The sequence below is a fragment of the Zingiber officinale genome, chromosome 4B, assembly GCF_018446385.1.
Source record: "Zingiber officinale cultivar Zhangliang chromosome 4B, Zo_v1.1, whole genome shotgun sequence".
Classification (NCBI taxonomy): Eukaryota; Viridiplantae; Streptophyta; class Magnoliopsida; order Zingiberales; family Zingiberaceae; genus Zingiber; species Zingiber officinale.
The window spans coordinates 105,723,224-105,794,870 of NC_055993.1; the positions used below are offsets into that span (position 1 = coordinate 105,723,224).

Genomic DNA, 71,647 nt, shown 5'->3' on the forward strand with positions numbered 1-71,647 from the left:
ATGGAGTTTGGTTTAACTTGGGTTAGATTCAGATTTAGTTTTGGTCTCTACAAATAGGCATTCTTCGGATAAACTTCTAAGCTTGGTGAGTCACATGGACGTCATTAGAAGTAACCAACCTTTCGAGGTTTTCCGAATAGTCGTCCTATCCATGGAGCTTAGTACTAAATCTTGGTCTAACTAGTTAGGATCCATTTAAGGGTAGCTTCAGTCAATTCCACTTGGCCAAATGCACCAGATCGAAATCATATCTTTCTAGACATGCGATGCCCAAGCTTCCCTAACGTACTATCATCCAAAAATTTCACCAGTACCATGATTCAAGTTAAACTTGATCTCTTTTTAACTAATCCTAATTACCCTGCCCGGTTAGTTTGTTTAGGTTACCCTGTCGGGTAAGTTAGTTTTGGAGGTGTCAGCTACTCTGGAGCCTCCCCCTGAATTATTGGCCTTTAATTTAAATTAGGTTTGTGTCGATTCCTTTTATAGTTATAATTAACTTGGTGATAATTTATATTTTGTTGAGTTTTAATATTTTTAAATTTTGATTTCTTTGATTTGTGTTTTGGTTTTTGATTTAGTTTATTCGAGTTTATATAATGAATTTTTTCTTTAGGTATGTAATATTGATTAATTTCTACTTGCGTGGTTAAACACGCTTTCGGAACCCAAGCTTGATTGGTTGATTTGTATTGGGTTATTAATGATTTAAAGGTTTTATTTGAGTTCGACTTGTATCCAAGTCCGATTTTATTATAACAAGCTTTTTGATTGTTCAGGATTAAGTCTAGATTTTTTTGATCTTGTAGTGAATTTTTCTAGTATTTCTTTTAAGTTATTAATTTCTGATTTTAGTGATGAATTCTCTTCAAGTATTAGATCTTGAGTTGGATTTAAATTTTTTATTTGTTCCTTGAGGTCTTGATTTTCCTCGAGTGATTTGTTTTCATTTTCTATTTTAATTAACTTACTATTTAAGCAGGAAATAATTTTAAAAAACTTTTTGTTTAAATTAAAATGTACCTCATCCGGGCCTTCGGAAACGAGTATGGAGTCGTGGCTTGATTCGGGTTCAGACCCGTCTTCATCTTCCGACTCGTCTTCCGTTTCAGCTTCGCGGGCCATCAGCGCGAGGTGGCTCTGGTGTTTCTGCTCTTCTGCCTCCGATTCGTCCGAGGAGTCGTCCCACGTTGCTTTGAGGGCCTTCTTTTTGGTTGGCTTCGGTTTGTCGAACTTCAGTCTTGGGCATTCGTTCTTGTAGTGCCCCTTTTTGTTGCATCCGAAGCACGTCACGTTCTTTTGTTCCGCGGGAGAACTGATCTTTTGAAGGTCCTTCTTGCTGAAGCTTCTTTTTCTCCTGGTGAACATTTTTCTTACAAGGTTCACCAGGTGTTCTTCGTCTTCGGTATCTTGATCAGAATCTTCTTCAGATTCAGGCTTGTTCTTCTTTTCTTTGGATGAACCTGCAAATAAAGCAATACCTTTCTCGGCTCAAGCATTAGTTTGTTCATGTAATTCTAACTCACAAAAAAGCTCGTCTAATTTTAACTTAGATAAATTTTTCAAAATTTTGTAGGCATCTATGATTGATGCCCACAAGCTATTACGAGGAAAAGCATTTAGTGCGTACCTTATTAAATCTCTGTTTTCCATCTGGTGGCCTATCGCGTGGAGTCCGTTGAGGACGTCCTTGATTCTTGCATGCAGTTGACTTGCCGTTTCCCCTTCCTGCATTTTTATATTAAATATTTTATTTAAAAGTAGGTCTCTTTTTGTTACCTTCGCGTCTCTTGTTCCTTCGTGCAACTCAATCAGTTTGTCCCACAATTCTTTAGCATTCTGATTTGGTCCGACGCGATTCAGCTCTTCTCGTGTTAGTCCGCAATGCAGCGTGTTGATTGCCTTGTTTTCTGTTGATGCCTTTTTCCTCATGTCCGGAGTCCACTGTTTCGTGTCTAGTGGTTTTCCGGAGTTGTCGGTTGGAGCTTGGTAGGCCTTTATAACGCTGGACCATTGATCGTAATCCGTTTTTAGGTACACCTCCATTCTTTTCTTCCAGTACGAGAAGTCATCCCCGTTAAATAGGGGAGGACATACTGTGCTGAAGCCTTCTAGTTGAGACATTCTGCACACAAGTAAATAACGAAAAAATATTCCAAGACTTGGTCTTGGATTAGTAGTGCGGAAAAAAATAATAGCTGTATCTAAATTGGTGTTGCACCAATTTAGATTTAATTGCAATAAGAAGAAAGAAAAAAAAATTCCTAAATTAATAGTAATATCAATTTAGAATTTAAGCGAAGAGAAAAAAAATATTTTCACCCCCTGTCTGATTGGTGGTTGTACCAAATCAGAGCGGTACCTGCTCTGATACCACTTGTTGGATCGTGAAACGTCGATAGAGGGGGGTGAATATCGATTCGAAAAACAACGTTGAAAAGAGTTAAGCGCAGCGGAATTTAAAAGAACAGACACAGTAATTTTTACTTCGTTCGGAGCCTGTGACGACTCCTACTCGAAGGCCCGTACTCCGTGAGTACTTTCGTTGGGCAATCACTATCAATTCGAATGATAATTATAAAATAATTAAGTACAAGAATTGACAGAATTAAAATACCGACAAGAGAAGAAGAATTAGACTTAAGAAAGCGCTTTGTCGGAATAGCCTCGCGGCGTCGCAGGAGCGTAGAGCAGCAGAGCAAGCAGTAGATTCTCAGTTGATAGTTGTGTCTTCAGCTCTGCCTCCGCCCCATCTTTTATATGAAGCTCGGGGCGCCCTGGATCCCTTCCGGGCGCCCTGGTGAGACGTGGCAGGTCCAACCAGCGAGCTCCAAGTGGCGACGCGCGATTAGGATAATTTTTGCCTCCAGGGCGCCCGGGTGCCTCCAGGGCGCCCGGGTGCCTCCCGGGCGCCCGGACCACCTTTTTCCAACGAACAGCTTTCCTGCAAAACAAGGTTAGTCCGAGACAAATAGATCCTGCAAAATAAAGTGTTAGCACAGTTATGACTTCAGTATAAGAAGTATGACTTAGATTCCGTCTTTCCGAGACCGGAATCTAGTCACGATCTCGACTTAGATATCCGAAATGGATCTAAGCCGGATCGACGCCTAATGTTCCCTTCCCGGGAACGCGTCCTCACAGTCACTCCCTTCCAGTAACTTACCTCACTTACCTGCCAGACGTCCGGTCAGCCCGTCGACCCGTCTGGACTTCTCGCCAGCTATTCGGTTAGCCCGTCGACCTAGCTGGACTTCTCGCCAAGCGTTCGGTCAGCCCGTCGACCCGTTTGGACTTCTCGCCAGCTATCCGGTCAGCCCGTCGACCTAGCTGGACTTCTCCTGCACACTCGATCAGAGTGTTTAGACAACAACAGACTAACTTAACCTGATTTGTCATTCATCAAAACCTGGGTTAAATCGTTAGTGCTAACCGCACCAACACTTTCTCCTTTGCCAAGATCCCACTTGGACTTTCCAACTGCCTAGCTCCTCACCAGGACTTTCCCATTGCTTGACTTCTCACCAGGACTTTCTCCTGCCTAGCTCCTCACTAGGGTTTTCCAAATGCCTAACATCCAATTAGGACTTTCCTAGTCAAGTCTCCTGTCAACCTTGACTTACTTGACTTGTATTCTCATCAACCTGGTCAACCCTTTGACCATCTCCATAACCGGACGATTGCTCCAGCAATCTCCTTATATTGTCAAACATCAAAACTCAAATCCCGACTCAAGCTTGACTCAATTCAAGCTTAGTCAAACTGGTTAAACTTGACCTTGGGAAATTGCCCCAACATGCCATATTAGGGAAGTTCAATTCCCAAGCTGGCTAGCCAATGTCGTGTTAATCTCCAAGCCATACAATAAATAGCAGGTCTGCATTGACTTCCATGATTTGAACAAGGCGTGCCTAAAAGACTTTTATCCATTACCCAGGATAGACCAGATGGTAGTCTTAACGGTGGGTTGCAAGCTGATCTGCATGCTCGACGCATACCAAGGGGTATCACCAAGTGTCGCTCGCTCGAGAAGACCAGGAGAAGGTCAGTTTCATTACGACCGACAGAACGAACTGCTAGAACGTCATGTCATTCGGACTCAAGAATGTCGGAGCCACTTACTAGAGGCTGATGAACAAGGTGTTCCTGTAAAATACGGCAACAAAATAATAATTAAAAATAGGGTTATTTAAACTCATAATGATTTAATAATAAGGTTATTTGAGGAAATAATTTTATTGAAATTATTAAGATTTTTTGAAAATTTTCCTGGATTTAATCAGAGCCTATATGACGAGTTTAAGAGGGGCGGATCAGATTAGTTAGATAAAGCCTGTTCGAGATACTCGGATGTAGGAGTTGATTGAGGAACTTATCTAGGGTTTAATTAAAATTTCCCTAAGTTATAAAACCTTAATCCCGTGCCCTCCCACACCGCCGAACCTCTTCTGTGTCGAACCCCTCTCCCACTCGCGATCCACCGCACCCCAGCCGGATTTCCTTCCCCCTCTCGAGTTTCCGGACGCCGCCGATCTCGCTCTCTCACGCGAGCACTGAAGCACCGTCGCCTTTGTGCCCTAGCGCCGACCGACCCTTCTTCTTCTCCCGAGCCATAGCCGAGCCTTCTTCCCTCTTTTCCTCGCACGCGAGCACCATAGTCGCCGGTCTCTTTCCCTAACATGAGCACCATCGGATCATCGCGAGCACTGCGATGTTGCTCCCTCATCTTTGGCCTGCTGTCGTCGTCCCTCCTCTGTCCCTGATCAGCACCATGGTTTCCATCACCGAGCCCCAATTCTTCCTCCTTCCATCACCCGACGCCAAGATATTTCCTAGCTTCTTGCTGTTTGAGCAGTGGTTTGGAACAGTGATTGCCTTCGATCACCGATCGTTAGTGTGCTTTGCTGCCCTACTGCCACCATAGAGGTAAGCAATTAAACTTTATAGAGATTTTTGGACATTGTTAACCGAAGTAGGCAGTGATGATTTAGTTAGTTTCATGTTCTTGTTGTGGGGGTTAGATAAGGCTACCGTGCTATTACTGCCATTCTCATATTTTCCTTTGACTTAGTTTGGGATAGATTTAATAGAAAACTAAACTTGTGTATGCTGTAATCCCTAGTTCTATTAACAGTATTAGAATTTCACTATGGTTCATTGTGGTTTGCATGAATTTATTCTCTTATCCAATAGGAGATAGTTTGATTTAGTTTTAGTGGAAGTGGTTTATGGATATAATTAGTTGTGTAACAATTAGTCCTAGGTATTAAATGTTTAAGTTTTGGAAATCTGTTTTCCTTGTCCTGCAGTAATGCTAGGTTGTTTAAGCACAGAATAAGGAGCTTAAGAAATAATGGAGAACAGTTTGTGTATTTAAACCTCCAGGTTTGGGATGATGGTGTTGTAATCATACCAAGACTATTTAAGTTGTGCATAGATTTATTTTCTTTAAATCGTATCAGATAATTTTGCTTAGGTTTTTGTTCAATCTGGATCACACTCTAAATTAATTAGTTGGATGAATTAAGTAGGTTAGAATTATGTTGAATTGACCTATTAGTAAATGGAGTGCTAAATGAATCAATTTAAGAATTGATAATGTTGGATTAAGTCTAAGTTAATCAATGGATTTGAGTGAATCGAGATTCATAGTTCGATTAGGGTTTTTTCTCCTAATTAAGTTAGGTTCGAATTTAGTTTATTGTTGCTTATGAGATTAGGTTAATTGTACAGTATATAATTTACAGGACGTTGATTCGAGATGGGCGTCTCGACGTGAGATTGGTTTATCATGATCTATGTTTAGAGACGGGTACTTCTTGCTTTGTTTTCTTTTAGTACTTTGACCTTAGTGCATGAATTATTTTGGATAAGGACTGTTTACCTTGACTCCACTTTTATTTTCCTGTGCTTGATACTTCCACGCAATCTTTGAGAAATTCGTTCCATATCTATATAGTCTCTTGTTGTTGTCCATGATCAGTAGCAGATACTAGATACTATGTCTGTATGCTTTGACTGTTATTTATTTATATATTATGTTGAGCATGCTGGCTTCATGTAGCATACCTGTTTCTGCTTATATATAAATGATGACTATTGCATTGTTTGCATCATGTCATTGCATGCATGCCGCATCCTCGGCCACTCGAGAGAGTGGTAGCTGGAGTTGATGCCGCTTGTCCTGTCGTGTCGCACTCGGCCACTTGTGTGAGTGGTAGCTGGAGTACGAGCAGCAGGGACCCCATCGCAGATGTAGCTAGTTAGCTACTATGCAACTGTCCCCTCGGCCACTCATGTGAGTGGTAGCTGGAGTGGTGTACAGTCTGTCACTGACCCGGCCTCTCGACCATACAGGGGTCATGGTGCGGAGAGATGGGCGGAAGTGACCATCCGTGCATACGTTGTTATTATATTTGTTTTGGCTGCTGCTGTCTATATATGCTGTTATTGCTTACTTACTGTTGTTGCTCACTTATGCTGCTATGCTTGCTTGTGATGAGATATACCCTCGTTGTAGGGGTTTAGTCCTTGGTTTACTTATATGGAAGTTTGTATATGCCTTACCTACTACCTTGTAGTTAGTAGCAGTACAGTAGCAGATCTGCACTACTTTGACCTTCTATTGTTAGCCTAGGATATGGCTTCAGGTATAATCATTTATGTTAACATCATGGTGGTATCTGCTATTTCCTTTTATGAGACTGTATACTCTTGGCTCACTTTCTAGTTATATGTTATGTTCATGCACTATCTCTTTCCTTACCCGCTGAGTTCTAATACTCACCACCTCGCAAATTGGTTTTCTTTCGCCAGGTAACAGGTAGATGAGTCATGGATGCTTGGAGAGATGTCGGCTGCCAGTCCTGGGTCCTACGTCACACTCGAGGATAGTTTTCGTTTTGGTTTTGTTATCGTTTAGGATGGTATATTGATTTTGTGTATTTTGTTTTTCAATAAGTCGATGTGAATTTTGGGTCAAGTCTGTGATGACAGGTATTTTTGTTAGTGTCGTTGTTAGTTTTACGTTCGTATCGCTTTATGTCTTCCGCTACTGTGTGTTTACGTTCAACCGTGTAGGCTTATTAAACTGCGTGGTTGTATTTCATTTTTGTCCAGCCGGGTAGGCTGAGTATATTAAATTGCGTGTCATGTTGTTTACATTTTGTATATATATTCCAACCGAGTGTGGCTGAGGTATATTTTGTATGTAGTAATGCTTCAGATTGTCACCCGTACAGGGGAGATGCTGCCAAAATTTCTTCGGACAGGGACTCCTCTGGGGCGTGACAGTTCCGATGGCAGATTGACCGTAATATGGAGATATACGTCAACGACATATTAACAAAATCCCTTCGAGCTACTGACCTATGCGTAGATATCGAGGAGACCTGCCGAACGTTGAGGGCTTATACAATAAAGTTGAACCCGAGCAAGTGTCTGTTCGGCGTGAAGAGTGACTATTTTCTAGGTTACATCGTCACCGAGCGGGGCATTGAAGTCAATCCAAGTAAAGTCAAAGCGTTACAAGACATGCCGCCGCCTCGAAACTTGAAGGAAGCTCAACGGCTGACCGGTCGGATCACGGCACTATCCAGATTCATATCCAAGTCATCTGACCGGAGTTTGACATTCTTCAAAGTGCTTCCCCGAGCTACAAAATTCCAGTGGGACGCCGAATGCGATCGGGCATTGGAAGAGCTTAAGGAATATCTTAACCCCTTGCCTGTATTCGCCAAGCCAATTATTGGTGAGCTACTCTGGATCTATTTATCATCTAACGAGTATGTGGTTGGGTCAGCTCTAGTTAGATAGAACGACCAAGAGCAACAGCATATATACTTTTTAAGTCATATATTGAAGGATGCAGAGTCTCGCTACACCGGTCTGAAAAAAATTAGCTTATGCTTTGATTCTCGCCGCTCGGAAGCTTCGTCCATATTTCTTCACACACTCAATCATCGTGCTGACTAACAGATCCTTGGGGCGGGTCCTTCTCAACCCCGAGGCATCAGGAAGACTAATCAAATGGACGATCGACCTGAGTGAATTTGACATACAATATCAACCCCAAGCGGCAATCAAGACTCAGGACTTGGCGAATTTCATCATAGAGGTCTAGAATGTCGAGACGAAAGTAACATGGAAGATATATGTTGACAGCTCATCCACTCGGCAAGGTAGCGGAATCGGCATATTACTCATCTCACCACGGGAAGACCGGATTTAGCTTTCCATTCGGCTTGACTACCGCGCCACCAATAATGAAGCAGAGTATGAGGCATTGATAGCCGGCCTACAGGCAACCAGGCATGTGAGAGCCGTTAAAGTCCTCATCCACTCAGACTCTCAGTTAGTCACTCAACATCTATCCGGGACGTTCGAGATAAGCAATGCCCGACTCAGGCTCTATGCGGAGGCCTTCGAGAAGCTGAAGACCAACTTTCAGAAGGTCATTATACAAAAGATTCCCTGATCGGAGAACCAGGCGGTAGATGAGTTGGCAAAATTAGTCAGTTTGTTATCACCAATCATCATAGGGCAGTCGATCGAACATGTCTCACTCATGGCACATATTGACTGAATGGAAGGAATGACCTTCCTGAACGATTGGAGGACGACTCTGATAGAGTTTCTGCGGTCCGGAGTTATCCCTGCCGATCAGGAAGAAGCTCGCTTGCTGAAGAAGAGGGTCGGACGGTTCACTTTGGTCGGGGACCAACTTTATAAGAGAGCCTTCTCCAGGTCCCTACTTAAATGCGTCGGATCGGAAGATGCCGAATACATTCTGCGGGAGGTGCACAAAGGTTCCTACGGAGGTCATCCGAGCGGTCGTGCGTTAGCTCGAAAGATACTCCTAGCCGGATATTTTTGGCCGACCCTCTAAGAAGATGTCACTCGAACGATGGGCACCTGCTTTTCTTGCCAAAAGTATCACAACCTTTCGCACCGACCGACTGAGAAAATGAAGGCATCCACAGTATCTTGCCCGTTCGACCAATGAGGCATGGATATCGTTGGACCATTCCCCATGGTGATAGGTCAGCGGAGATTTCTGCTCGTCGCGGTGGACTACTTCTCGAAGTGGGTGGAAGCAAAGCCGCTTGCAAGAATAACCGAGCATATGATCATTAAGTTCATTTGGCAGAACATCATATGCCGGTTCGGCATCCCATGCTGACTCATATCAGACAATGGGAGACAATTCGCCAATCAGGGGCTCAGAGAATGGTACGAGGGTTATGACATCCAACAGGCCTTCACCTCTGTCACCTACCCCCAGCGCAACGGATAAGCCAAAGTCGACAATCGAGAAATCCTTAGAGTTCTACGCACTCGGCTCGACCACGTCGGAGGTAGCTGGGTCGATGAGCTCCCCAGTGTGTTGTGGGCCCTTCGTACAACCCCGATGGAGGGGACCGGCGTAACCCCCTTCCACTTGGTATACGACAGCAAAGCAGTCGTCGCCGTAGAGGTTGGGGTACAATCTGATCGAGTGCAGTACTACAATGAAGGAAACGTTGAACGGAGGATCATGGAGCTTGACTTGGTGGACAAAACGTGAGCTAAAGCAGCTGTTCGGCTAACGACGTACCGACAACGAATAAAGCAGAACTACAATCAAAGGGTGATCCCGAGGTCCTTCCAGGTCAGTGATCTCGTTTGAAATAAGGTGAAGTCGGTCGGCGACATCACCAAGATTGAAGCCCCATGGACGGGACCTTTCAAGTTCATGCAAAAGCGTCGGTCAAGCACCTACTACTTGGAGGATGAGGGGGGAAGATAGCTCGAGAGGCTGTGGAGGATGAGAGGTGTGTGAGCGAATACATGTATTTTTGTATATTTCCTGAACACAGAGAAAATATGAATAAAAGTGAAGAATGCCACTCTTGAGATGCACTTCCTCAACGGTCGAGCGACGACCTTAAACCCTGGTCTACATCAATGGTCGAGCGGCGACCTTAAACCTTGATCTACATCAACGGTCGAGCGACGACCTTAAACCCTCATCTTCACCAACGATCAAGCGACAACCTTAAACCCTGGTCTACATCAACGGTCGAGCTGCGACCTTAAACCCTCGTCTTCCCCAACGGTCGAGTGGCGACCTTAAACCCTGGTCTACATCAATGGTCGAGCGACGACCTTAAACCCCCATCTTCCCCAACGGTCGAGCGACGACCTTAAACCCTGGTCTACATCAATGGTCAAGTAGCAACCTTAAACCCTCGTCTCCCCAACGGTCAAGCGACGACCTTAAACCCTAGTCTTCATCAACAGTCTAACGGCGACCTTAAACCCTCATCTTCCCCAATGGTCGAGCGGCGACCTTAAACCCTTATCTTCAACAACGGTCAAGCGGCGACCTTAAACCCTAGTATTCATCAATGGTCGAGCGGCGACCTTAAACCCTAGTCTTCGCCCAATCTTCATCAACGGTCGAGCGGCAACCTTAAACCCTATCTTCACCAATCGTCGAGCGGTGACTTTAAACCCTCGTCTCGATAAGTGGTCAAGCGACGATCTTATAACTCAAAAATGATGAACGACTGACCACGAAATATAGTGACCGTTCGGGACTATTCTTCAAAATACTTCCGTCACCAATCAAAAGGTTGTAGAATCATAATGAGCAACTCTAAAAACAAAATGGATTGATCGGCTGGATAGACTAGTCATTGCTGATCGGAGGAGTCATGAGGCCACGAGTTTATGCAATGTTCAAAAGACGAGTTGAAAAAATAAATACTAGAAGAAGATAAAGCTTAGCCAAACGGACAATCATTCATTGAAACTTCAGAATTTTACAAAGGCGGAACTCTCAACCTCACTCAAGGTAATCTAAGGCATCATCGGGTAGCGATTCAGTCAGCTTGTCCTGAATGATGACCTTACTCGATAAAGCAGCAAAGATGGAGCCGCCTGCCTGAAGTTGGCCGAACGTCCCTTCGATTGCCAGGTCGAACAGGCGAAGTGCTTGGTCGGCGACCTTGTCATTGAAAGCATCCGAGCGGATGTAGTTCCTCTTCATAGCCTCAAACCGGCTAGACTTAGCATCTTGATAAGTTTTCAAGGTCGCACAAGAGGCCTCCAGCTCATCCTTCGTGGTGGCCAGCTCATCATTTTTTTGCGGAGAGTTGGCCTCGAAGGGAAGTTTCTTCGGCCGACCGGATTTTCCATTCGGTAAGCAGAAAATCTTCGGTTTCTTTGAATTTCTTAGCGAGGGTCCGAACCTCTTTATTCTTCAGGTCCAGGTCTTCGATGACCCAGAGTTTTCTCGCATTAGCCGATTTGATCTTGGCATCAAAAGTGGTAACTTGCTTGTTAAGTCGAGCCAGCAGAGAGGCCTGCTCTGCGCTCTTTCCCTGCTCGGTGTCGAGCAGCTAGGTGCTCTTCGCCAGATCAACCCTTAGTTTAGCCACCTCAGCATTCGTCTGCTCCTAAGAGGTGGAGGATTGGCCGCTCGACGCCTTCAACTTCTTAACTTCCTCCTCCAGAAAGGCAAGCCTCTGGCACATAGATAGACTCTCTACCCAATACTGCGAATAACCAGGAATGTATAAGCGTCGGCTGGGGATAAATTGAGAAAATACAATAAAACACAACACTTACCCCAGTGGACATCTGGGTGTGGCTATCCGCAAGCGCCACCGGAGGCATCATCACTACACGAACTCGGGCGTTAGCCTATATCTGTGCGAGCGGCCCCTGGATAATTATTTGATGCTCGGAGACTTGGGATTCAATACTAACCAACTCGTGTCATTCCTCAGTCGACAGATGAAGAACCGTCGTTATATGGCGCTGGCCGCTCGGGGCTGATTGGGCAGAGGTCGCTCGGCCGGACGGCCAGGATGAGGACGCCGGACGGATGCCAGATTTTTTGACCTCCGATGGTGGTGGCATGAAGGCCATTGGAGGCACGCAGAGAGTCCCTTGCGGCTGACCGGATAACGAGGGTATCCGATCAGACGACATGAGGGTCGTAGTTTCTTGAACTGGAGCGGGGGTCGAAGCTTCAACCCGTTCGGCGGACCGCACCATCGAGGATGCGGAGCGTGATGAAGGTTCCACCTGGTGCCTCTTACGCCTGATCAGCGGCTCTCCTGAGGAGGCCGAGCCCGACGCCCCCTCAACTTGAACGACCAGAAGTCGTTCAGAGGGAGATTGTAATCCACTAGTCGCTCCACCACTAGGCATCCAACTGGCCGCCCCTCCGCTCACTAGGGTTGTAAATGAATTAAACATTCGTGAACAAGTTTGGTGTTCGCCTTGGTAAGAGCTTGTTTCTGTTCATTCAATATACACAAGATTAATTAAATAAATAAGCTTGAACAGCTCGTTAAACTAATCAAACAAGCTTGAACACATATGTGTTCAGCTCATTAACGTTCGTGGACAATGTTCGTGAATAATGTTCGTGAACAATGTTCACGAACCATATTCATTAATAAAACTCTTTTTTAATATGCTAAATAAATAATAAAATATAATAAAATAAATAAGTTTAAATTATCAAGCTCAATAACCAATCAAATAACTAAAGTTTTCAAAAAATCAAACAAACTTGAATTGAGAGCACAATAATATCTAAACAAACCAAGCTTGAACCAAGCTCAAGCCAAGCTCAAACCAAGCTTGAATTGAGAGCTCGATAACATCTAAACAAGCCAATCTCAAGTCAAGCTTCAAACAAGCTCAAGCTCATAAAAAATAAACTAAGTCAATCTTGAACAATCATTTCAAAAGCTTGGTTCATTTTAAGCTTAGCTCGGCTTGGCTCGGTTACCTTATCAAACAAGCTTGAACACCCCAAAGCTCGGCTCAACTTAACTCGGCTCGTTTATAGCCCTACCGCTCACCAAGACTGGAGCCACTTCCCTCTCGTCTTATGGATATTCTTGAGAGCCGACAAGCTGCAGATCGCAGCTCTCCAACTCCTCCACAGTCACCGCATTGATCATGGCATCCGTAAGCTTAGCCTTGCCGGTCAGACGTGGATGTAGCATGACTTCAGCTGCAAAAGAGGAAGAAAAATCAGTTAAAATCAAAGGAAGGAGTGAAAAAGTTGTTGGTGTGGTTAGCACTAATGGTCTAACTCAGATTTTGATAAATGACAAATCGGGTTAAGTTAGGTTTGTTGTGATCTAATACTCTGACCGAGTGTGCAGACGAAGTCTAGATAGGTTGACGGGCTGATCGGATGTCTGACATGAAGTCCAAGCGGGTCGACGGACTGACCGGACGCTTGGCGAGAAGTCCAGCTAGGTCGACGGGCTGACCGGATAGCTGGCGAGAAGTCCAAGCGGGTCGACGGGCTGACCGGACGCTTGGCGAGAAGTCCAGCTAGGTCGACGGGCTGATCGGATAGCTGGCGAGAAGTCCAGACGGGTCGAAGGGCTGACCGGACGTCTGACAGGTAAGTAAAGGTAAGTCACTGGAAGGGAGTGACTGTGAGACCGAGTTCCCGGGAAGGGAACATTAGGCGTCGATCCAGCTTAGATCCATTTCGGATCTCTAAGTCGAGATCGTGACTAGATTCCCGTCTCGGAAAGGCGGAATCTAAGTCATACTTTTTATGTCAAACTTATAAACTGTGTTAACACTCTGTTTTGCAGGATACACATTATTTATTTGCCTCGGACTAACCTTGTCTTGCAGGAAAGTTGGTTTCTGGAGAAAGGTAGTCCGGGCGCCCGGAAGGAATCCGGGCGCGCGGGAGGTGATTTTTATCTAAATCGCGCGTCGCCACGTGGAGCTCGCTGGTTGGACCTGCCACGTCTCACCAGGGCGCCCGGAAGGGATCCGGGGCCCCCCGAGCCTCATATAAAAGGAGGGTCAGGGGGGAGCTTCAAACACAACTGAAAAAGAGAGATCTTCTACTGCTTGCTCTGCTTCTTTGCGCTCCTGCGACGCTAACAAAGCTCCGACAACGCGCTCTTTCTTCTTTGGTTAATTTTCTTGTCGGTATCGCTTTAATTTTCATTAGCATGATCAGCACTTAGTTTGTAATAATTTTTTGAACTGCTAGTGATTGCCCACCGAAAGCACCCTTGTGTGCGGGCCTTGGAGTAGGAGTCGACACAGGCTCCAAACCGAGTAAAACTAGTTTGTGTTAGCGTTGTTTTTCTATTTCCGCTGCGCATAACTCTTTTCGAACGAATTTTCTAATCGATATTCACCCCCCCCCTCTATCGAAACTTCACGATCCAACAAGTGGTATCAGAGTAGGTACCACACTGATTTGGTGCAACCACCAATCAGACAAGGGGGGGGGGGAATTTTCTTTTGTTTTTTTTTCTCTTTTCGCTTTCAGTTTTACGTTTAATTCCAAACTGATACTATTATCTTTTTAGAAAGTTTTCTCGTTGCAATTAAATCTAAATTGGTGCAAACACCAATTTAGTTCCTTTATTATCTTTTAGTTCCTCCCGCATTGCTAATCCAAGACCAAGTCTTGGGAATTTGCTTGTCTATTTTTTTATTGTGTGCAGGGATTAAAATGTCTCAGCTTGAAGGCTTCAACACAGTACGACCTCCCCTTTTCAACGGGGACGATTTCCCGTACTGGAAGAAGAGAATGGAAGTGTATCTCAAGACGGACTTCGACCAGTGGATGAGCGTCACCAGACCCTACAAAATACCAGTAGACAGTTCCGGGAATCTACTAGATCCAGAAGATTGGACATCAGACCTAAAAAAGAAGGCATCAACAGAGAACAAGGCAATTAACACCCTACAATGCGGATTGACTAGAGAAGAACTAAATCGGGTCGGACCACATAAGAACGCCAAAGAGCTGTGGGACAAACTGATCGAGCTGCACGAAGGAACCAACGACGCTAAGATAACAAAAAGGGATTTACTCTTAAATAAAATATTTAATATAAAAATGCAGGAAGGGGAAACTGCAAGTCAGCTACACGCGAGGATCAAGGACATCCTCAACGGGCTCCACGCGATAGGCCATCAAATGGAGAACCGGGACCTAATAAGGTATGCACTGAATACTTTTCCACGTAATAGTTTGTGGGCATCTATTGTGGATGCCTACAAAATTTCTAAAAATTTACCTAAACTTAAATTAGACGAATTGTTTTGTGAATTAGAACTACACGAACAAACTAACGTCGGGGCCGAGAAGGGTGTAGCTTTGTTTGCAGGTTCCTCCAAGGAGAAGATAAAGAACAAGTCTGAACCTGAAGACGACTCTGATCAGAACTCTGAAGATGAAGAGCACCTGGTGAACTTGGTAAGGAAAATGTTTACCAGGAGGAAAAGGAGCTTCAACAAAAAGGACCTTCAGAGGATCAATTCTCCAACCGACCCGAGGAGCGTGACATGCTTTGGATGCAACAAAAAGGGTCACTACAAGAACGAGTGTCCGAAATTGAAAAACGAGAAACCAAGGACGACCAAAAAGAAGGCTCTTAAAGCAACGTGGGACGACACTTCCTCGGATAAATCGGAAGCCGAAGAACAGAAGAACAAGAGTTACCTCGCGCTGATGGCCCGCGAAGAAGAATCGGAGGAAGAATCGGAAGACGGGTCCGAACTCGAATCGAGCCACGAGTCCGTACTCGTTTCCGAAGGTTCCGAAGAGATATACCAAAATTTAAATAAGAATTTTTTTAAAATTATTTCTTGCTTAAACAATAAATTAGTTAAAATAGAAAAAGAAAATGAGCTGCTTTTTGAAGAAAATCAAAATCTTAAGGAACAAATAAAAAATTCAAATACAACTCAAGATCTAACACTTGAGGAGGAGAATTTATCACTAAAAAATGAAATTAATAATTTAAAAGAAATGTTAGAAAAATTCACAACAAGATCCAAAAACTTAGATTTAATATTAAATAATCAAAAAATAATTTATAATAAAATCGAACTTGGCTATAAGTCAAGCTCAAATAAAACATTCAAGTCATTAATAACCCAACACAAACCAACAAAACAAGCTTGGGTTCCGAAAGCGTGGCTAATCACGCAAGTATGACTCAATCAATACTACATACCTAAAGAAAAAATATTTTATATAAACTCGAACAAATCAAGTCAAAGACCAAAATACAAACCTAAACAAAAAAATTTAAAATCTAAACATAGTAAAACTCAACAAAATGTAAACTATCACCAAGTAAAATATAATTACAAAAGAAATAGACATAAACCAAGAATAAAATTAAATTAAATGACTATTAATTCAGGGGGAGGCTCCAGAATAGCTGGCACCTCCAAAACTAACCTATCCGGCAGGGTAGCCCTAACCAACATACCCGACAGGGTAATTAGGATTAGTTAAAAAGGGTTCAAGTTTAACTTGAAAAATGGTATTGGTGAAATATTGGATGATAGTACGTTAGGGAAGCTTAATCTATGCATGTCTAGGAAGATATGACTTCGACCTAGTGCATTTGGCTAAGTGGAACTGACCGAAGCTGCCCTTTATGAATCCTAACCAGTTAGACCAAGGTTTTGTACTAAGTTCAGTGGATAGGACTATTTGGAAAACCTCGAAGGCATGGTTACTTTAATGATGTCCGAGTGACTCACCATAGCCCAGAAGTTTATCCAGAGAACGCCTATTTGTTGAACTCAAAGCTAAACTTGAATCTAACACAAGTTAAAAACAAACTCTAAAATTGAGTCTAATTCATCTCACAAAATTATAGGATTCCCTGATTGAAAACATAGATTGGGTGAGATGACTAAGAACATCAAATTAAAATTAAAATTTAAAAAAAATTTAACTTAAAATTTTACTTTAAAAATTAAAACTTAATTTTTTTTAACTTAAAAAATTATTTTAAAAATTAAAACTTAATTTTTTTTTAACTTAAAAATTTATTTTACAAATTAAAACTTAATTTTTTTTAACTTAAAATTTTACTTTAAAAATTAAAACTTAATTTTTTTAAAAAAATTATTTTAAAAATTAAAACTTAATTTTTTTAACTTAAAATTTTATTTTAAAAATTAAAACTTAATTTTTTTAACTTAAAATTTTATTTTAAAAATTAAAACTTAATTTTTTTAACTTAAAAATTTATTTTAAAAATTAAAACTTAAAGTTTTTTTTAATTTATTTTAAAACTTAAATTTTTTTTTAAAAAAATGTATTTACTTAAAATTTATTTTAAAAATTGAAACTTAAATTAAAAAAAAAAGAAGATATTTTTATAGCACAAATTTACGTAGACGACATAATCTTTGGTTCAACAAATTCAGAATTCTTAGATGAATTTACAAATTTAATGGAACACGAATTTAAAATGAGTCTGGTAGGAAAATTAACCTACTTTTTAGGATTACAAATCAAACAGACAAATGAAGGTAACTACATTTATCAACAAAAATATACTAAGGAATTACTTAAAAAATTTGGAACGGAAAACACCAAAGAGATAAAAACACCTATGGCAGGAAACACAATCCTAGATGATGATCCAAATAGAAAACCAGTTGACCTAAAACACTATAGGAGTGTCATAGGTAGCTTACTATACCTAACTGCAAGTCGACCGGATATCCTATTTGCAGTTAGTATGTGTGCCAGATACCAAACCTGTGCTAAAGAATCTCATTTGACTCAAGTCAAAAGAATCTTTAGATACCTTAAAGGAACAACAAATGTAGGCATTTGGTATCCTAGGACTAACAATTTTGAATTAATAGGGTATTCTGACTCAGATTATGCTGGATGCAAATTAGACCGCAAAAGCACAAGTGGCGGATGCCAATTATTGGGTTCATCACTTGTCAGCTGGTTTAGTAGAAAGTAACATTATGTTGCCTTATCTACAACTGAGTCAGAGTATATAGCAATAGGAGAATGTGTTGCACAATTATTATAGATGATGCACACCCTAAAAGATTTTAACTTGAACCTTTCAAATGTCAAAGTCTTAATTGATAACATTAGCTCAATTAACCTAACAAAAAATCCAGTGCATCATTCCAGAACTAAACATATTGAAATTAGACATCACTTTATCAGGGATCATGTTACTAAAGGGGACATTGAACTCAAATACATTGAGTCCAAATCCAATTTAGCTGATATATTCACAAAACCACTCCCTGAAAGTGAATTTAGCAATCTGCGTAGAACATTAGGAATGTGTTTAATAGACTAGGATTTTCAAAATTCAAAACTGTTTTAAAATTGATTGTTTTAAATTCTAGGTTAAAATTGTTTTTTTTTAAACCTTCCCACTTTTAGAATTTCAAAATAATTTTAGCCTTAGACTAGAAAAATCTCCTTAGAAATCATGTTCCCCCAGGATTAGTGTTTGAGCATCTCACCAACACCCTAGGATTACTTTGCTTGTGATTGACAAACATAGAAAGGAGTGAGATGTATAGGCCAATTACCTAGACTTAAGATGTTTATATCAGTGCATCGACATAGGTCTGGGCGTTAAATACAAAACATACATTGATCAAGCTAAGTTACTCAGTTAAGTCAACCACTAACTGATTACAATGAACTTAACTTGACTAACCAAGTGAAAGCTGCTATCTTCTGATAGTCGGTAAGTACATAATTGGTTAGACAGCTATTTTAGATGTCAGGTTTAGGGGGAAGATTAAATCAACACTTAACACCAACATTATTTTCTCCACCTTAAACATAATATTTTTTTAAATATTTTTTTGTCAGTGTTCAAATTGGTCTTTGGTTTAAAATTTTTTTACAAACTTAATAAGTCTTGAAAAGAAAGGTTTTTCAAACTTAGTTTTTGAAATATTATTTTTCAAATATTTTTCTAAACTAGCTTATATTAAATTCTTCAATTAGATTTTATAAACTCTGATTTTTTTTTAAAACTCAGTTTTGAAAATTTTTTTATATTTGAAAAATATTGTTTGGAAAATCAAACTTTGAAAACTTAGCCTGTTTGAAAAATACTTCAAAATTGAAACATATTCACCTTGATTCTAAAATTTGAAACTTATACTTATATTAGAAAATCACCTTTTCAAATTTCTGATTTGAAAAACTAAGTTATTTTCCAAAAGACTGTTTTACATGCTTTAGCTACCTTAAAAACTTAGTCTTAAAAATTAATTCAACATTTTAAACAAATCTTCAAAAGTTCAAACTCCCCCGAGTTAACTTGACATCGTTTCCTACATATTTTTTTTCTGTATTTTTGAATGTTTAAAATAAATCCTTGTTTGATGAATGCCAAAGGGGGAGAGGGATAGGTGGTTAAGTTAGAAAAACAAAATTAAAACTAACTTAAACCTCATGCTAGAACAAAATGCTTAATTTATTTGTCGCATATTTTTACTAACTTAACCAGGTTGTCATTCCATCAAAAAAGGGGAGATTGTTGGTGCGGTTAGCACTAATGGTCTAACTCAGGTTTTGATGAATGACAAATTGGGTTAAGTTAGGTTTGTTGTGATCTAACACTCTGATCGAGTGTGTAGACGAAGTCCAGACAGGTCGACGGGCTGACCGGATGTCTGGCATGAAGTCCAAGCGAGTCGACGGACTGACCGGACGCTTGGCGAGAAGTCCAGCTAGGTCGACGGGCTGACCGGATAGCTGGCGAGAAGTCCAAGCGGGTCGACGGGCTGACCGGACGCTTGGCGAGAAGTCCAGCTAGGTCGACGGGTTGACCGGATAGTTGGCGAGAAGTCCAGACGGGTCGAAGGGTTGACCAGACGTCTGGCAAGTAAGTAAAGGTAAGTCACTGGAAGGGAGTGACTGTGAGGACACATTCCCTGGAAGGGAACATTAGGCGTCGATCCGGCTTAGATCCATTTCGGATCTCTAAGTCGAGATCGTGACTAGATTCCGGTCTCAGAAAGACGGAATCTAAGTCATACTTTTTATGTCAAACTTATAAACTGTGCTAACACTCTGTTTTGCAGGATACACATTATTTATTTGTCTCGGACTAACCTTGTCTTGCAGGAAAGCTGGTTTCTGGAGAAAGGTAGTCCTCCGGGCGCCCGGTGGGGATCCGGGCGCTCGGGAGGCGATTTTTATCCAGATCGCGCGTCGCCACGTGGAGCTCACTGGTTGGACCTGTCACGTCTCACCAGGGCGCACCGAGCCTCATATAAAAGGAGGGTCAGGGGGGAGCTTCAAACATAACTGAAAAAGAGAGATCTTCTACTGCTTGCTCTGCTGCTCTGCGCTCCTGCGACGCTAACAAAGCTCCGACAACGCGCTCTTTCTTCTTTGGTTAATTTTCTTGTCGGTATCGCTTTAATTTTCATTAGCATTTCAGCACTTAGTTTGTAATAATTTTTTGAACTGTTAGTGATTACCCACCGAAAGCACCCTTGTGTGCGGGCCTTGGAGTAGGAGTCGACACAGCCTCCGAACCAAGTAAAACTGGTTTGTGTTAGCATTGTTTTTCTATTTCCGCTACGCATAACTCTTTTTGAACGAATTTTCTAATCGATATTCACCCCCCCTCTATCGAAACTTCACGATCCAATGGAAGTTGCATACATAGACTAGACGGAAGCCGGGTACGGATCGGACTCAGGCCGAAAATGTAGAGGACACCCTCCAATAACAACTTGTGAATGTCATATTTCTGACCGACCAATATTGAAGTTGCATTGAGGTAGTCCAATCAGCTCTTGTACTGTTTCAAGGGAGGTTGATTCGCCACTTCGAGCTGCCAGTAGGTCGAGAAGTTTGACCGCTCGGGAAGGTGTACAAAAAAAAAGTATTCCCTCCAATGCTTGTTGGAGGTCGACATTTTGTCATAAAAAACTTAGCCCACTCGGGTTTGAAAAAGAAAAGTCCCCGGTTCGGATAATTTCAGATAATAAAAATATTGGAAAATCTGAGGAGTAATAGGAATGTCGTGTAGGCGGAACAGATCAACTACCCCGCATAGTAGCCGAAAGGAGTTTAACACTAATTGATGAAGGGAGATGCGAAAGTATTTACAAACGGTGGAAAAGAAGGGGCGAATAGGAAATCGTAGACTGGCAGTAAATTGATCCCTAAAGAAGCAAAGACAGCCGGGTGGCGGAAAGTTTGGCCGATTGGAAGGAGAAGGAAGAAAAACTTTGTAGCCAGGAGGAAACTCAAAGGCGGCTATTAGACTCTCAGCGTCGCCGGCGTTAAACCTAGACTCAGTAGAGGTGTACCAAAGCTCAGGGACGCCGACAGGCGGCTGTGAGGAACTCGCCATCGCAAAACATAAAGGCAACGAAAGGATGCGAGGAGAAGGAAGCCTACTGGAAGAATATCGCCGGAACACAGACGAAGAAACGCCGAAAAACTCGAAGACGGGGGAGTGCAGAGGAAGGAGGTGATATGCGATTGGAAGGAAACTTACTGGAAGGTCGTCGAAGGAGCAGGAAAGGAAGAATATCACCGGAGCACAGAGACGAAGTATCGCCGAAGAGCTCGAAGACGGGAATGCGAAGGAGGAGAAGGCGACGCGCATGGGCTTATAAGCCTCGGGGCTGGCCGACCGGAGTCGTCCGATCTAGGTAGCGAAAACCCAAGCAGGAATCTGACCGTTGAATTCGAAACGTCAAAGGTCACATCACCAGAGGATATCCTCCTGTCACGTCAGGCGTGCGACGGCAGCGGGTGGGACACGTGGCGCCTCGCCATGGGCCGACATTTAATGAGAGCAATTAAAAGGCATGGGGACATGCTTAGTCATAATGTACAGGAATTTGCATGATTTCCTATAAATATGTGTGACATAAGCACGGATTACGCTCACCTAAAGAAGCCCAAAAGATTTCTAAGTACGAATGTTCGTTGTGCCGATCGGCTTAAGGGAGCAGACCTATGGCCGAACGATAATCTCCAACAGGTCGACCGACAGAGAGCGGTCACATAGCCAATCGTTGCGCCACGTTAGTCCAATCAGAAACCAAGGAGTGTCGAAGCCGATCGGGTGGAAAGCTTCACAAACAATTTTGTCCAGTCAGTCGGACTTGCAGCCTACTTCGACTAGACTCGAGGGGGAGGCATGTGATGCGGTGATAAGGAGAGGCCCCACCCCGCGGAGGATAGCTGCCACTATGGAAATCAAAGTCAAGGCGGTAAACATTGAGATATCATCGGCCGATCGGGCGATCATGCCCCGACCGGGAGGAGAGGGCTCCGGTCCGATCCCGCATTTGACACAGGGAGGTGTCAAATGACCGACGCTCAATGGAGTATTGGACGCCGGACGGAGGAGGAGACGATGTGCAAAAGTCGGGCCGAGCAACTACCCTGCTCGGTCAGGCAACAGGACTCAACATTGGCAGAGCGGAACTCCGGTCGAGCGGACGCGACACACGCAACGAAGTCCCAGCCGAGCGGGTGGTACACAGGAACAACGAAGTCTCGGTTGAGCAACTATTCCGTTTGGCCTAGCAACAGACCCCCTGTGTTATCTATCGACATCCTTTTGGGAGTTAGTGTCGCTGACACCGGGCATGGTCAACCAGAAGATCGTACAGCGAAAGCTTCTACTGACACTTCAGAGATACGATCGGCCTGTTAAGGTACTATGTCAGGGACACTTTACTAACAAGTTTTTTCAGGGAAAACTTTGGGAAGCGGGCTCGCCTTGGGGAGTGTGCACGTGCGTTACAGTAGCTCTATACAAAGGGGGGTCCAAACATCGGCGGAGATATACAATACGCGATAGACACTGTTTTCGCTACACTGTTCATTCTTGTTGTTGCTCCACCTTCTACTTCATCGTCGGTGACTGACTTGAGCGTCGGAGGACCAACGCCGGAGACCCCTTTCTTAGCTTGGCACCGACGTCATCTGTGTTGTAGGTCGGAACGGAGTTTACAGGCGATCAACGAGAGCGCCACATCCTCAACTTTTCATCTCATCGACTTTCGAACAGGATCAACATTATTAACAAATTGACATCATCAGTCACTTTTAATTGATGATCATTATAAATTGAATCATCATAGATAATTATATTTATCTCAAACTTCCTCAAAGTTCATTTCCAAATTATATGAACAAACATAAATTATGAAATCTACTTATAATTTCTTACCCATTATAGTATGAACAAACATAAATTATGAAATCTACTTATAATTTCTTACTTATAATTTCTTACCCGTTATAGTCTGTCAACTTCTAATCTAACTAGACAAATCTCATGGAGATAAAAATTTAATTAAAAATTGAGTCATTGCCCCCGACAGGTGGGGGTAGTTGAGTTAATACCAAAGAGTTATCATAATAAATTCCAGATTTAAATCAAGGAATTTATCCCATACTAGGGGACCATGGGATTTATCCCATACTAGGCCTCCCCACCTAAAAAGTCACTCGGCTGGCCGAATAACCCATGTGGTGTGGAAAAGCTCCCGGACGAGAGTTATCACCTTTGCCACAATTATACCACAATTATAAATCGAGTCATCGAGCACTTTTAGCTATGATCAAGGGCTCAAAATTAATCGATCATCAATATCATAATACATGATGTAAATCTTTGAATTAGTGGAGTCACACTGTAAGAGGACTAAGGTAACAAGGAACAAAGAAATTTAACAACCATGTAAAGTATTGCATCCATACAACTTAATGGCCACAAAGTCTCAAATCCAAACAATGATCAACAATAACAGGAAAAAGAACTCTTCACGACCACACTCTTCGATTCCTGATATTGGAAATATATCTAAAGGTATTACAAAACTGAGCACTCAAGGCTATAAAGAATAGGTAAATACAGAATAACAGAAGAAAAAAGGACCACAAAAAGTATCCAAGTGACACCCAACAAAGGCACAGTTTGTCGAAAACATTACTTGATTGCTTGGCAAGTGTCTCTCTGTAGCTCATCTTCTACTCGCGTATGCAGCCAAAGCGTTAGCGTATCCAGGTGCAAGAGCAGCCATGATAGGCTGCATTTGGTTACCGTAAAGCGAAATCAAGTGAGTGATGGCAAGGCCGATCTGATTTTTCACTTCTTCACTCTCAACAGGAGATACGATAACTTGAGCAAAAATATTTACGATGTCTGGGACGAGGGGAATGATCTGTTCCAGTAACAATGAGGATGGTGAGGTAATTTGAAGCAAGCACATCTGCAGCAAAAATAATATTTTTAACGTGCAGTATACCATGGGGTTTGAAGATATGACCAGACCACAAATGCAACCGTAGACGGTCATTGACTCTTCAAAATCTTCCTTCAATGGCAAAGCTTTCAGAAGCGCAGGTAAAACCTGGAATATGAAAAAAAAAACAAAAAAAAATACTTACCAAATGAGGTCTTTCAAGATTAGATTTTCCAACAAGAATCACAGAATTTCTAACCTGGTTGAGAGGAATGGCGTGAGGTTGAGCCATTATCATCCTAGCAACTGCACCAGCTGCATTATCTCGCACAGCAAAGTCTGATTCTGAGTTGCTAAACAAGGGGTAAAGGGCACGGAGAATGTCGCCATAATATCTGAGGCAAGATGAAAGGAATCATCTTGAGGAAACTTAGTAACCTGACCAGTAGCACGCACTTACAGAGCCAATCAGAAAAAATTCCCTAATCTCAACAGACACTAAAAGCAATAAGATGAGGAAAAAAAACACCGAATGAAGGATTTATACAAGATCTAACATAAATCCGTCCTTTGTGTAAACAATTAAGTAAAAGGATACTTGAGTGCCGCAACACCCCCATTTTTGCAAAATTCACCAACACAGAATGCTGCATTTCTCCTATTAGTTGATTCTGATGATCCCAGTTCTTTCAGTACCAAAGGCATTGTTCTCTGAAGATGATGTTTAATCAGTAAAGATCAAAAAAATTCATATAAGAAAGGACAAATATAGATAAAAGTATAAAATTATAATGGAGAAAGTAACATAAAGAATTCTTACATCGACATAAGCAGATATTGGAGGACCCATTTGCTGCGCAACTTCGGCCAAGCAAGCAACAACCATGGTCCGATCTTGGGGAGGGTGTGGAACTTTCTGCAGTTAAATTTTGGCATTGTAATAACATAGGAGAACAAAACCACATGAATATACAAAGATAAAAGAAAAACTAACAAAACAACAGCATAAATATATTGATAATGAATATCTACAAGGCAAAAGGGACAGCCATCCCTACCGCAAATTTCATTAGAGGATCAAAGAACTTGGCAAAGATAGGTTCGAAATTAAGTCCCATAATCTTTGCAAAAGCTGGAAGAAGATCTGACACCGCATCCATGAGCACCTCATCATGGTCAACATCACCATCATCAGCGTCACAATCAGATTCTACTTGTTGACATGATGATTCCTCACGAAGAAGTGTTAGAGTTGCCTCAGCAAGCCTAGGAATATCTGCAATCATTTAATGTTACATGCTGCTCATTTATCAACTTAAGTGACGCATCCACAAAGTGAAGCTTTAAGCTTACAAGACTCAATAGCCATGTATCCACTGTCTTTCATTATTTCTGCCATGCCGGAGCATGCTTGAGCAACAACTTCCTTGTCGTCATCCTCAGTCATGGTACTGATATATATTTTCATTACAGTATCTGGGGATTTAAGCAAAGTATAATTAGATAGTTTGAAGGTGAATACTAAGAACCTTAAACAGTAGTAGAGTAGAAAAGGCAGTATACCAAGAACTTCCTTTTGTTTTTCTGAGACATCCTGCTTTACAAATAAAATGAATTAGAGAATACCCTACTGAATCTGACATAGTGCAAAAGCTTGTCGAGCATAGTTTATTAATCTAATGATTTGGGCACGTGTAGATCCTCCTCAAGGATTTTTCACTTCGTACATAATTCAGGTGGTTTGGCTAAACCATAAATGATATACTTTGCATTTGAAACAGCATACTGTACATTGTCAAATTATTTTCTGAAATTTTACCATGAAAACAAATAACTTGGAAATCCATTGCTTGAGAATTAAGTGAAAGTATTTAAATATTTATTTAATATCCTCCATTAAAAATTGAAAACTTGCCAATAAATATATCTGAATAATCTGAGCAGGAAAATATATGTGCATAAAGAAAAATACAGCTTCAACTCACATTTTGACCAGTAGATATTGACTGTACAGCTGTTAAAATACCTGGAAAAGAAGATAAAAGAGAATGAGATTGCTAGTTTGGGCTTAGTTTGCTCTTCTAAAGCAAATAACATGAATTATATACCATTTTGGCTTATCACTTTCCTAGAATTAATTAATATTTTCATACAACTTTGGCAATTTATCACCGTCATTGATTGTCATCTTGATTTTTTAAAAAATAATCATTTATCAGGTATGGCATTATTACCAGGATTCTGGTCTGGCATTTAGAGGTGGTTGCTTTTCAGCAAGTTGTGAAAGGTAATGATTACATGGAATAAACGGCTCATATAGATGTATGGAACCGTTATAGGATATGACTGCTGATATGCTGATATAATCTTCTAATCAAATTAAAATGATTCTTTTAACCATGAAAGAATTTCTGCAGGATATTAGATCCATCAGGACATAGGTTCTTACTACACCTAGCTAGGAGCAAACTATTGATAAGATCACTTCAAACCTAAGAATCAGATAATCAGAAAACCAGTGTTTTCTGAATTATGTGATTTAAGATAGCTAGGAAATATGATTCACCAATTATTATATTGAAGTCAGACAATCAATATTCAATTCAAATCCATCTCTCCAGCTAAAAAAAACAAATGAAAAAATTGCCTCAAGTAAATACTCACCTTTCAAAGCTATGATAGCCTGAAGCCTGACGTCTTCATGAAAATAAGCTGCATGCCTGACTAAAATTTTCAATGACTCATCCATATAGCTAGCATTGATTAAAGAAACTAAACAGTTGCATGTTTGTTGTAAATGGTATAAGGTAAAAAAAATGTTGAATAAGTAGGATACGGTGCATAAACACTCTTAGTATGAAGTGCAAATAAGCCAATAGCTTGGGTTGCAGCAGCCTTTTCATCCAAAACCCCAGTCCTCACACTAATGTTACGAGCTCTGGGTTCGTCATTATCTTCATCAGAGGACACACCTCCAAACCCATTGTCAATTCTGCCAGAATCATCAATGTCCACTGCGGAGCCATCATCCAGATTACACGAATAAAATACAAGAGGTACAACATGCTGAAGGTACTGTACCAAAAAAAATGCTAGAAAACGTTACTTCAATATGTTCCCAATAAGAGAATCAATATCCAAAAGGTAAGAGAATCATACCTGCGCAAAACCATCACCCAATATTTCAGCCATATTGCTAAAGAAACCATGAGTATATTCCCGAAGTTCGCTGTAATCCAATGCAAAACCCTGACAATACAGATATAGACAACTCAATTTGGTGCTTATTTCTACAATACTACATAAGACCTTCAATAGTAACTCACAGCGAGCGCAGCCTCAATGAAGGGGGGAAGTATAGGTTCCATCCTCGTTTGCCCAACTGCCATAGCAACTATTCCAACTAATTCAGTTGCCCTAGCTCGTGCTCTCAAGTCCTCATCATTTGTCAATACCATAAAACTTTTCATTAATTCAAGAACTTTCTCTGCATAAGGAATAAAAGCCTGCTCAGCAGCAGAAGCTACTGAACCAATTGCAGACTGCAGTGAAAAAAGGTGCCAAATGAATTTAATAACAATCTAGTATCAGCAAAATAAACTAACATAAGAAAAGCGAATAAGGAGAATAACCATGCATGTCTCTTGCAGATTCCGTGGACTGTTTTGAAGGGAGAGAACAAGTCTTCCCATTAGAGGATCAAGATAAGGAAGAATTTCTTCCTCCATGTCTTCACAAAATGCTGCAAGTGCATAGTATGACTTTTCCTGCAGCAATAATCAATTAATCATGAAAATCGGACACAATGTTACTACAGAATGTCTAATGTCACACCCACTACAAGTTACCTTTACTTCGTCTGATGGGTCCTCAAGGGCATTCAGAATGCATGGAAGCACAATTTGGTAGCATGATAAAATTTCTGGCTGGAGATGCTCAGCGAACTGGCCCAATGCAAATGATGCAGCCCCCCTTACCATTTGTTCTTGATCTTTCAGGGCTCCCAAAACTATGTGTAAAACATGTTCTAACTTGTCTTTTAGCAACTCAAAACAACCCTCAGAGACAACACCTAGTGCTGTAACAGAAGCTTCCCTGAACTTGGGGTTGTTGTGATGAAAGTTTAATGATGCAAATTCAAATATTGGAGGGAAAACATTCTTAGGAATATTAATAGCCATTGTGTCAATAACCTCAGCAGCAGCTCGATCAGCAGAAAGATCAGAATCCTCATCTCCATCAGTCGTTTCTGTAAGAAGAGGACACATTACTTGCAGAATAGGTACTACAAGCTTGTGTTTCTTCAAAAAAGATGCTTTGAATTTTGCCAACCATGAAATTATCTGAATTGCCTGGCATTGCCAACAGGATGAATTAGAAATTACCAACACATATCAAATACCAACACTCTGAATCTAGCAAACCTGGTGTCTTATGTTCAATTCCAAACTCTGACTTGAACAAACTTCAAGAGAAAATTGCACTATCGACTTCACAGAATCCCCAAGTAGAGGAGCAGGAGATTCAATGAGCTCATCAAATATTTCGAAAGCAATAGAAGCAACATCTTCCTCACCCTTAGCTAGGCATTGCCTTGACACATTCAATATACTTGGGATAAAATCACGAAACAACTTTACCTACAAGGTGAGAGGAAAATAATATCAAATTATACTTGAGAGGAGTACAAGGATTAAACATGATTCTCATTCAATAAGTTGCAAAACTGCAATGAGTGAAGTTCATTTTTCAGAGGCTATCATTTATGTTCAGTCAGAAGCAAATTACGTATTATTGCTAACATTCATAAAGATTTGATGCATGAATAGCAGAAGAAACCTACAAAATACAACAAAGTGGCTAACAAACTCACCACATTTGTTCCATCGTTTATAAACTCAATAAAGGATCCAACTGCCCTGAAGTAAAAAAAATGGGTCAGACCAAATCCAGGCCAAAGCATATGTGCATGAATAAATCATTACAAAAATGACACATTCAAATTATTACAAAATACACACTTCAGAGCAGCAACTCTAACATGAGTGCTAGTCTCATCTTGCAGGCACTTGAGCAAAATGGGTTGTAGATCTGCCAAATGGGTTTGAAATGTTGGTCCAATTGTTTCAGTGAGAGAGCTGAAAAGGATCAAAGCCACCTAGCAGAATACAAAAAGATTAAATAAGCATTCCACAAATTGAAAAAGCATTAAATTAAATCATAAAGAGAGGACAGGTAAAGAAACAAGCAGTCTTAAAGAAGAAAGAGCCATGAAGTATGAACCTAATGTGATACCAAGCTTTAAATCACATTGTCAAATAGCTAAAAAAAATACCATAGAGTACAATGATCCAACCAGATAGCATCAAGGTTCAGTTTATGCATACTATCAATGTTATGCTCCACGAACCAGGCTAAGATGAACCAAACCAATTCAGGTTTATTGAACCAAAGTCCAAACCATAGACTATCTCATAATTACAATACATCACATATCATTCACAGTGATCATCATTATCCAATGCTTAAGGCTCTTTATCATGATCATCTTGAGGCAGCCTTGAGAATTCTTAGATGCTTGAAAAATGTCCAAGGGAAAAGGCTTTTGTACTATGAGCAACATCACCTTTACATACTAATTACAGGGTATACTAATGTTGATTGGGCAAGTTCGACAGAAAAATCAATATCGATGCTACATTGGGAGGTAATTTAGATTTCACATGAGAGCAAATCATAAATATTCATAGTTTTTTTTTATCAAGTATAGAAGTGGAAAATATTGTCTTGACCCTAACCATATGTGCTAACCATGTGAGGTTATAGGAAAACAACTTTAAGAAACGAGGATCATAGGAAAATAACATACTTCTCGATGGTCTTCTTGTGAGCTTTGACTGCACTGGAAAAGGAAAGGCAATATTTCAGGCCATTCTCCGGCTGGGACTGCATACTTCGCAATGATGCTCACCACATTAGCACTTGCCCGCCTAACAGGAGAACTGCACAAGACACCACATCCTTATAACTATGTAACAAATGCTATTCCTATTTCTAACACTTAAAAGAATCGAGATGGTTGTTAAATAGAACTTAAATTATAAAAAAAAATGAAAAATTCAATCAAAACACCAATTGGTGATAATTTAGCCATGAAATTTATGAGTTGTAAATGTCTAGGCATACTTCGCAATGATGCTCACCACATTAGCACTTGCCCGCCTAACAGGAGAACTGCACAAGACACCACATCCTTATAACTATGTAACAAATGCTATTCCTATTTCTAACACTTAAAAGAATCGAGATGGTTGTTAAATAGAACTTAAATTATAAAAAAAAAATGAAAAATTCAATCAAAACACCAATTGGTGATAATTTAGCCATGAAATTTATGAGTTGTAAATGTCTAGGTATCCATCACAACTCTACTATGAATTCCGTTAAAATGTTGACATCATGTGCTTATATTACAAGGCAACCATTCATTATATCTGAGTTTTGCTAATTGCCCAAGAACAAGTATGTTGCTTCAAACAAGTTCTCCATAATTAGAATACTTTGCACATGATGCCTGATTGGGCTTCTACTTTGTACTTGAATATATAAAATTTTAATGTTTTCTTTAATGCAACAATTCATTAAGAGAGTAAAGTGATATATCTGTCCACTTATCACCAAATAAGCATGCTAAACTAGCATTCCAAGAGAGATCAGATTCACAGATGGTAAGATATGTATATTACCTACCACACATAAAGTTTGTGCATAAATCTGTTCCATGATTCTGAGTGAAAATAATGCATAAGAAGATAACTATAGTCCATTATGATAATAAAAACATAATGTGGTAGCAGAAAGCTACACTACTCTTTTAAAAAGTTGTGAAGAATACATATATAGCGTAACAAGTGTATTCAATCTTTAGTGTTTCATATTGATAGGAAAATATAAGAAGCAAGGAGTATAAATGGATATGAAGGAGAAAGTTCACATGACTGAACTACTGTGTGGCGGCGATTGGTTGGTTAACTAACTGCTTTAACATCATTATTATTCAACAACTAAAGATAGGAAATAAAATCATATGACACTTTCACACAAATGATAAGTTCTACTGATCCCTCTTAAAGGCAACGGAAGGCATAGATTCTAACTTATTGTGACTATCCAAAGATTCTAGTTTCAAAAAAAAAAAAAAACTTAAAAAATTTAGCATTGTAGCAGGAAAGCATACAAAAACTAATTACCAGACAGAAGAAAAGTGTAAGAAACAGAAGGGCAAATTTCACTTTCTACAGTTAGTAGTAATAATTTACCATCAATCCCAAAGAATAAATTTTCAAATTGGCAAAGCGATGACTTCCAAAGAGAAGTGACTTTCATTTCCAATATGCACTTTTATACATTCCTCATTTGGAAGGAAACTATTAACATCGAGCATCAACGAACGAACATAGCCAAACTGCCCCTTCACCTTTGCCCTTAAATAGTCGCTGCCGAATAAAGACCCAATAACGATTTTTATTTATTTTTTTGTGACGTTAACAAAGCATCAATCTAACAAAAGCGGAAAGAAAGATCTCGGGCCTAGTGAACTCGCCTATAAACTCCTTCGACGAACAAAGCACAAAAAAACTAGGAATTGCACAACTATTAAAGAAGAAGGACGATAAAAGGAGAGAATATTAATTAAGAATCGAGACCTGTGCTCAAGGGTGATGCTATCGATCAGCGCCTGCTTAACTGAGACCTTGAGGTCCGGCGAAAGCTTGGCCCAGTGTCCAGTGATCTTCTTGCGGAGGAGGACGGCCGCAAGCTGACGGACATTAGGTGTCTTGGCGGTGCGGAGGTGGTGGACGAGGGCGGGAACGACAGCAGGGTCCTTGGACAGCCGCTTGATCTGCTCCTCTGCCTGCCGCCGCGCGTCGTTGTCCGGCATCAAGAATTGAATAAGCAACAACTCCAACGACTGCGCCATCGCCGCCGCCTTCTTCACACTCCTCTTCTCGTCTTCCAAATTGTTGTCGGCTGTCGATGCAGAGAGAGGAACGAATATATATAGTGGAAACCCTATAATTCCGCTCCGTTTCGCTTGTATTTTTCCTCTTTTCTTTTTTCGTTTAAGGGTTTTAGGCATTATTTAGGTGTAAAAATAAAATAAAAATACGATAAAAAATAACATTTTAACTATTTAATATGAAAATAAATTATTTTAATGTTTTCCTTAATTTATTTTATAGGATTAAACAAAGTACCAGAGCTCTAAAATAATCAACTATAGGGACTTAATTGTAAAACACCTGAGCAATCGTCATCGACGGCGAAACGATCGGCTCCTCCTTCACCGGCGAGAAGGCTGACGAAGCGGACAGCGAATCGAGGGAGGCCGGATGCGGTGAAGATTAAGCGCCATCCCGTATTCCGCTCGTCTCCTCCGCGCCTAACCTCGGTCGCCGCCTTCTCCTCCGGCAGCAACAGCTACAGTTTGGGGCCGACCGACGATGATCTCAACCGCACGACCACGTCACCGGTTTATGTTACCTCGTCCCTGGCGGTTTCCAATGCGTCCGGAGATCTATCTCATCCAAAAAATCGCAGCCGCCACGTTGTCGTTTCTGGCTTTGAGGACACTCTGAGGAGCACGGCGGCGTTCCCGTCGCGCCGTCTGCTGATGTGCATGATCCGGAGACGCCTTCTGTTGAAGATGAACCTACTTCGTGTCTACCGCCGCCTCCTGCTGAAGATGCTGACGCGCACGATCAGCAACCTGCTTCCTGTCTTCCTCCTGCTTAATTATCATCTCTAGTTTGGAATAATCTTTTTTTAATCTTTAGTTCATCAGTCGAAATGCGTTTCTCTACTCGTGTGAGGTTAATCATGATACACTTGTATATATATAATGTGATTAATTATATGACCTTGTAGGTCTATCAGTTTAGTAGATAGATCAGATGACACCTTTCACTAGTTAGAAAACAAATACATCGATCTCTATACAGATTATTCTTAGCTTTTGATTTTTCTGTCGGTTTACTCAACACATTAAGACAGTGCAATAACGAATGGTCCTAGGAAGAACCGTTGAAGTGAATATATTGAACAATTAATACTGATTTTCCATATGTAAAAACAGATTGAACGATCACTTTACTTTGTCTAAAAGCTTACTCCGGCCGATCGATCTTGCTCCGTTCCTTCACAAGATTTCCATGAGTTGAGAAGAATGAAGCCTGGTCCGGAACGATTGGCAATTGCAGAAAATTCTAATGGCTTCGAACCAGACAACACTCCCCTCAACTATGACAATTAACGTGAAGAAGATGGGCATGCGAGAGTTTTCAGAAGATGCTTTTATACATGAAATGAGGAAAGAAAGAGAGGAGCTGACTGTTTACAATAGCTTAGTTTAGTTTAATTAATGCTGAGCTATGTCAACTCGACCATGATGAGATGCTGCTGAGGCAAGTCAAAGCGAGGGCGATCGAGAAAGCCAAGCACAGTTAAATATTGGGGGAACGATGCCGCAATGAGTGTGATGATATATTCTTGGGGATTTTTATGCTGGAGGAATTTGAGTGTTAGAGATTTAGGGTCTGACTTCTGACCGTGGACTGCTGCCGTTGCCGCTTTATTCTCGATGAGAGGTTTGGCTTTTGCTCGCCACTGGGGAAAAGGTTGGTGTTAATTTGCTGTGATTCCAAGCTTGATAATCAAGCAAACAGATGCGTGGCTTTTGTACGTGAGTGCATGGGCAGAGAGAGATCAACAAGCACAGTGTATATAGTTTGTCTTCCTGACGACCTGTGGACGCCTCGCCGTCCGCCTGCGCGCCGCCGCGCACCCTCTGCCCTCCACCAGCTCTGCCGCCCGCCTCGCCCTGCCTCTTTGGCCGCTCCCTCGACGACGGACCGTACGTCTTCCGCGCGCGTTCTGCGCGACGTCGTCGCGGTCTCTGTCCTCGCCTTCTCCGGCGCCGTCGTTTGCCTCCGCTCTGATTGACACTATCTATTTAACATTCCCTTGAATTAAAAGCAACTGACTCGATTAATCTAAAACGCTAAACTTAAATAAACAAATAATTAAATAAAAGGAGATTAAAATAAAACCGCAAATAAAAAACTGCGTTTGATTCAACCTTATCCTTGATGAGTTTGATTATCTATTCCAGATATTTAATTAATAAAAACCTTAGTTAATTTAGATAATGAATAATTATATCCATCGTATTAGTAAATGGAGGATGTAATTCAGAATTGAAATACTTTGAAAGTGTAAGGTTTTTCATGATTGGTTAATAAAAAGTTAATTTTTTTTTTTTTCACTCAACGATTGCTATTAGTTCATGTCAAACACTACTAGTTGATTGCTGTGAGTTCATGTCAAACACTACTAAAGCACTCAAATGTGTTATCCCTAGTTATCATATGAGCTCGAATGACATCATGAGGTCTAAGAATATTATTGTCAATTAAACTAACTGAAAATGATATTATCAAGGTAATAAAAGGTGAATACGTTCATCCCTAGTGCCCCTGTCAATCCGTCCCAAGGCCAACACGGAAGAGATAAATCAAGGACGACTATTAGCCTTTGAAATAGTGACTAGCACATAAGAGAGACATTTACCTCAGTTTTGTCGAAATTCGAATCTCATACTTTATGATGACAACACCTCATGCACTAGCGACTAAATTAATCCGAGGAAACGAGGATGATGCTATCAGGTGGTAAAAAGACGAATACGTTCGCCCCCAGCGCCCCCACCAACTCGTCCCAGGATCAACACGAAGGAGGTAAGTCACGGGCAGCTACTAGCCTTTGGAATAGCGACTAACACATAAGAAAGATATTTATCTCGATTTTACCGAGATTCGAAACCTAAACCTTAATGTTATATACTTATTAATCATTCTCAATTTATAAACATTACGGTGGCACATCTGAATATTAGGTAGAATATATGAATATTTGATTCATTTACCAATATTCTTTTCCTACATTGCAACCATCCAATAAGAAAGCAGATAATAGATAAACTTTGGAATTTAAGATTTTATAGATTTGTCACAATAATTTCATCATAGCCAATATTCTTTTCCTACATTAGGGAATCAGATCGCAACTAATCGATCGCGACGAATCGGATCGTAACGAATCGATGTCTGAAAATCATCAGAATCATAAATAAAAATATAAAATTGAAACATAAAAATTGAGGATATATTTTAAAATTTATCAAAAGTAGATATTATTAATTTTTTAAAAAAAAGATTAAAATTTAAAATAAAATAAAATAAAAATGGAAGGAAAAAAAATCCATTCTGACTTCATTGAATGCGCAAGGCAAGAAGAATGTGATTCCTCCAAGCGTCTGCGTCTCCTCCGTCCGTTTTTCTCGCAGTTGAATCGCAGCGATAAAAGCGGCGGCACGGCTGTTCCACCGCCTCCGCATTGCCCTCCTCCTCCAATCACTCGGCGAAGAAGGGAGCGATCTCGTCGCCCGCTGCCTTCCGCCCCCTTCCCGATCCGGCCAGCGTAACCGGCGGCCAGCGAAGATGTGAAATTCCAGCGGCGGGCGAGATGGCGGGCGAGGCGTTTCTGGCTGCCGCGGACGCGCAGGTCTCTCTGAAGAAGAAGACTGCCGCGGCCAGGAGCTGGATTCTGTTCGATTCCGCTGGCAAAGACACGATCCTGGATGTCGACAAGTACGCCATCATGCACCGGGTTCAGATCCACGCGCGCGACCTCAGGATCCTGGATCCCCTTCTCTCCTACCCTTCCGCGATCTTGGGCAGGGAGGGCGCCATCGTGCTCAACCTGGAAGTGAGTCGACAGATACGGTCGAGTTTCGCTTACCTATCGTTTGCTGGAATTTTCGCTTCTTTTGGCTAATTTGTTCGTTCGTCCTTTTTGCCTTTCGGAAACAGCACATAAAAGCGATCATCACTGCGGACGAGGTATGTACGGTGTAAAGCTACTTCTCCTCTCTCTTTTTTTTTTTTTAAGAATTAAAATTGTCCCTTCTTTCATTCCAAAATTTTCTTTTCCTTCAGACTTTAATTCTCTGCAGTTGTGCTTCGTAACAAGATATGGTCAATTACCTTGCGCAAAGCCCTGTGTTATGTGTCATTCAATGTAATGCATTAAGTCTTATTTTTCCATGAAGAAAATAATTGACTATTTGACCGCAAAGGCGAGTAGTGATTGGTTCCTTAGAAAAGGAGAAGAAAAGAAGGCACCTATTTTGTTCTTGGACTGGTTTTGGCATTTATGATTAAGTTGACCCATAGCGTACCTCTGCGATTGATGCATGCAAACAGTAGCCGAGAAGCCGCAGCTTTTTTTCTTTGCTGATTTTTTTTTTCTTTTTTCTCTTAACTGTAGTTAACAAGCTTCTACTGTTTATTATATTTCATGGGGGGTTTTCTAAGGCATGCTAATGTTTTTAAGTACGGGTTGAACTAGGTTTTTCTTAGGGATCCCAGCGAAGATAATGTTGTCCCGATTGTGGAAGAGCTTCGTAGAAGATTACAATCTCAGAACATTAATCAAGCTCATGGTGAAGGAAAAGAGAGCACTGTTTGCCAACATGATTTAGAAGCTATTGAAGAAGATGGTATGCTTAATCAACCTTCAGTGAGCCTTTCAATGCATAAGATAGCTGACTTTACAATAAAATTGCTTTATTTATCTTCTTTATGTGATTTCCCTATCTTGATATTAGCAACTAAATTAAGTTGTCTATCCGCAGCCAAGTATATATTCTTGATTTTTCTGAAGTTAATTAATGATTATAACTCCTGAATGTATTTTACACAACCATAAATATATAAGTTTGCATTTGTCTCTTGTACTATAAAATCAATTCTTTTTATGCATTCTGAAATCGAAGATGATAAGTGCCGTAACTTAGCCAAGATCAGTATGCTGCCTCTGATATAGCGAAAATTTTAAATGATTTCCAAATGAATCTCGATCAGTAAACAAGAATTCTCACTGGGATTCCATAGTCCAATTGTTGCAGAGGTGCATGCATGTTGATGCCCATTACTTAACTGTGTGCATGAGCATAAACACCCTATTTGAATTAGCTAGACAAAAATATATTTTGCATTTTCATGATTTTTTATTGCTCAAACTATGGGTATCAGACACTGTCTGTGTCATTAAACCTGAACCATATTGATTGACCTAACTAATTAAGACAGAAACTAGAGGTCATATCGGTTTACTTCTATCAGTGGAGGGCACTTAACTGAACTGGTATTTGGACTGGTTCAATTGGAAAAAAACAAGAACTGGAAGGACCTCTGGTTCCGTGCTCGATCTGGTTCTGAAAATGCTGCACTTTATGGGAAAATTAAATCATGATCTCATGTCTTGATTTATTAGGATGTTGCTTTCTTTTCTTTCCCTTGACATAGTACAACATTTTGTAGAATCTCCTTTTGAATTTCGAGCTCTCGAAGTTGCTTTAGAAGCTATTTGCAGCTATCTTGATGCACGTGCTACAGAACTTGAAACTGCTGCTTACCCAGCCTTAGATGAACTTACTTCCAAGGTATGGGTCAATTTTCTCCATTTGTTATTCAAGACTATTATTAGCCTAAGCAGAACGAGAGAACTACATGTTTTAGCAGGCTATTGTGGTTGTTGATCTTACGAATTTATCTTCTTTTTCTACTAGATGTATGTGAAACTGAACGAGCATACTGCAAGCCATATGCTGGCTGAAAAGATCAGGCCAATATGTGTTCTTTCTTTTTCATGGAATGCAGGGGAAGACATATCATGGTTGCATTATCTCACAGATAATAAAAGTTCCTTATACAATGATCCTTAAAGTATGTTGGGGTGTAAAGGGTAGAGTGAAAAAGGTGTAAAAGGTAGAGGTAGAGCAAAGAAAACATTAGTCAAATATAATTAAAATATTTAACTAATTTGAATATTACTAGTGATATAACTTTGGATAGAGCTCATGATGAGATAACAGTAGTGTAGTAACTAACCACATATAGTTGGGATGTACTCGTTTTGATGATAGCAATCATGATTGGTAAAATTTTGGTAAATCTCCAATATAAAATGATGACGACTAATATTCATTTCTTTTTTCACACAACAACCTCTACCAAGGGAGTGGGTGACAACCATATTTAAGTAGCGTATTATTAAATTCTATAGTTGAGAATTGTAGGTGTAATAACTAACCTATCGAACTATGTATCACTAGTAAAATGATGTAAAATTGGTATATTGGTCCGACCAAAGGTATGACATATGGTAAAGGAAAAACAACTTTTACTATGATAAACACTGATATTATTCCTTCTATCCTGATAAAATTTGCTTTTAGGCACACTGTTTTGAGATTACTCTCTTCGACCTTTGATTTGCCTTTTGTAATTAAATGTGCAGATTAGCAGTCGTAACTTGGATCGAGTGCGCAAACTGAAGAGTTCCATGACTAGGTTGACTGCTCGTGTACAAAAGGTGTGCTTATTTGGCCTGCTCATTATATATGTTCTTATTGTTTTTGTTTTTTATATTGTGCCTGTTTTGTGCTCTTAAATCTTGGTATAGTATTTTGATAACTTATATTCATGCAAATGCACTATAAATTAATCTTGCACTCAATATCACAATTGTTCACATAATTGAAAAACAATTTATTGGATCACATGAATGCCATTGTTGGCTTCACTAGATAGACATTCTATTGTACAGAAATAGATGTCTTCATAGACCAAGGAAAATTTTCTTGAATAACGAGATGAATACGTGAATGTGTAAGATGGCACAATTGTTGACTTCTATTTTGGTTCTTGAGTCTGATATCGAACTATATGTTTGATTCCATCTACTGAAAGATGGTTGCCTATATGAATGGAGGCTCATCTCTTCCTTTTTATGTGGATGTTTGTGTTTAGATAGTGGTACAAGTGGCTCGATAACATGATATATTTGTTCAATAAAACTAGCAATATATCTTGATATCAATACATGAAGTCAAATGGAATGATAATCTGGAGTAGTAGTAATTCTCAATATCAATGTATAATTCCTTGTCCCTTAGGATTCCCTCATTTGGGATACCTAGGGAAGAGGATCAAGTTAGTCCTTGGGAATAGCTTGATGCACTTTCTCTTCAATCCGTTGAGCAAAATGTGGAAAAGGAAAGAAAACCCATCATCTCTACCTTTAAGAAGTGGTTTTATCTTATGGAGAATGTGTGTGATCTGAGTCCTCTTATCTCTGGCTTGTGAACTTAACTGATATTATGCTAGCACCTAATTTTTTATTTCATAAATTCAATCTATGATTTATCATTCACGGATGTTGATTAGATCCTTCTATTAAGTAGTACCTTAGGATGGCATAGCCTTAACATTAAAAGGTTCAAATAAAGAAGAAAGACTTGCATAGATATCTAGGCACCCATAAACAAGGAAAAGGAAGGGAATAACAACTAATGAAATACTTTGGGGAGAGTTGAAAATAAGCATAGATCTGGAGATTCCTAAATAGGTCAACCTTTCAAACTGTTGTTGAATCCACTGGCTAGGAAAAGAAAGAAAAAGTAATTTCCATAGAAGTGGCCAGAAAAATGGGAGCAACATAAACCATGCAAAATGTATTTTGTTGTATAAAATAGTTTCATGCTGTACAATGTTTCTTGTTTCCTTTGAAACTGAATTATACTATCATCAGTCTGTTCTTTTGTCCATTCAAGGATAATTTATCTGTTCGTTCTCATTCATTTTGTTTGTTCTAAATGGAACATTTTAGGATATTTCATCTCAATCAATCTGTAAAATAATCATGGTATGATGAAATTTATTTTCTAGAATCTAAAAAATGAATTCACGTGTCTTCTTTTTTTCTTTTGATATCAAACATAAAACATTTTTTTGGCTTGATAAGAAGCACATTCATGAAATTAATCTGCTGGGAATCTAAAAATTACGCATGTCATTCTTATTTCTCTGCTGTCCTATAAATCATAACTCTATCTTGATAGCATGTGCCCAGTTCTCATGACCGTATTGTATTTGTGTAGCCTCTTGTTCTTTCTTTGTGATGACTGATGACCTGATATGCAGTTTGTTCATCCTTCATTTTTATTCAGAGTTAAGTGGTGTTTGCCAGGTAAGGGATGAGCTGGAACAGTTATTGGACGACGACGATGATATGGCCGATCTTTACTTGTCAAGAAAAATCGCAGGAGCCTCCACTCCTGTAAGTGGTTCTGGTGTTCCTAACTGGGCCCCTCCTTCTCCAACAATCGGTTCAAAGATATCCAGAGCAAGCAAGGCAAGCGCAGCAACCATACATGGAAATGAGAATGATGTGGAGGAGCTAGAAATGTTACTAGAGGTCACATACTCCTATTTCTCCATACCGATGTGTTTTGAAATTCTATTACAACTTAACTTTCAATATCTTATTTTTTGGATTTTGTTACCCTATGCAGGCATACTTCATGCAAATCGATGGTACATTAAACAAGATGACTACCGTAAGTCTGTAGTTAAATTCTGCCTTTTCAAATACTTGGAACTCCATTTGAAGAAAAAAATAGTCACAACAAACTGTGTAGCTACTCCCTTATGCAGAAAGTTACAGAGTTTCCATGCATTAGTAAAATAAGAAATCATTGTGACCTCATTTGCAAATGTTGAAATAATCCCTTATTATTTGGTTCCCAAGCAATATTACACTTGAGTTTACAAACAATTTGATATCCTCACAACAAGCTGTTTGGATTGCATATTTTTCATGGCATTATGGTTATTAACCTGAATGGCTGAATCTAATAGTCACGTAGGTTGACCTCCAAAATATGCCCTCCTGCACTAGCTACAGATGTTTATTAACTTTATTTGATCCCTATCCAGATATAGTCAACATAAAACTGGAGTCATAGTTGTCATTTGCCAATCTGTAGCAATATGGTTAAATAAAGCTTCAGAACTACAATGAAATCAATATGTTTTGCCTCATACCAGTGCACCTGAAATAGTTGGGAGATTTGCTCTTGTGATTTCGTGCCTGTCTTCTGTAACGTAGTTTGCAGCAACAAAATTATTAATTGGATGGGTCCAAATATCATTTACATTTCCAGTTGAAATAACAGATTGATAATTTTCTCAGCTGCGTGAATACATTGATGACACGGAGGACTATATCAATATTCAGGTATTGCTTAACTGGTGAATTATTTTAAGAAACTGACTACTAGATTATAAACAAACCACCCAAAATAAATGGTCACTTTTCTATTGGCAGCTTGACAACCATCGAAATCAGCTTATTCAGGTAAACTGGTCAAGTTTTCAGTACCTTCATTTTAGAAGTATGGAATAATTTGTGGGTGTTTTACTATAATTCTGATATTTTTCTTCTTTTCTTTGCTGCTTTTTGTCTGTGATTGTAGTTAGAACTGTTCTTGAGTTCCGGCACAGTTAGCCTGTCGATCTATTCACTAGTTGCTGGAGTATTTGGAATGAACATACCATACTCGTGGAACAATGACCATGGATATGTGTACAAATGGGTACGTTGACCAGTGAATAAAAGACAATTATGGATGATGTACCTCTCTACATTGATCTTTGCTCTACAACCTGATGTTTGTAGGTGGTTATCATTTCCGGCCTGGCTTCCGCGTTCGTGTTTATTTTCATCATCGCCTATGCTCGCCACAAAGGTCTTGTTGGATCTTAATCCACTTAGAAGTACCTAATCCTGGAGTTGAAAGAGCAGGTCAAATTTGCGAATCATTGAAGAGGCCATGTGCTCCAGTTATTCAAAGTTATAAACAAGATTTGGGAGCTTTCATTTTGCGAATCATTTACTGGAAGATCAAGTGGAGAGACGTGCCTACAAGATGTAGCTCTTGTAGCTAGAGGGGGCCTAAAGGAACTAGAGAAAGTGTGGCATTGCCTTATACGATTTTTTCTTTGATCTCTCATTTCTTCACTTTCGTTTCTTAAATTGGACCGTTGTGCTGATTATTGTACTGACGAAAGACCTTATAGTAGTTACATTGTCAGGGCAGTTCCTGTTTTAGAAATTGATGGCCGTTGGATCGGAATGAGTCGTAGGCTCAGAATGATAACTTGTCTGCTTAGTGGCAATCAATAATTTTAAACTGTGTAGTCATATTTCTTAAGTTTTTTTTCTTTTTGTTTTCAATCTTTTGAGTTTTGATTAGCTTCACCACTTCTTCCATGTTCTCCTTGACCACGTCCGAGATCTCTTACCCTACAATGACTAAAAAATTAAAAATTAAATTTGACTTTTCATTTTTGTTCATTTAATTGTGCTTTGCATGGAAAGTATGTTTCAGCATCTTTACGTTTTTTTTCTAAAAAAACAACTAATTTTTGAATCGACTAATTATGATCTAGTTTAATTTAGCTTCACGTAAATTTTTCATTGGCCACACTTATAATCCAAAACACAAGTGTCTCGTCACTTAATAGCAACATCTCAAATTTTTTATTGGATCAATAAAAAATCTTATTTGATTTAAGTTAGAAAAAGTAAAATAAAAAAACGTTCAAAAGAAAAATGTAAATTTTAAAAATAATAATCATAATTATATTTGATTTTATAATGAAGAATAATATAGTAAAATATTAAACTAAGAGAGTATTTGGCTGAGCTTATAAGCTCTCTAAAACAGTTTATAAGTTGTTTTGGAGCTTTAAGTTCTTCAAATTTGTTTGGTAAATTTTTTTTCAAACAACTTATAAGCTGTCAAAATAAACTGTTTTAGAGCTTATAAGCTGTTTTTCAAAAATTATGGAAGACTTTACTTTTAAAAAAAAGATTTTATTTTAATAATTTGTTTCTCTAAAATATCCTTATATAATTTCATAAATCCCCATCTTATCCTCCATAAATTTTTATAAGCCTAATTTCTTTTTATCTCCACCGACTTTTCTTCCAACGTTGTGTCATCTTCTCCGCCAACGCCTCTTTCTAATTTTCTCTCCCCCGGTACAGAAATTCGCCCAAAATCCTCTCTTAATAAAAATCTCAAAACCCTCTATTAATAGTATTATACCCTTTTTGGTAATTTTATTAATAAAAAGATCTTATAATACCAAACACATCAATATCTTTAAGTTGATTGTAATAAGTTCACCCAAACACTTTAACAACTTATTTTTAAAATAAGACCTAACAACTTATAAGCTCCTAAAACAACTTATAAGCTGTACGAGCTTATAAGCTGTTTTTAATAAGTTTAGTCAAACACCCTCTAAGTTATATATTAAAATCTCCTAATAAATAATTTTTTATTACATTATTTAAATAAATAAATTTTTATTACATTATCTAGATTGAATAAAAAAATATTAGATTATATTTAGGGCTGTAAACGAGCCGAGACATGCCGAATTTTAGGGTGTTCAAGCTTGTTTGATAAGGTAACCGAGCCGAGCCGAGCTTAAAATGAACCAAGCTTTTAAAATAAGTGTTTAAGCTTGGTTTAGTTTATTTTTTATGAGCTTAAGCTTGTTTGAAGCCTAACTTGAGTTTGGTTCGTTTAAATGTTATCGAACTCTCAATTTAAGTTTGGCTTGAGCTTGGTTCGAGCTTAGCTTGAGCTTGGTTCGAGCTTAGCTTGAGCGTAGTTCGAACTTAGTTCGTTTAAATGTTATCGAGGTCTCAATTCAAGCTTGTTTGATTATTTGAAACTTTTAATTATTTGATTGATTATTGAACTTGATAATTTAAATTTATTTATTTATCTTATTTTATTATTTATTTAGTATATTGAAAAGAGTTTTATTAATGAATATAATTCGTAAACATTGTTAATGAACATTGTTCACGAATATTAATGAGCTGAACATATATATGTTTAAGTTTTTTTGTTTAGCTTAACGAACTGTTCAAGCTTGTTTATTTAATTAATCTGATGCATATTGAACGAATATAAATAAGTTCTTACCAAACTTGTTCATGATCACTTAGTTCATTTAACACCTTAATTATATTTTATTCCCCATAACTTTAATTATATAATTACTAGATAATAACATAATTAAAATTATACAACTTAAATTAAACACACCTTATAGCATACGGAAGGCACCAGTACTCTTTTCTGGGATATATAATCATGTGGTTACAAAGAATTAATAAATCCATTAAGTATTAATATTATCCAAATCCATTCTTTAAATGGTAACAACAGAATAAAAAATTTCACCATTTCTTCTATTGCACACTTCACGATAAAAAAAACGATACATTTTTTGTTTTTGTATTTTCAAAGAGATGCAAGCTATAAGCTTCTCGAAATCATCTTCCAGATTTTTTATCTCTTCAACTTATCGTAAAGAGAAGTTTCTTAAAATCTTTCTCTATGATCTCTCCTAGGTCCTGGTTAAAAAAGAAATATTTTCATGCCCTTTAATCCTTAAATTATTCTCTTCAATCTATAATAAAGAGATGCTTATAATATTCTCTATAAACTCTCTTTGGTCTTGGTATCATTCAATCTCTTCAAACTATCCTAAAGGAAGCCTCTTATATAGTCCTCCTCTTTCTTGAACTGTGAAAAAGTATGATCAGATAAAGAATTAACCCATCACTATATTAAAGGATACAGTTGTTGAACATTTAATAGTACAACAATTTCGGACAATATTTGGAGCCATCCATTTACCAGCTCAAAACATTGTTGAGATAATCAATGAGATCTGTTCTTATCAATCAGACAAGAGAGAAATGAATAGTTAGCACAATCTGCAAATCATTGCACCTAAATGACGACTTTGTAGGAATACAAATGGATATCTGAATAATGTTACAACCAACCACCATGGACGTTCCTGCAAAGCATTATCTCAAATTGAACTTCGAGATGAATAATATACAAAAATTCAACAAGTGCAGATATCTAAAATCCAAGACCAAGCATGAAAAATCAATTCCGTAAGAGCCGAGAAGAGACAAGGTTCTGGTGCAGGCTTGGCTTAGTTAATTAAATTCGATGCCTGGCAAGGCCAACTACAGGTTTGCATGATAAATAGTTCGGGCAGCTTCCTAACCTACAATTGTAAGAAGAAAAATTCGCATCTGTATTACCTCCGCAATGAGAGTGTGTAAATGGTTATAGAAAATCCCAATCTTCATTTGACATGTCAAGAACTTCTTCATGATCATCCACAAATTTTATCTGTTAGAAAAAAAATAATAAGACTTAAGGGCATATTGCTTGGCTTTCCTTACTGAGCAAGCAAATGCAATCCTTACAGTGTGCTTTCCGGAGATATTATCAAAATCTGAAATAAATCCTCCTATATACCTGAAATGAAAGAGCAATACAATAATAATAATTATGATTTCAGGGAAATGTACTTTTTGTTAGAGTAGAAGATCAAACGATAGGAAGGGATGAAAACAAAAATTAATAAGTGTAATAAGAAATGATTTATTAGATTTGATTCTTCCATAAAATAGAGCTTAATAGAGATGATTGAAGCCGGCCACAAAATAGTTAAAACAGATACAACTTGATACGTTAGTGCAATTTTGTTATACTTTAATATTGCACGTGCACACTTACTCGGTGCACACTCCTAGGTAACCCTCATATGTCCGGGCGTCGAAGCCCCTCCTAGGCGCCCCGATTCTCAAAAGTGAATCGGGATGCACGGACATGTGAGGGTCACCCAAGAGTATGCACTAGCAAACCTTTATATATATATATATGATCATTTCCTATAAAGAAGCATGGGCTGCCTGGGAAAACAAATATTAAACCAAGTTGCTGAAAGAAAAGTGTCTGAGCGCATATTGCTTTCAAGTATGAGAAGTTCAAATAAGCAAATGATAATGCAAATCTTTTAAAAAAAATTTAACTTTATGCCAGCAGTAGCTTTGACATCATCTACACAAAAATTACATGTATTTTAAATAAAATCAATAGGTAAGAGACATGAAATACACATGAACCGAATTCTAGAAAACTAGTTCGCAGAGAAATATCAAACATATTCCATTACGACAATCTGCAAGTTATGTCTCACAAGATCAGTAACTAATAATTGCATTTAATATGGTATCAACTATCAAGTAACATATAATATGTTTGAATCTAGTCAATGTCAATATCTAAAAAAGCAATCCTATACTAAGAGATATATACAGTTCTAGATCTTCCATGCTTCATTGCACATAGGCATGCTGAATGGTAGCAAAGACAGTATCTATTTAATATAATTTTAAAAAAAAAGGGCAGCCCGGTGCACGAAGCTCCGGCCATGCGGGGTCCCGAGGAAGGATCCATTGTACGCAACCTTACTCTACTTTTTACAAGAGGCTGTTTCTAGGATTCGAACCCGTGACCTTTTGGTCACATGGCAACAACTTTACCGTTGCACCAAGGATCCCCTTCTATCTATTTAATATAATTGCCTAGTAAAAATAAATTTCATACAATATGTTCATTTAAGCGTCCACCCTGTTGGAGCACCATCATGAGTAACAAAATATATCACAACAGATCATTGTCCAACCACTGCTGGAGCATTGCTAGTATAAACTTGAGCATCTCGGAGTATCAGGATTCATTGAGTATGGTTTATGTAAGCAGAAGATGCAAAACCAACTTAGTTGACTATGTAGAATAATGCCATAAGTGATTTTCTCTGGCACCTACGACGAAAATGTGTGGTTCTGAAGCTAACTAGGGGATTGAAGTGTAAATGCAAGATTGGACTCTTTCTTAATAGCATATACTTTCAAACTAAGTGAGCTAATGGATTGAATTTAACATTAACATCAATCTCAGTTGTCTAAAAGATAATCTCTTGATCTTAATTACCCTTAAAGTGAACAATGCAATAGGAGGAATAGAAATGAAGGAAATGTGTGTATTAGGTTTTGACGACCAGTATGTTCTCAAAGCAATTCTGACTTGTATCACCAGAACAAGAAAATACATAATCATATGTCCAAAGCAGGAATTAAAGATAACATTATATAGAAAGTCAACAGGAGGTTATTAATAAAACATAGTTAGGATAAACCTTTTGTCACTTGGAAGCCACACACGGACAAGCTCCCCAATACAGTTCTCATTCTTGGATTTCCTTCTTTGATCATCTGAACTTGAACTTTCTAATTTTCACAAGGAACAAAAGTATAACATGGCATATTCATCATATCAAAAGATATTTCAAGAACTGATTAACTTACTGGGTTTATTTCCTAGCTTCTGCCTACATCTAGGAGTACCACACAAACAAACTTGATCTGCTCCGAATTGAACAAATCTGGGCATTTATCAGATGAATAAATCTATGAGATAAAAAGAAGAAAAAAAATCATCCATGGGAAATTACATCAAAATAAGCAAAGGGTGGACTAAATGCTAACACACTGTTATTAAAGAAGCAAGTGCAAGAGGCTAAAAAAGTACTGCCAAAGTAACTGAACATACTGATAATCATAGGTCACTTCCTCGCCTTTCCTTATGTTACGACGAGCAAAGATCCCAACCCTAGTTTCTCCATCAGCTCTCCTTTATATAAAATGGAATGGAATAAATTTTGATAATGATAGAAGAATCACAATAAAGTAATGAAATGGAGGATAGTATATAACCATTTCTGCATCTCAGTATTAGGCTCGCAACTGTGGTTTATAAACCTTGATTTATTTCCTTTGTATGTAGCATCAATCACCATATCATGATTAACCTCACACAAGTAGAAGTTGGTATCTCTTCGATCTTTCATTTTCCAAAGTCTTTCTTCACATGCTTTGTCATCCAAAACTATAGAACATCAAAAAGACGAGTCAAAGACTTCATATCACTTGATCCTTCTTTCTTATTAGGAAAAGGAATGGAGACATAAAACAAAAAAGGGAAATGTCACCTTCTCCAACATACTCAATCACAAAGTCCCCTTGTTTTATATCTTCCTCTGATACCAAACCAAAACCACATTTTTCTGTCTAAATAACATATTATTTGTAAGTTTCATCAACAATCAAAATGCTCACATAGCACATAGACATACAACTGAAATAAAAAATTTCAGCTATTTAACCAATTAACAGTTAAGTGTATACAATAAGCTTCTTGCTAAATCATGTGGATTGTGCTAGAATTCAATGGAACTAACAAAGAAATGTGGAATTAGCTTGATACACCACCATAGCCAAGGTGATTGGTGATCTCAACAAGTGAACATTGAGGAGCCTTAAAGGAAAGGATAGGCAGGAAGCGAAAATGGTGGAAATGCAGGAATGCTTGTTCAAATAGCAGAAAATGACAGTAGACAATATAAGCTATTTTTCTTGCAATTCTTATTTCTCCTCTCTTTCTTTTGTTTTTCCTCTATCTGATCTTCTTCTTCTTCCCTGCCTCTACCTCACCCTCCACCACCAAGTCGAACAGCTAGCCTACACCAACCTGTATCATGTTTCGGCACAAGGCACTGGCGCAAAACCATCCCAATCTAGGATCAAAACCAATTCATATTTTAAGGCTTGTAAAATTGGCATCTGATTGACCATTTAGAACTAGAATTTCCTAAGTGTTAGGAAGGACATTTAACTATAATCTGGTTCAACTGAAATGACAGTTATCAGCTATATAACTAGGCAGCCAAAGTATCACTCCTGAGACTTTTCTCAACGGCCAGTAACTATTTTGCTTTCCTGCATTTTAGGTGTTAGTTGCTACCTTTTTTCAACATAGTATAATAAATTCTAAAGAATATGACACCATAAGTATATAACATAAATAGCAACGATAAATTAAGATGTCAATTTTTTTTTTCAATAATCCCTCATTCAGCAATGCAAACTACACATATAAACCTGCTCTTCCATGTAATTCAAAATAGTTCAGTGAATGATATGGTGAAAGTAGATTATACCTGTACAACTTTCATTTTCTTTTGTTCTCTGTATTGAAAAGATTTGTTAAGGCACTTATCACCACATTTGCAACTAGATGTGCAACAAGAGAATAGCACCCTGAAGAAATAATTAGGGAGGTGAGCAGTATAATCCTATTGAACTCTGTAAATATGTAAGGCAGTTATCCCCTTGAAACAAAAATTTATAATAGTAATTATTTAGTTTACAAAGTTGCTAAAGGTACAAAGTCACATAATTGACAAATGCAAGAAGGTTCCAATAACTCAAAATGAAGCTGCTCACCCACAATGGCAGTCTCCACCACAGACAATCGATGATCCTGATAATGGAGTACAGGAACAAAATATTCCATCATCCTCAATTCGCCTTTTGGTGAGATAGAAATCTTATCAAAGTCAAGGTCACCAATTCATCAACAAAATTAAAAGAATAAAATACCTCAAAAGACTATGCTATATTTTATGCTCATCATGGTTCAAAAAACTGACACCTTACATATAGCAGTAATTAACAAGTATGCAAAGCAAATCTACATGTAACATGGATACTGCGCTTTATGCTGATATATGGAGCAGGTTTCCCTTTCTTCAGCCATGTTGGAAGATCAAAATCAACTTGATCATTAAGCTCCTTAGACAATTTCTCAAATATATGTTCAATGCTTTGTCTTTCATCTTTCTGTTTTCGAGTTGAATACCAAAGAAACAGAAAAGAAATGAATTTAAAAAATATCTCTGATTGGAGCAATCATAAGCACCAAAGCTTTATTTACTATCAGCAAACAGTCAGCATGAGGAATTATGAGTTAACACATATAACTTAAAAGCCTGTATAATTTAAAATTAACAAAAACAACAAATAATTAATTCTCTTTTTGATAGCAACTGATCTAGCTAATAAAAAGTATCCATGTCCCACAAAAGTTACAGATGCATTCAAAATATCAGAAGTAGCAAGTAGAAAAGGAATTTCTGCATTGAGGCTCTGCATTGCAATTTTAGGAGTCAATGAGTGTAAGGCGACAACTATGAATCATGTAAACATGTACTTAGGCATTTGTAATGAATTTACGAGAGGAATGACAGAACAAAGTAGAGGTTATCAAAAGGAGAAGAAAATTAGAATCAACTCTCTCAGGATATTGAAATGTAATAGACAAGCATGCAATGTCATGCAATCGTTTCAGATGAATCTGCATTGAAGTAAGAAAACCTATTTCTCTATTTCTCTTATAAATGGTTGTAACTAAAAGTACTAAATCTACCTCAATACCAAGAATGGTAGTTATTAAGCACAAGAAGGTACTCATACTAAATGGACAGAACAAGTTCTGAGGAATTGATTACTAAAATAAATGAAAAATTCATTTGACATGGAAGAGATTGAAGAATCATTTCTCTTTCCACATTTTATATTTAGTTTTCACCTATGATGCATTGAGACAACATAACTGATAACCCTTACTCAGAATCTTGATTTATGTACTATAAGGCATGCCTTTAGAAAAATCACATCATTGCAGTGGCAACAAGCATGTGACTTAGGTTATTTGTTAATTGCAGTTGAAGATATGATATAACATGTAAGAACTAAGAAAAGCAGAAAAGGGTTACTATTAGAATGAACTTGAAGAGCACAGCAAATACAATCGCTTAATAAAAAAATTTCCCAACATATTACGACATTATGAATAGCAGATTAAACAAAAAATATATCTAACTTATGTTGAGAATGGCATACTTCATCCCACCTCTCTTCTTTCCTCTAGAATGTCTTTCCAGTAAATCAATTTCCATGTTTAGATAGGCAAACTTTACTAGTCCATAGTGTCCCAGAACAAAGGTTTATAATTCTAGTCCCCATACTTTCACAGGTAAGCTTCTAATCAGAAAACAAGAAAGGTGGTTTACATGCAATGGTCATCTTCCTTGGCAAATGATTAACACGGTGATGTATTTCTCCACATTACACCATTAAGAAACCCTCTGATACCCAAAATTAACTAAATGTTACAAAAAAGATCAGAGAGATTCAAATCCCTTCAATATGTGAAAAGGTAAACATCAGCTACTGAAGCAAGCTAGCAAAGGGGCTTCATACAGAGTGAACTCTGATAAAAAAACAAAGAACTTTCGCTACTGAATTGGATAAGTGATGCACCAAGTGGACATGATGGAATATAATTGAACCTAAAAACCTTCTTCAAGGTTCCTTAATGAGTCAAAGTAAGTCATTGTCCCAAAATAAATGTAATGCTCTACTGGTTGACAGTATAAGGTTAACGATAAACAAGTGAAAAGAAACAAGAGAAATTAAAAAGAAAAAAAAAATCAAAGAACTAATCAAGAGAAGCACCGTTTCGTTGAGACACATCACGAAGATCTTCTTTTGTGTGTGCCTGCAATTCAAGGTAATGGCCAATAGAACAGTGCCCTATTTTGAAGAGAAATGGAGAACCGAAGCCGTTTACAGAACCATATGGCATCGGACAAAGGCTACGATTTCCTTTTCAAGACTAAGGAAACTCCCAGTGACAAGAAACTGAACAAGAATTACTAACAATGGAATCCGAAATGGAAATTTACTAACAAAATAAGTTTGGACAATAAACTGGTCAAGCAACTAGACCTCAAAATGCTACAAGTCTTTAGCTTTAGTAGAAGAAGACGAGTGCAATCAGGTAATTTCCCGAATCAAGAAACCTAACAAAGCAAGATCCTCTCCGAGTCTGTAACCTGAGCGTAGAAGACCTAAATCGCGAAAGGGAAGGAAAACCGACCGCCGAAGTAACCAAACCTAGTAAATCAAAGGCCGGAATCACGAGCGAGGAACAACACATTGGGATCTTGAGGGAAGGTACCTTGATCTTGAGGGCGGGCATGGCGAGCGCCTTCGGGGCGAAGAGCAGAGGAAGACGACGGAGGCGAAGAAAGGGAAATGCTCTCGAGCGGGGACAGTGGGAGGGAAGAATGCAAAATCAATTCTATTTCACATCCGGACTCGGATCCGTCTCGGACTCTAATCATTTCAATTAAAAGATCCGATAAGCAATTTTCGAGGAGACAGATCTCCTGACGCATCGGAAACCGTCAGGTAACCAGGAAATCGAAGCCGCGACGAAGCCGTGCTGCGGAGATCATCGTCGGTCGGCCCTAACTGTAGCTGTTGTACCGGAGGAGGAGGAGGAGGAGGAGGCGCCGGAGGAAGCGACCGAGGCGAGGCACGGAGGAAACTAGTGGACGGCGGACCGGCGCTCAGTCTCCATTGCATTATCGGATTCTATTCATTTCTGTTAAAAGGTCCGATAAGCTTTTTTAAGGCTGGATCGAGGCACGACGATTGACCTGCCCATGCTTTTTTTTTTTTTACTTAAGACCTGGCATTTATTATTTTGAAGCTCTGGTAAAGAACTTATTATTTATCCTAAAAAAATATTATTAGTATTGATAATAATATTATAATGTATTATACTTGTTAAAATAAAGTATTATTAATAAAATGAGATGCTCTTTTAATAAAAACAGGAAAAAACAAAAGTATCCAACGAAAATATCCTTTAATGTGATGATTTATTTTAATTTTTTAATTTAATATCTTACAATAGTGGATCCGACAAAATGACAAATTTCACTTTTTATCCTTTTGATTTTTTTACTTTTTTAAAAAATATATATACATGCATTCTTTTGCCATCAACCAATTAGGGGGAAAAAAAGTTAAATAACAATAACTGATATTCATGACTTTAGCAAAATCTTCCATGTTTTCTTGTAAAATATCGACTATTACACTCATTGAAGTGGTAAAAAAAGGTGAAGTACTCATTTCAGTGCCTCTAATAGGGTTTAATTAAATTCTCATATTAAAAAAATTTAATAAAGATAAGAAAAAGTTTTAAAAAATGTATAATATCTCATTAATATGAAGTTTTTTTTAGAGAGACCAAGAATAAAGTCATAAGGGTCTAAATTTAAAGTGGATAATATCATACCATTGTGGAGATATGTAGATATTCTTTGGACACAACAAATGATATAAGAGTCATGGTCCAAACCAGATGCAATATGGGATGACCTTGAACAAAGTTGAGGGTAGGCCCGAAGCTGGTCATGAGTGGTCGATGCTCGTGGAGAGACCCGGAATAGGTTAAGGTGACCAAATACTTGTATGGGGCTCGGAGCAGGTCAGAGTGACCAGATACTTGCAGGGGGACGAGTAGGTCAGGGTGACCGGATGCTTGTGTGGAGCTACGGTGAATATTGAAGCTGATTCTTCCCATGGGTTTTGAGTCGTCGCTCGGCTAATTAATTACACACCTAGGTTTAGAGTCGTCACTCTGCTACCATATTACACACCTAGGTTTAGAGCCGTCACTCGACTATCATTTTGCACACCTGAGTTTAGAGTCGCCGCTCGGTTATCACTTAGTTAGAGATCTGTGTCGGTCGAGATAATTTGTGACAACACTTAGAAATTTTTCCATATCTCGTCACTCCCTCGGACGAGTGCCTTTTCTGAGTTGCTGACGTCCTCTCAATTTTGGAAGACTGTGCAAATCTCTAGTCATTATTACCGAGCACTGCCCCTTGCTTTTTAATTAAGCCTCATTAATGCTCCCCTGTCGCCCATTGCCACATTTCTCACCCTCTACCGTTGCACGCCTGATGTGACAGGCGGATATCTAAGGTTGATGTGACAGGCACCGTTTCGAATTCAACGTCTAAATCTTGGCCTCGTTTCCCGTAACCCTCAATTGAACGGCTCAGAGCGACCATTTGCTAAGCTTATAAGCCCTTACTGTCGTCATCGTCATTTTCATACTTCATCTTCTTCGCACACATCCTCCGTCGATTTCTTTCTTCTTCATCACCGGCAACCTTCATCAGTAAGCTTTCCTTTCCCTTCTAATCACGTCATTGATCTTCTTCTTTTTCTGTTTTCTATGACCATCTCCCCTAAACCTCCTATGTCTATCCTAGGTTTTGGTACACTTCTACCGGGTCCAAGTTCAATGGAGATGAGATTGATCAGATGAAACTCACCTATCGTTTCCCCCTACATCTATCAAATCGCCATCCCCTTTGCCTACGACCGACCCCATCTGCCTCCCGACGTTTTTTACACTTTTTCAAGGATCAATTTTGCGCCGGCCTCCGCTTTCCTATTCACTCTTTTTTTCCATGTGTAAATATTTCTATATTTTCCTGCACCAACTGGTGCTCAATTCCTTTAGGTTGCTGTATGGGGTGATTGTGCTATTCCATCTACACGACATCCCCTTAGTACCTAGGGTATTTTATTACTTTTATTATCCTAAGTTGTCTGAGCCGGGGACCTTTTCTCTTTTAAGCCCGAGTGGGTGCCGTTTTTTTTGACAAAATGTTGTCATCAAATAAGCACTGGAGGGAACATTATTTTTATATTTGTTTTCCCACTAGGCCAGACTTTTTGGTGTGACGCTCAATCGGAGGAACTCTATCAGTGGCACCCTCTAGTCGCTCGGGAAGGGTATTCCGTTCATCCTATCGATATGTGCCACCAGTGAGACTTGTTCGACTGGCTTATCTATGATAATCAGTGATAATGCACTAGCTAACTTAGCCAGCTCGTTTGCAGTCTGGTTGTCCGACTGGGGGATTTTCTGTATAATTACTTCCTAAAAACTTATTTTCAATTTCTCGAAAGCTTTGGCATACAGCTTGAGTCGAGCGTTACTTATCTCGAATGTGCCTCAAAGCTATTGGACCCTTGACGGGCGGCTAGAGGGGGGTGAATAGCCCTGTAAAATAAAACGAATCTTCCTCAAACTTTACAACTTAATAAACTAACACTTGTATAAAAGAATTAAGAGACTTAAATAAAGAAAAGAAAATACACAAATGATTTACTTGGTTACAACTAGGGAGGTTGTTAATCCAAGGAAATTAAACGCTCACTAAACTCTCCTTCAGGCGAAGAAGTCTCTTTATAGTAATTAAAGCACTAGATAACATAACAGACTGAATAGGAATCAATCACAAGTATTGTTCTGACCTCCTGAGACTAGGGTTGTATTTATAGCCTTGATTAAGGCACCTGGAAGGGTTCTAGGCGCCTCTAGGTGGATAAAACTTTATCCCTGTCACAACGCAATATGCCACATCATGTTTGGCTAATTTTTTCGGTCCGGATGCCTGAAAGGGTTTCGGGTGCCCAAAGTCCAAGCGCTTGGACTAAGTCTGAGCGTCCCGGATAGATCCAAGCGCTTCGGACTTGGTCGAGGTGCCCCGGACCGAAAAATCAACTATTTGTTGATTTTTGATCCCGGTCTTGCTCTATGTTTCTGCTCGCATTGGTCTGGGTCTTCCGCTCAGGCTCCTTTCGCTTGGGTGATCTTAACCATCCAGAATAGAGCTCACCCGAACCTAACTTTCGACCTTCGAGCAATCTTCTGCTCTGGCTTCTTGTCCCTTGGAAATGTTGCACCCCTCCTTCTCGTCCGTCCGCGTACTCTTTCACAGCATTTCATCCTTCAGAGGCACCGAATCCATCGGATCTCTCCCGTTTCGTCCTTCTCACTAACTGCATCTTTTGCTCGACTTCCTATGCTCCTAAGTTCCTGCACACTTAGACACAAGGGTTAAATACCAACATAACCTAACTTGACTTGGTTGATCACATTAAAATTACCTTCGGGTACTTACAATCTCCCCCTTTTTGATGTGAGCAAACCCAAGTTAAGTTAGAATAAATCTCAAAAATAACAATTAGAAAAATAATAGTTATAATTTTTGTAAGTAAAAAAAATTTGTACTAACTACCTAATCTTTACTAAAAGTAAAAAAAAGTTTGTATTAACTATCCTCCCCCTAGACTTAATATTTACTACTCCCCCTTTTGTTCATATTAAAAATAGGATACTTTTAAAATGACTTTGGAAAGATAAATTTAAAGTCTAAGGGAAAATAAAAATATGAAAGGTTAAAAAATAACAAGGGTTGAACAAAAAAAATTAAAAAAAAACTCCTTTAATTATTAAAAAAATTAACAAGGGAAAAAAGCATAAAAAGTTAAAACATTTTTTTTTGATAACTAGTTCATAGAAAATTTTCTAACAATAAAAAAGTTTTTTAAAAATGTTTAGATTAAAGTTTCAAAAAAATAACTTAAATAAATTTTAATGATCAGACTTTTTCTAACAGAAATTTTGACAAGCAATTTAAAGTATTAGTTAAATGTTTCACAATAAGTCAATTAAATATTTATTTCAATAATTGACTTTTAGGCTCTGACTAAGTGGTACTAAGCCTTTTTGGTTATTGAAATAACAACCACTTTCTAGTCAAAGCTTTTTAAAAAAATTAAATATTTAATTTTCTCTCTGAAGACCCTTAGTTCAAAAAAATAATCAATCTAAATATGATTTTAGAACCCAAAATAGATTCCTTGATTAATCAAGAATTTTTTTTAAGAATATATTTATGTGATATCCTAATTTGACCTTTATGATACTTAAGATGCCAATTAAGTCCTGAAAAATTTCTAAAATTAGAAGTAATAAAAGTTGAGCATACACAACTTTTCAAATTTTCTATTTCCTTTTTCAATTTTTCCTTTTCTATTTTTACTTTGTCAAAATTTTCTAATCGACAAGAACCAACTAAGGTTGATTTTAACTCCTTATTTGCTTTTTCTAAGTTATAACAATTTTTCGATAATGGTTTTATAAACTGAAATGACTTGTTAGGAGGAAAAGACCGTACCTGACTTACCTTGTTGATCCTGCAATTTGAAGCTCCCCCTGAAGTGCTGCTTTCTTCTGATGTCGCTTCCCCTTCATCAATGCTCATTTTAGACGAGCTTGCTTCGTCTTCGTTTTCTTGGTGACATGCCATTAGTGTGATTTCGGTATAGGCCTCGATTTTTTATTCTAATGAGGTTTCGTTCCACGTCGCTTTTAGGTTCTTCTGCCTTTTCTGGGTTGATCTCTTGTCCGTGCTTGTGTCCTTATTCTTCAATTTTGGACAGTTATCTTTCACGTGCCCTTCTTTATTATAGTGGTAGCATTTTACCTTTCTTTTTCTTCTTCTACCCTGCACTTGATTAAATTTATTAGATTTAAATAATTTTTTAAATTTTCTTACCATTAACGTCGTTTCATTATCGTCAAGTGATGTCTCAGAATCTGGTTTATATGTTTTTAGCTTTTAAGGCAATGTTTTGCCTTGATTCCTTCTTTAGACCTGTACATTTTGACTCATGAATTTCAAAAGTTGAAAAAAGTTCTTCCAAAGTGCTTACCTCTAAATCATTCGAGATAAAATACGCATCTACCAAGGTCGACCATTTCGGAGTCCTAGGAAATGCGTTAAGTGTGTACCTTAGCGAATCTCGGTTAGTTACCTTTTCTCTGAGATTTGTGAGTCTGGTAATGAGCTCCTTGATTCTTGAGTGGAGGTGTGCGACGGTTTCACCTTCTTCTAATTGAAGATTGCTGATCTGGTTCTGGAGTAGGTCCCGTCTCGCTAGTTTTGCCTCCGAGGTCCCTTCGTGTAGTTCCAGAAATTTTTCCAGAACTCCTTGGATGACACGTAGGCTTCGATATGATTGACTTCTTGAGGTGGTAAAACACTAAGCAGATGAAACTCTGCTTTGTCGTTTGCCACGAAGTCGGCTTGCTCCTTCTTCGTCCACTAATATTCTTCTTTGTCTTTCGAGGTTACAAAATCATATTTTATAATGATTAATAATTCAAAATCTGTTTTAAAAAATACTTCTATCTTTTTCTTCTAGCTCGCGAATTCCCCCTCGAACTTCGGTGGGTTGATGCTCAGTTTGACCATCTCGTGTGTTTCGTTCGGCGGTTAGTCCTCCTGAAGCGAACTTGGCTCTGATACCACTTGTTCAACCCTTGGAGGCCGGCTAGAGGAGGTGAATAGCTCTGTAAAATAAAATGAACGCTCCTCGAACTTTACAGCTTAATAAACTAACACTTGCATAAAAGAATTAAGAGACTTAAATAAAGAAAGGAAGAGGCACAAGCGATTTACTTGGTTACAACCGGGAAGGTTGTTAATCTAAGGAAATTGAACGCCCACTAAACTCTCCTTCAGGCGGAGAAGCCTTTTTACAGCAATTAAAGCACTAGATTATAGAACAGAACTAAATAGGAATCAATCACAAGTGTTGTTCTGACCTTCTGGGACTAGGATTGTATTAATAGCCCTGGTCGGGGCTCTTGGAAGGGTTCCAGGCACCTTTAGGGAGATAAAACTTTATCCTCGTCGCAACGCAACGCGCCACATCACGTTTGGCTAATCTTTTTGGTCCGGGCGCCCAGAGTCCAAGCGCCTGGACTAAGTCCGAGTGCCCTGGACTTGGTCGGGGTGCCCCGGACCGAAAAATCAACTGTTTGTTGATTTTCAATCTTAGTCTTCCGCTCCGTTTCTACTCGTATTGGTCCAGATCTTTCACTTTGACTCCTCTCACTTGGGTGATCTCAGTCATCCGGAATAGGGCTCACCCGAACCTAACTTCCGGCCTTCGAGCAATCTTTTGCTCTGGCTTCTCGTCCTTCGGAAATGTCGCGTGCCTCCTTCTCGTCAGCTTGTATACTCTTCCGCAACATATCTTCCCTTGGACGCACCAAGCTTGTCGGCTCTCTCTCGTGTCGTCCTTCTCGCTAGTTGTGTCTTTCGCTCGACTTCCTGTACTCCTAAGTTTCTGCACACTTAGACACAGGGGTTAAATACAACAAGACCTAACCTGACTTGGTTGATCACATCAAAACTACCTTTGGGTACTTAATTACAATAGTTGTTGAGTTGCTAGTTGAGAATCCGCGTAGATAAGGACGCTTGTGATTCCTACATGCCAGGCTGCCTGTAAGTAGACCCGACCCCGGGCCGGGTCTGGCCCGGACCCGGCCCGGGCCCGTAACGGGGTCAACAGGCCGGTTGCCCGTTGACCCGGCAAGTTGCCGGGCCGGTTCCGGTTCATTGGGTGTAAAAACCGGCGAACCGCCGGTTAACCGGCTGGTTGAACCGGCGGTTCAGCCGCAAAATTTTTTATTTTTTAAACGGCTTGAACCACCGGTTAACCGGCGGTTCCAACGGCTATGAACCGGCGGTTCGTAGCCGTTGGGAGGTTTTTTAGGTATTTTTTTTCAACGGTTAGGATCATTTGATCGTTTTTTTATCAATGGCTATGATTTAGTGTCCGTTACTATCAAAACTCTATAAATAAAGAGCTTATTTCATCATTTTTCACACACATCTTCTCTACTCTTAATCTCATTTTCGTATTCTCTAATCTCTACACGCTTTCGTTTTCAATTTTTAATTACAATGGAAGGAGGTCGCGGAGGTGCATCATCTCGAGCTCGGAAGGGAAAGCAAATAATGAATCCGCGGGAGGAGGACCCAAACATTCAATCCACCGATGATGAGATCGAGCATCTTCCGAATCCGACACCCGACACACAAGGAAGTACCGATGCAATTACTTCTAAGGTTCGGGAACTTCCTCCTCTAAAGTCTTCTATTTTTACTAAACATTTTGAGAATGTCACTCTTCCGTCGGGAGAAATGCGTGCAAAATGTAAGCACTGCAATGCTTCCTACAAATTCCAAGCCGGCGGCGGCTATGGGTCGTTGAAACGACATGTAGAAACGAAGCACCCGACGGAATATGGACTCGATCGTTCTCAAACACAATTATCAAGATTTTCTTCAACTAGCGGTAGTACCGATTCCGGTTTATTTTTATATTCGGATAATAAATTAAGAGAATCATTAGCTAAATTTGTTTCCGTAGAACATCTTTCTTTTAGTTTTGGATCTAAATGCACATTTGAAGATTTTTGTAAAGAATCTCTTAATCCATGTGCTAAACGTGTTCCTAGGACTACACTTACTCGTACAATTAAAAAATTAGTAAAACAAGGAAAAAGAATTTAATTGATGAATTTAGTAAATTAGATAATAAAGTTTCTTTATGTTCCGATATTTGGAGTGATCATTGGCAAACACATTCGTATATGGGTGTGACTTGCCATTGGATCGATAACTCTTGGAACCTCCAAAAAGATTATTAGCTTATAGAGTTTTGATGAATCACATAATGCTCATAATATCGCACAATTATTATGTTTAATTTTAGAAGAATATGGTTTAACTCATAAAATATTTTCAATATCATTAGATAATGCTAGTTCTAATACCGCTTGTATAGATGATCTAAAATTTGTTTGTCAACCTATTATTGGAGGTTTATTTTTTCATATTCGTTGTGTATGCCATGTTTTAAATTTATGTGTTCAAGATGGTTTAAAAATTTTAGAAAGTTATATTAAACCAATTAGAATTACAATTTCTTATTTATGGTCTCATCCATCTATAATGAAACAATGGGGTAGGTTTTGTAAAATTAATGGAATGAGACCTAAAAAATTTCCACGTGATGTACCAACACGTTGGAATTCAACATACCAATTATTACAAGATTCATTTCAATATAAAGAATTATTATGTTCATTTTTTGCACAAAACACTAATACTAATATATATTTATTTTCACAACAATGGAATATTTGTAGTAGTATTTGTGAAATTTTAAAAGTATTTAATGATGCAACCGAACAACTTTCCGGTATTTATTATCCCTGCTCAATTAGTTTTAGAAAATTTTTCTAATATAGTATTAGTTTTAAATGAACATATTAATAATGAATCTTTATCTCCTTGCATCTTAGCTATGAAAACTAAATGGGAAAAATATTTTTATTTAATTCCTGAAATTTATTTAATTGCATTTGCTTTAGATCCTAGATTTAAATTAGAAGTTTTACAAGAAATGTTAACTTTATATTATGATGCTTTAATTCCAATTAAAGATTCTTCTTCCCCTGATCCAGCTAATATTATATATAATGTTAGAATTTATTTATATGATATTTATAATCAATATTATGCAAAATATGGAACACAAATTAATATTTCTGAAATTCAACAAACTACTAGTAGTAATTTAAAACTTACAAAAGCACAACTCTTATTAAAAGAACGGACAAAACGTCCACGGGGATCCTCAAGTTCCACACAGGAACTTGAGAATTATTTTACGACTTCTTTTGATTTTAATGAAGCAGATAGCGAAAACTTCGATATCTTAAAGTGATGGTCATAGAAGGCTCAAAGCTTTCCCGTCCTCTCCGTGATCGCAAAAGAAAGTTTAGCTTGTCCAGTGTCAACTGTTGCTGTGGAGCAGACGTTCAGTGCCGGCGGCAACATATTAGATGAACGACGATCAACTTTGTCTCCCGACTCATTGGAAGCCCAAGCATTACTGGACGATTGGACCAGAGCGGAGAAAAGAATCCAAGGAATGTAACTTTCAGATGACGAAGTTGAAGATTTTGATACTGAAGGAACAAATACGACAGGAACAGGAAATGGAAGTGAATGAAAATGTAAAAGGATAAAAATGTAAAAGAACTACGTGGGCTTTGATTCCCCTAAAGGGATACGTAGGCAACTTAAACAAGTGCAAGCCCTTTTTTTAATAAATTTTAATTTCTAATTTTTAATGTTTAATGTTTAATTTTTAATTTTTAATTTTTTTTAACATATTAATCTTGAACCATGACGAACCGTGAACCGAATCGTGAACCGTAACCGTCTTGGGTGGTTAAGGTTAAGGGTCGACCTCCCTGGAACCGTCGAACCGGCGGTTCCGAACCGTCGAACCGGCGGTTCCGAACCGTCGAACCGTCGGTTCCGAACCGTCGAACCGTCGGTTCCGAACCGTGGTCAGATCTACCTGTAAGCCAACTATCATGTCCTTATATTCAGTTTTGTTATTTGTGGTCTAATAATCCAGTCGTATGGACAATTGCATCCTATCCTCCCGTGGCGATACTAAGAGGATGTTGATTCTGCTACCTTGCCGAGTGAATGAACTATCCACATATATTTTTCAAGTCGCGTCTGGCTTAGCATTTTGGACCTCAATGAGAAAATCAGCTAAGGCTTGGGTCTTGATCACCGTCCTCTGTTGATACTGTATGTCAAACTCGCTCAGCTTCGTGGTCCATTTGATCAGCTGTTCGGATGCTTTTGGGTTTAGGAGAACTCTTCCCAGTGCTCTGTTGGTCATCACCATGATGGGATGTGAGATAAAAATGGACGAAGCATCCGAGTGACGAGTACTATCACATACGCCAATTTTTCGAGACTGGTGTAGCGGGATTCTATATCATTTAATATATGACTTGGAAAATACACCGGGTGTTGCTCAGAGCCATTCTACCGCACCAACACCGAACCAACAACATGCTTTGTGGATGATAAATAAATTCATAGCAGTTCTCCGGCATTGGGCTTTGCCAGTATAGGTAGGGTGGTAAGATATTTCTTAAATTCCTCCAGCGCTTCTAGTACTACATGAAGGCATATAGACCAAGAGATGAAGACGTTTTATTATAATGAATTTATAATAAATAAATTTAATATATTTGGTATTCTATAATATATTTATCCTTCAATATACAAGATTTTAAACTTATAATTGTAGAAACGATATACATGGGAGGAAGTGCGCGAGGAAGAATTTAAAGATACTTAGAACAGTTATTGTGTCAAACTTTACAGAGACCTTCTTTATTATATGAGAAACATGGATGCCCACCTAGACTGTAGAAAGATGGCAAACAAATGCTGAAAAGGCTCGAGTAAACAGAAATACAAAGCCAAGTGGCCTGAGCATCGAAATCGCTCGGCATACGTCAGAATCCAAATCTATTGTTGAGTATGCCATAGATATGGTGAGTTTAATTTAAAGTTATACTTTGTAACAAATTTTGTATTTATTATATATCAAACTTAAATAATTTTATCCCAAATTATTTGTGTATACAGGAACATGATCTATCCCGATAGTCCACATGTATAGAGGTCTTTCTCAAGACTCACAAGAAGAAGGATGGGACATTTGTCAATCATCGATCTCAGGTCATACATGTAAGATTATTAACTTTATTATATTTAATCATTTCTATCTTGATTAACTTTAATAATTGTAATCAAATTAGATATTAATCATATTATATTTTTCCACACATGAGTAAATAACAAATATAATGGTTCAGGCATCTCAGCCACCAGTAGAGCGAGGAATCCACAACCTCTATCCCCTGATGCGCTAAATGAGATCTATTATGATATTGTCGGTAGACAGACAAAAACTCCACCCTCTACGCCTTGGCTCCCAAGACAAATTTGCATTTGATCGGTTAAGGACTCCTAAGGATCATACTATAGTTCCTCTTCTTCTAATAGGTGCAGTCTTTAATATGTGAAAATCAAGATCCGTGCACTCAACTGGTATCAATGGATCTGAGGATGACCGATATGGATCAGTGGAGGGCAGCTGAGGAGTAAAGGAGGGCTGTTGATAACTAGAGGATGGGCCGCTAAGGATCAAAGAAGAGCCGAGCAAGATTGGAGGAGGGTTGAACGTGACACGGATAATGAAGCTCTCTTGGCCCATATGCGAGTGGTCGTAGCTAGTTTTACCCAGACCCAAATACCATATGATTTTCAATCACAACAGACTCAAGACCCATCAGACCGTGTTGCTTAATTTTTTTCTGAGGTTTGTTCAACTACAATTTAATTTTTTATTTATTATACATAAACCATATAAAATGTATTTATTCTGTTTTGATGTTCTAATATGTGTATTTCTAAATATTGTATTTCTGTATATTTTAGGAGTCTCTATTGACATCTTGATCATCACCATTTGGTTATTTTTATCCAAGTATCTTTTTGTTACATACAAAAATTTTAATTATTTATCAATTTGATCATAATCTATCGTATTTGATATTTTGCAAGATTTTTTATTACTACCTTATTTTTTTTATTTTATTTGGAGTATTTTCTATCATAGTATGATATTTAGATATCTGATTATGTAAATTTGGATTTAGATATGAATATTTGGATAACTTAGTTTGTTTCTATTATTGTGTTTATAATTTGTTTAGATTGTATTTGTTTAGATATGAATGATTGTGTTTGTTTTTATTATGGATATTTGTGATATTATGGATGTTTGTATGGATTGTGAAATGTGATGTTTGTTTGTTTGTTTGGATTGTGCATGGATAGTGAATGTATTGATATTATGTTTGATTGTATGGATTATGAAATGCCATCTTCTGTGATAGTTTATATAGATATAGAAATTATAAACAGGGTAGATCCTGAATATAAATTGACCTTTGGGATTTTTTCTTATATTACTGATGGAATCGATATTCCGTCAATATATATCGACATGGTTTACCAATGAAAATGCTATTTTCATCGGTAAATACTATTTTCGTTGGTAAATACTGACAGAAATGTTATTCCATTGGTAGATGTCGGCATTAACTACCGAGGGAAACATTATATTTCCGTCGGGAAAAATTACTACGGAAATTGAATTTATGTTAGAAAATATTACGCCAGAAATTAAATTTCGTCAGTAAAATCATTTCCGACGAATAACTATCTGATAAATGATTTTTCATCGTAATTTCTTTACTAAATGAATACACTGGCGGAATTATGATGGAATTTTTTATGGATAATCTCATTTTTTTTCATGTAAGAGTTTTAGATATATGTATCTCATGACTTTAAAAAAATATTCGATGTTCTTCCCATTTTAAATCCAACGTTCTTATTTTATATAAGATATTTCTCCAAATTTCTTTATCATTTTATAAAAACAATCATAAATACTTAAAGTCCTTCCTTAAAAAAAATCAGTTTTGTTTAAAATATTGGGACATAAGGGCTCAAAATACCGTTACCTGCAAGTATAAGCTCTGTCCTCCTAACCCTTTGTTTGGGAGGAGATGAGTAAAGGGGAGGGAAGGGTAAACATGGGTAAAAAGAATTTTTACACTTGTTTGGGAGAGAGTGAGTCATGAAGGGGAAGGGGAGAGAAGGGTAAAGCTTTCCCTTGCATGCTTGGGAATCAGCGAAATTTCTTACACCCCAATTTGGGGTGTAAGGAAGGGGAAGGAGAAATTATTTCAATTTTATCCTTATTTATTTTTTCACATGCAGATTTATTAAAAAAATAAGAGGACATTTTTGTAAATTTGTATATTTAACCTTCATTTCCATCCCTTTCCTCTCAAATGAACTTTCCCTCCCTTCCAAACAAGGGTAAGATAAATATATTACTTTCCCTTCCTTCCCCTCCCTTCCCCTCCTATTAATGAATCTTGCCTCACCCCATCCAAACAGAGGGTAAAAGTCTATCTTAGAGCTCTACCACATGGAAAAATCACCCTCAAATATTAGAGGAAATTAATGGCATCTACCATACATAAAAGAATCATATGACGATTAATTAGCCAATTAATATTACTAGCACAATTCTTGTGCCAGTACCAAATACTCACATTTTGCTTGGAATATTCCATTATGGCAGATGCATATGGTCTTCTCTCCGGTAGTATTATACTCACATCGGCCGCCGCTGCACTCTGAACATACCGGCGATGTTAAGTAAAAAAAAAAAATCGCACAAGGTATCACTGCCATCCCATACCCATCCACGTGCACCCTTCCCTTTTCTTTTCCCCCTTTCTTCTTCCTTTTTTTTTTCGGTTCTGCTCCTCTTTCTCTGCTCCAGCGGCGATGAACGACAAAGCTCTCCCCCTTCTTCTCAAGCACAGCAGCCCTTGTTTCCCCCTCCCCGCACCTTTTCTCCTCCTCCAGTAAGGGGAGAGCGTTGTTTTTCTCTGGCCACTAGCCTTTGCTTCCTCTTCTCTGCTTCTCGGCAGCACCGTCAGAGCTCCTCGAAGTGTGTCGGAGCCCGCCGGACCACCAGAAAAGAGGGGAAAATAAAGTCCTAGTTGCTGCCCTCTTTTCTAGCCAAACACAACAGCTATCGGAGCTAGCTGTGGTCTTCGCCGGAACTCGCCGAGACCATTGGTGAAAAAGAGGAAAAGGTTTTCCTTGCCCCTTCACTATCCCAGTAGCCTTCCTTATTTTCAACCTTCCCTAACTACCATAGTTACCTTTTGTCTCCTCCAACAGCAGCCCTAGCTGTTGTCCTTTTCTTGGCAGCACTGTCGGAGTTCGCCGGAGCTCGCCGGAGCTAGCTGAGGCGGCCAACAACGAAAAGAAAACAACCCTAGTTGTTGTCCTCATTTCCAGCAGCCACACAAAATCCTTAGAAGGTATATTTTGGGTTGTTTCGTGTTAAATTGATGTGTAGTTAGGAGAGCCATCTAGGTTAGAGAAGAATTTTCATTTAGGAATGTGAAGTGGTACGAGATAGTGAGATCAAAAATAGTGATCTAGTGGTTTCGAGTCGTAAATCATGTTTAGATTTTGTCATGATTTTATTATCATTTTGCTTATTTGAATTATTATATTTTGTAGATATGAGCTTGAGTGGAGCACGGTGACCTGACGACACTTGAAGATTTTTGCTGTACATAAGGTAGATACATCTACTCTTGTATATTTACTTGTGCATGAACAAATATATAAATTGGATTATGTATATGTTGTATCATTGTTTTCAAAATGGGGATTAAACTGATATTATAAATAGCGAAATGGGTTAAAATATTAAAATCATTGGAGGGTAAATAATTGATATTATTTCTTGTTCACATGTGGGTTCATACTGGGATTTATATGGGAAGAGTTGTTTTTAAAATTAAAGAAATATTCTGAATTACTCTTCTGTTGATACCTTGTCTTTTTGACTTGCTTGACCTTTCATACTCCATGCTTTTGATACTCTATCTGTTGATACTTGTAGCTTTTTATTTGTGGACCCTATAATGATAAATTAACAAACTTGATACGCAAATATTACCTTGATTGACCATTCAATATGAAAAGAGAATAAGCATGATAAATGGATAAATATAATCATAAGGGTGAAATAATAAAGATGGTAAATGAAGAATATTAAAAAGTGAAGACGGTGAGCCTAGCTTTGTATTAGAACTTTATATTAGAGTACTAGACCACCCACATATTATTGTGGTAGCGCGGCGGCCCGTGGTCCAGAGTACTTGACCGGCTGACAGTACACCCGAGGCGTGGTGGCGTGATGTAGCCCTCGGTCAGTGTTTATTATGTCTTCCACCGGTGAGGGCTGATAGCCCGTACGTCAAATGACGTATGCAACAGTCTTATACTATGAGAAGGCTTTTAGCCTATCCATGTGATATTACACTCTGATGATATTGGCTCAAGTGATTCACTTTTTAGTTGATCTGTCAGATTTATACTATGGATATACATGTTGATATTATTATGATAACTTGTATACCGATTGATTAAATAATAAGATTGAAGAATTGATTTTAATTGATGATGACCAATGATGATAAGGTGAAGATCCTAAACTCTAATATAAAATTTTTACCTGATTATAGATAATGAGAAGATAATTATACATATATATGTATAAATGTAGAACTTTAAGAATAATCTAAAGTTATAACAAGAGATTGTGAATTACTCTACTTCTCTGACTTTTTAAACAAGATTAAATTCATGCACATCTTTCTTGAGTATCCACTTAGCCATTTGACTAACTTTCTATATTCCTTGGTCTCCAGTTTTGCAGACACAGGGATTCTTTTGATATTATAGTTGATTTTAGACTTTCATAGAATTGTTCAGAGATTTCGAAACGCTGATTTCCTAGTTTGTTTCACTTTTGTTTTCGTTGTATTTATATTTTATAATTTTATTTCAGATGTCGTTTATTTGTATAGTTTTGTGGTCTAGGAAGCATATGATATATATATATTAGTTGATACATTTCTTGGTTATGTTGTTTAGATGATTTTTTAGGATTTCTTATATTATATTGTCATACCGGGAACTATACCCTAGGGTGTAACAGGCGAAGTCCAATTTGCCAACCACCCTGCCCTTACCAAGGCACGGTAGTCACTGCTGGTGCTTATATCGGAATAACTCATGATCGGAACCACCCCAAAGCTACAATTTCCACCTGGAAAGTTCACATGTCCGAGATCGCACTCGCCTCCGAAGAACACCAGACTGGTATAGCCCAGGACAAGTGAAGTTTTGATAGCTCAGTAGGCCATATCCGTACCAGCGCAATCGAAGAGGAAGAAGATACGCTTGTTAGAAGAGCTATCGCGAAAAGGATGGAGATACAAAGCGGAATTCGAGAAAAGTGCTATGCATGGATCGTCGTCGGCCAGAGTAAATTGAGCTGAGTCGTAGGAGATGCTGTCGATAAGATAAGTGAAGTCAGAAACTGAAAGAGCAAGAGCTCAAGTTTGGTCGGTGCAGTTAAGGGCAAATCGCGGAAGGCCGCATGCAGAAGGATGGCTGCTGCCCTTGGAGCCACAAGGGGAACTGAATCGAGTGATTCCCACATCTTTGAGGAACGCAATCATCGAACATGGAAGAGGAGGCAATGGCTGTTGGTGCTTCCTTCACCGAAGAAATAATTAGGCAGAAAGAGCAGGATCCGCATGGTGAAGGAAGGGAGTCTCCAGTCTTGAGAGAGTATAAGAATCACGGGAGAGGAGGAGCTAAGTTTGCAAGTAGTCAAGAGTGCATGAACGTAAGAGTCAAACGGATATTGATTTTCTTATGCCAAATTATTCTAATTTGGACAACCAAAACACGTTAGAATAAGTAGCGTGCTGATTCTTCAGATGCAGTGGTGGCAAAGAAGGTGTTTAGTTGTTTAGCTTGTCATAGTTCATCATCCACTGATTTGATCTCTACCGTACCATTTTCTTTTCTTTTCTTTACCATGTGGGCTTCTTGAAGTCTTCCCAAGCAGTCCCTGTCGTCAACAATTATTGGGTTGGAAATTTCAAAGCGATATTTGACATTTCTGGATGAATACTTTTCGACTATTGGCTGTAACTCTGGTCAACTTGGAAATCGCATAGCGATATCTTACGGCATCTACGATGCAAAATTTTTAAATAGATTTGAAAAATAAAAAAACTGAACAAATTTTTTTTAATTATTGTGGATGCAAGATTTGAATTTTGTATTTTAAGAATAATAATAAAATTTTAAAATTATTATTTTTTAAAATTAATATAAAATGTATATAGTCATACAATTATATATTATTAATTACACCACATAAAAATTATTTAGAACTCTAATTATTGAAGTTGTTTCAATAGTTTTTAGAATATTGAAGTGATATGATATGATATATTGAGATCATAAAAAAAAAAAATTTCCTCACATTTCACTTTCAATCTCTTCAGTTTTCTAACATATTATTTTGTTGGAAATCTGATGGTGATGTTTATGAATTTCTCTTAGGCCAAAAGAATTCAATCAAATACATGTGTTAATTTTAGTCCAGATAAAATAAAATAATTATTTTTTAAAAAACAGATCAGCATGAACCAGATGGCTCTATTTTTTTTAGGTGTCAAATTAGATAGATCGAGTCAGATTATTATTTTTTTAAAAAACAATACTCAATTCATATCCGACTCGCCCTAACCGCAAGCCAGCCAACCCATTTTTATTTTTTTAAAATTATTATTTTATTTTTTAATAAAATAATTAAATATAAATTCAAAACACATAATAATATTTTAATTTAAATATGATAATTATATTTATGCATTTAAATATTTAAATTTGAGAGTTTAAATGTTTCATTGTCTAAACACACCTTGCTAAGTGTTAATTGTTAAAGAAAATCTGTTGGCTAGGAATTTCAATTTTTTGATGTTGCTGATTTCTAGATGTCGTTGGAAATATTCATAGCAATTCCTACTTCAAGAGTTGCTGATCAATATTGTTTAAACCTTGTTTTGATATTTGATTGATGCAGTATTGCATTATGAATGCAAAAGATAAGCAATTGGGCATCATCGGGGTTGGAACTATTTTGTGCTAAATTTTATGGGAATCTCTGATCAGAGGCAACCTAAGGGGAGGTTGTTACCATATACCATTACAATACTAAATGAAGAATCTTCTTGATCCAGGCCTGAACCCTAACAAATTGTGATTTCTGAAATTGACCAATCTAATTCTTTTAAGTGTTGAATGCAGAGGTTAATCATATCTTGGAGAGACACTAATTGATGTTGGCAACACTATTATGATTCTGAAAAAAAATCAGGAAACTGCCAAAGGAAAATAATTTGACAAAGATGGCAGGGTCAGTATAGAAACTGCACATTCAGAAGTTAAGATGCTTGATTTCAGAATTGTTTTTTAGTTGCTGCCGCTCAAATATCAATTTTGGCTTGCTAACTCCCTAAACACTTAGCCCTAAAACTTTAAATACAAAAAAAAAGAGGATAAGGTGGGTTCAGGTTGATTGATGACCTGATTCATAATTTAGATCACCCCCTAGTTGACCCAAACCCAACCCTACTAAAAAAAAAAAATAATCAGATTAGATTTCAACTCCAACCCGATCTGGCCTTAATTCTAAAACCTCCAACACTAACCCAATTTGTTTTGTGTTGACTCAGGTCAGATTTTTAAATCAGATTTATTTGACATCCTTAATTATTTTTTTCTTTCAAAATTTAAAATTAAAATGAAAAACTCAATAGCTTGTGGGCTTGACCCATAATCCGTAGTCTAAATTTAAAATTTTCAACATTTTTTAATTTTTTTGATAGGTTAGTGGGTTAGCACACCAAATCCATCTTGAATTGGATTAGGAATTTTGCAGCCCGCCCCACCCCGCCATATAACCTGCCACAAGTGGACTCATTTGACAGCATTACGTTAGCACAATCAGGTATTTTGAATTGATTATAGTGTAAAAACAATTGTTTGTCAAACAGGAGTTACATGAACCATCTCCGTGAAATAAGAAATTTTAATATAAACATACCAATCAATGTAAGTATTTATCTTGATGGAGCGACATGAACCAACTCTGTAAAATACAAAAAATGTCTATCAATGCTGGTATTTACCTTGGCGAAATGAAAGTAGAAGACATTGTTGCGTCTGAGCCTGGATACTGGTCATAAGCAATCATAATTCAGAGAATTGTTTGTTCAACAAATCGTCATTTCACTGCTCTTCCGCTCTAAAGCTCTCTAAAAAGTAACAATATTGAGCAAATTCAATCAGTACAGCTATTCAATATTTAGGAAAGAGCTGAAAAAACATTAGTCGAGAACCAATACTGCATTGAACTCACCAGTCTCTGTTTTAATTTCCTGATTGCTTTCTCTCTTTGCAGTGAGAAATGTTTCAAGGACTGTAGAAGTAAAGAAACAAATCATCAAAAACAATGCATAACTAAGGAAAAAAGAAGAAAATGCTGATCATTACTCCACGACGCTGGATCTCAATTGATCTTTGTAATGCTTCTCTTTTAGTCAGAATATTGTCGGGCAGCTGCAATGGACGAGCGTAGTTCTTTCCACGGTAGATAATTATTGCATGGCTTGTTCTAAGTTTCTCCACAGCCACCAGTATCCCACCACACTCCACTTCAAGCAATCTTGCAGAATAATTAACCTGGTACTTTGCCTTTTGCTTGGTAATTACTTTCACAACTTCTCTATGTTTCCAGTGCTGATGAATACTTCCAATTACCCCGTTATAGATTCCACGCCTACCTGAAGATCTTTACATACTTAGAATCTTGATACAAAAGTATTATTTGTCCATTATTACAGCAG

General features: G+C 38.3%; 4 protein-coding genes and 1 long non-coding RNA gene across 7 annotated transcripts in view; 2 read left to right on the forward strand and 3 right to left on the reverse strand.

Moving 5' to 3' along the window:
• Positions 1-23,502: 23,502 nt before the first annotated feature.
• LOC121975903 (importin-4-like) lies at positions 23,503-32,061 on the reverse strand. 2 transcript variants are annotated; one of them, XM_042527831.1, is made up of 20 exons: positions 31,737-32,061; positions 29,900-30,032; positions 29,052-29,188; positions 28,904-28,949; positions 28,455-28,670; positions 27,879-28,382; positions 27,663-27,797; positions 27,357-27,572; positions 27,190-27,279; positions 26,867-27,105; positions 26,695-26,783; positions 26,016-26,056; positions 25,594-25,624; positions 25,384-25,506; positions 25,089-25,306; positions 24,851-24,946; positions 24,629-24,741; positions 24,290-24,425; positions 24,094-24,198; positions 23,503-24,009 (listed from the first exon to the last, which is right to left on the reverse strand). In XM_042527831.1, exons 1-20 carry the CDS (start codon positions 32,009-32,011, stop codon positions 23,809-23,811), a joined length of 3,144 nt encoding a protein of 1,047 aa, XP_042383765.1. In that variant the 5' UTR covers positions 32,012-32,061; the 3' UTR covers positions 23,503-23,808. The 2 variants fall into 2 exon arrangements, with proteins under 2 accessions (XP_042383765.1, XP_042383764.1); XM_042527830.1 differs by having other exon boundaries at positions 28,904-28,944; positions 29,041-29,188.
• A 3,344-nt stretch (positions 32,062-35,405) lies between these two features.
• Positions 35,406-42,109, forward strand: LOC121975904 (magnesium transporter MRS2-I-like). Of its 2 annotated transcripts, XM_042527832.1 has the most exons (11): positions 35,407-35,856; positions 35,961-35,990; positions 36,499-36,649; positions 37,473-37,594; positions 38,452-38,526; positions 40,183-40,410; positions 40,508-40,552; positions 41,188-41,232; positions 41,323-41,352; positions 41,471-41,590; positions 41,674-42,109. In XM_042527832.1, the coding sequence occupies exons 1-11, from the start codon at positions 35,614-35,616 to the stop codon at positions 41,758-41,760; spliced, it is 1,176 nt and encodes a 391-aa protein (XP_042383766.1). In that variant the 5' UTR covers positions 35,407-35,613; the 3' UTR covers positions 41,761-42,109. The 2 variants fall into 2 exon arrangements, with proteins under 2 accessions (XP_042383767.1, XP_042383766.1); XM_042527833.1 differs by lacking the exon at positions 41,674-42,109 and having other exon boundaries at positions 35,406-35,856; positions 41,171-41,232; positions 41,471-41,559.
• Positions 42,110-44,627: 2,518 nt separating this feature from the next.
• On the reverse strand, positions 44,628-52,197 carry LOC121975905 (histone-lysine N-methyltransferase ASHH3-like). Its single transcript, XM_042527835.1, has 12 exons — positions 51,815-52,197; positions 49,503-49,632; positions 49,237-49,339; positions 48,951-49,050; positions 47,943-48,021; positions 47,668-47,839; positions 47,504-47,584; positions 47,260-47,336; positions 47,091-47,181; positions 45,313-45,364; positions 45,145-45,235; positions 44,628-44,888 (listed from the first exon to the last, which is right to left on the reverse strand). Exons 1-11 carry the CDS (start codon positions 51,833-51,835, stop codon positions 45,170-45,172), a joined length of 972 nt encoding a protein of 323 aa, XP_042383769.1. The 5' UTR covers positions 51,836-52,197; the 3' UTR covers positions 44,628-44,888; positions 45,145-45,169.
• A 13,413-nt stretch (positions 52,198-65,610) lies between these two features.
• LOC121977797 lies at positions 65,611-68,806 on the forward strand. The gene is made up of 4 exons (XR_006111043.1): positions 65,611-65,950; positions 66,039-66,181; positions 66,387-66,447; positions 67,866-68,806. It is a non-coding gene; the product is annotated as an uncharacterized LOC121977797 (long non-coding RNA).
• Positions 68,807-70,736: 1,930 nt separating this feature from the next.
• Positions 70,737-71,647, reverse strand: part of LOC121975906 (chloroplastic group IIA intron splicing facilitator CRS1, chloroplastic-like) — a 6,347-nt gene continuing 5,436 nt past the window's right edge. The window contains exons 6-8 of the mRNA XM_042527836.1: positions 71,295-71,584; positions 71,161-71,220; positions 70,737-71,056 (exon numbers count right to left, since the gene is read on the reverse strand). Coding sequence (XP_042383770.1) covers positions 71,015-71,056; positions 71,161-71,220; positions 71,295-71,584 — 392 coding nt within the window. The 3' untranslated portion in view covers positions 70,737-71,014. The remainder of the gene's footprint in view (positions 71,057-71,160; positions 71,221-71,294; positions 71,585-71,647) is intronic.

Coding starts and splice junctions, on each gene's coding strand:
- LOC121975903 (XM_042527830.1), bottom strand. CDS start 32,011: ATGGCGCAGTCGTTGGAGTTGTTGCTTATTCAATTCTTGATGCCGGAC. Junction 26,784..26,866: donor ACTAAGAGTGTTTATGCACC/GTATCCTACTTA, acceptor AATCAATGCTAG/CTATATGGATGAGTCATTGA. Junction 24,742..24,850: donor CAATATCTGCTTATGTCGAT/GTAAGAATTCTT, acceptor CATCATCTTCAG/AGAACAATGCCTTTGGTACT.
- LOC121975904 (XM_042527832.1), top strand. CDS start 35,614: ATGGCGGGCGAGGCGTTTCTGGCTGCCGCGGACGCGCAGGTCTCTCTG. Junction 38,527..40,182: donor TGACTGCTCGTGTACAAAAG/GTGTGCTTATTT, acceptor GGTGTTTGCCAG/GTAAGGGATGAGCTGGAACA. Junction 40,411..40,507: donor AGCTAGAAATGTTACTAGAG/GTCACATACTCC, acceptor TACCCTATGCAG/GCATACTTCATGCAAATCGA.
- LOC121975905 (XM_042527835.1), bottom strand. CDS start 51,835: ATGCCCGCCCTCAAGATCAAG. Junction 47,840..47,942: donor GATTGAGTATGTTGGAGAAG/GTGACATTTCCC, acceptor GATGTTCTATAG/TTTTGGATGACAAAGCATGT. Junction 45,236..45,312: donor ATATCTCCGGAAAGCACACT/GTAAGGATTGCA, acceptor TTTTTCTAACAG/ATAAAATTTGTGGATGATCA.